The following is a 72,089-nucleotide window of genomic DNA, read 5'->3' on the forward strand; positions in this document are numbered from 1 at the left end:
TGGCCCCAGGGGGGTGGGTGGGGCCACAATAGGGGATCAAAGTTTTACATACAAATTGATCGGAAAAATCTTTAAAAATCTTCTCCTCAAGAACCACTGAACCAGAAAAGCTGAGATTTACATGAAAGCTTCCTGACATAGTGCAGATTCAAATTTTTTTTAAATCATGGCCCCCGAGGGTATGATAGGGCCACGATAGGGGATCAAAGTTTAACATACAAATATATAGGGAAAATCTTTAAAAATCTTCTTCTCAAGAACTACTGAGCCAGAAAAGCTGATATTTACATGAAAGCTTCCTAACATAGTTCAGATTCAAGTTTGTAAAAATCATAACCCCCGGGGGTAAGATGGGCCCACAAGGGATAGGGGGGGGGGGTCAAAGTTTTACATAGAAATATATCGGGAAAATCTTTAAAAATCTTCTCAAAAACTACTGGACCAGGAAAGTTGAAATTTACATGAAAACTTCCTAACATAGTGCAAATTGAAGTTTGTTAAAATCATGGCCCCCAAGGCTAGGATGGGCCACAATAAGGGATCACAGTTTTACATGCAAATATATAGGGAAAATCTTTAAAAATATTTTTCTCAAGAATCACTGGGCCGGGAAAGTAGATATTTACATAAAAGCTTCCTGACATTGTGCAGATTCAAATTTGTTCAAATCATAGCCCCCAGGGGTTGGATGGGGCCACAATAGGGGATCAAATTTTTACATACTTATATATAAAGACAATCTTTAGATATGGGCCAAGGTGACTCAGGTGAGTGATGTGGCCCATGGGCCTCTTGTTCAGTGATATCTCAAACAACAAAAATTAATCCACACGAAATCAATACAAAAATAACAAAATTCATCCTCATCAAAATTAGATACATGTATGTCTACAGTACATGCAAAATTTCTTTTACACAATGATATTAATCAATGCTTATGCTTATTTCCCTTGAATGATAATTTTGTGATCAGTAAAATCAACAAATTATTTAATTCATTTTTCAAGTTGCCCAGGTGAGAAGAATTGAAATGAATCCTGAAAAGGTAAGCATGCACATTTGATATTGTAAATGATGATTTAATTTTTGGCAAAAACTGGGCATGGAAAAATCAACTTGGAAATTTGAAGTTTGCAAGCCTTCTAACAGCTAGCTGTTTCACTAACCGATCGTAGATCGTGAACACACATTTACGGTCACTTAATTTGAAGTGTACATATATACGAGTGTTTCATGAAACCTGTTGTAATCGTAGCACTTACAATTGCAATTTACGTCAGACTCTGACTTATTGCAGAGGTAGATTTAAAATTAATGTTGTCGTGGAAAGAAATATTCAGTCATTATTTTCTCATGATTTTGAATATATCTTAATCTGTATAGAAAAGTAAATTGTAGCTTTAAATCATCAAATGGTTAAGTATTTAAAAAACAGTTTTAAGGGAGGTAATCCCTATGCTTTTGTTATAGAGTTAAGCAGTAACATTGTTAAATAATCATTGCATAAAAAAAATGCAAATGTATTTTTTTCATAAAATGTAGGTACATAACAATAAATATGAATACTTATTTGTTTCTAACATAATGAACGATGATCTAAGAGCAGATTAATCTGTCTGTCGAAAAAAAAGAGCCTTTATTAAAATATATGTAATAAACAAGGTAATTTATTGTTTTTACCTTTCAAATTGGAACTTCCTATTTCTCTGTAGGTGTTAATTACAAATAATTGTTTCTATAGACAAGCAAATGTTTATGAACTTCAGATGAAGGAACTTTCAGATTTACTGTCCTCGGTTTGCTCGGCAAACCACTGCTTATACTTTTTAGACTACTTAGAATGAAATTGTGATAAGTTTTCACCCTTTCTGGACAGACAAATAGCTCTTCTTCTGCCTTAAAATCGACAGCTTTATGTTCTCCTTCAAATATACTGTCTTTTCTCGATTCCTAAAAGTATAGCTTCTTTTACAAAACGAATAAAACTTTCGAAAAGTATCGTACTTTTTCATTAGATTTGATATACAATCCCAATAGTTTCCAAAGCTACACGATTTTCACGATAAATGGAAAACTTGATACACGCAAAACATGATACACGATAGACCTGATAAACGCAAAACACGATAGAAAATGGAAAACCTGATAAACGCAAAACACAATAGAAAATGGAAAACCTGATAAACGCAAAACACGATAGAAAATGGCAAAACCTGATAAACGCAAAACACGATAGAAAATGGAAAACCTGATAAACGCAAAACATGATACGATAGGATACATGCACGATAGAACACGATAGGAATGTCAAGAATACCGTTGCGGGTACTGTAACCCATATTAATTTTGGGTTCACATGGTCAAAGGTCAAGGGTTAAACTGGACATAGTAATATATTATCTCCTATATTTTAAGAATTGTTTGCTTGATTGACACCAAACTGGGTACACTGGTACGTACAGCATAATTTAGGAGTAGATGACACCTATTTATATCTAGGTGACATGCTCAATATCTCGAATTGGTTTGGCACTACTATATATATTGAATGATGCATGTGCATAACCTTTTTTCAATTTTGCACCGGGGGGGGGGGGGGGGGGGGGGTTGCTATATATGTTTTACAAACATTTCTTGTTTTTGATTGTACACCCCTGCAGTGCTGTTTGAAAAATTATTTCAACCACATTCATAAATTGTACAAGATTTAAAGTTGTATAAGTCTCTTGCATTTGTACATGTATCACAAAACTGAAATCTGTGTAAAAATATTTTAGATGAAATATAGAAATATGGTAAAATCATGTAGATTAGTGTTTTTAATAAAACTACTTCTGCCACAAAATGTAGTCCTTTCCAATATCTCATTCTAAATATCAAAATATTAATTGGATATGGTTAAGAAACTTTATGATATAATTGAGGCGATACATTTAGCATCAAACTAAACAGTTATAGTATCTTCTGAAGTTGAGCTAAGAAACTGAGGAAATGACTTCTAACGAATTGTTGTAAAATACTTTTGTGTGATTGCAGCTCATTACCTTTTTATTATTGAGTAAACTCAGGTGACCTATTGCAATTGGGTTTCGTTCGTCGTCGTCCGTCGTGCGTTAACAATTGAACATTTTGAACTTCTTCTTAATAACTGTCAGTGCAATTCTTTTCAAATTTGGTATGAAGTATCATTGGGAAAAGGAGGACATAAATTGTAAATTTCAGGACTCCAGCACCCCTGGGGCCCATGGGGCGGGGCAAAAACTGTCCAAAATTGACCAATTTTCAAAAATCTTCTTCTCAAGAACCACACACATGTAAGAAAAACTAAATGCATAGTGATGTAGAACAGGAAGGCCTCTACCAAAATTGTAAATTTCATGATCCCCCGGGTAGGGGGTTCCGACCCCAGGGCGGGACCAAACTTGTTATATAGTGTTTATGTGTAAAACACTTAAATAACATTTTCTTTAGTGCTATTAATTCTAAATTGAAAGTAAATAGATAATTAGAAAGAACAGGTAGTCCTTACCAAAATTGTGAATTTGATGATCCCAGGGGAAGGGGTTTTGGTGTCAGGTTGGGGCCAAAATGGTCAGTTATTTAATGTGTTAACAATAGACATTTTTAACTTCTTCTTGATAACTATCATTCCAATTCTTTTCAAATTTGGTATGAAACATATTTGGAACAAAGGGAACATAAATTGTAAATTGCAGGATTCCTGCACCCCTGGGGCCTTAGAGGCAGGGCAAAAACTGCCCAAAATTGACCAATTTTCAAAAATCTTCTTCTCAAGAACCACACATATGTAAGAAAAACTAAATGCATGGTCATGTAGAGCAGGAAGGCCTCTACCAAAATTGAAAATTTTCATGATCCCCGGGGTAGGGGTTCTGACCCGGGGAGGGGGTGGGGCAAACTTGTTATATAGTGTTTATGTGTAAAACACTTAAATAACATTTTCTTTAGTGCTTTTGATACTAAATTGAAACTAAATGGATAGAGCAGGTAGTCCTTTACCAAAATTGTAAATTTGATTTTCCCTAGAGTAAGGGTTTTGACCCCAGGGTGGGGCCAAACTTAGTATATAATATTTATGTGTAAGTTTGCTGATATTTTATAAAATCTAAATGCATACTTAGGAATAGCAGAAAAGGATGTACAAACAATACTGAATTTCACTACCCAGGGTTATGACTTTAGGAGTCAACATTATTCATATATTTTGATGTTTTAATGTTAATGCACTTATTATTATTTAAAGCCTTTCATCAGTGTATGAACTTTTGAGGACAGTGAAGTTTGAAGAACACATCTTGTTTTATACTGTTGCTGAACATTAGAATATAGCTTAGATATTCAGAACAGGATTTTTTTTCTAGATTTCATAGCCCATGGAAGTAGTGATACTTTTTCACTAGTATTCAGGTGACCGATAAGGCCTGTGGGCCTCTGTTTTAATTCCACTATTTTTCATTTCATGGTTAAGATTGAAGTACATGTAATACAATAGAAATGATATGAAACCTAAGAGACAGGAAAGAGTAGATTTAATTGTTGTGTGTTGTTTCACTCACATGTCTAATCTCTTACAGGGGTGTGCAGAGGTGACATTATTTGACAAGAATTCCACATTGTTTGTCATTGAAAAAGTATGTATGATCAGTGATTGTGAAATTAATGATTGAATTTGCTCATGTGAGCCAATATATTAAGGCTCAATTTCTGATACCAAAATGAGATCTCAACTTGGTGATCATTGGTGTAAATTTGATGTCCATAAATACAGACATCCCAAGATTGCAAGAATGCTGAGATTCTGGTAAAAATTATTATTGATTTGGATTATATATAAATTTACTTTTCCCTGTTTTGTTTTAATTGTAATATTAGTAAACGAAGATACACAGAAGCCCCTGTAATCGAATTCTAGATGTGCCAAATCACATTCTAGTTTCAGAGTTTTTAGGTCACCTGAGTAAACTCAGGTGACTTATTGCAATTGGTTGTCGTCCATCGTTGTGCGTCGTGAGTCATCCGTCGTGCGTTAACAATTGAACATTTTTAAATTCTTCTTAATAACTACCAGTCCAATTTTTTTCAAATTTGGTATGAAGCATCATTGGGACAAGGGGGACATAAATTGTAAATTTCAGGACTCCAGCACCCCTGGGGCCCTAGGGGTGGGGCAAAAACTGCCCAAAATTGACCAATTTTCAAAAATCTTCTTCTCAAGAACCACACACATGTAAGAAAAACTAAATGCATGGTCATGTAGAGCAGGAAGGCCTCTACCAAAATTGTAAATTTCATGATCTCCGGGGTAGGGGGTTCTGACCCCAGGGTGGGGCCAAACTTGGTATATAGTGTTTATGTGCAAAACACTTAAATAACATCTTCTTTAGTGCTTTTGATTCTAAATAAAGTAAATAGATATTTAGAAAGAACAGGTAGTCCTTTACCAAAATTGTAAATTTGATGATCCCAGGGGTTGGGGATTTGGTATCAGGATGGGGCCAAAATCGTCAGTTATTAAATGTGTGAACAATATACATTTTTAACTTCTTCTTGATAACTATCATTCCAATTCTTTTCAAATTTGGTATGAAACATATTTGGAACAAGGGGAACATAACTTGTAAATTTCAGATTCCTGCATCCCTGGGGCCTTGGGGGCAGGGCAAAAACTGCCCAAAATTGACCAATTTTCAAAAATCTTCTTCTCAAGAACCATGCACACACATGTAAGAAAAACTAAATGCATTGTGATGGAGAGCAAGAAGGCCTCTATCAAAATTGTAAATTTCATGATCCCCAGGGTAGGAGTTCTGACCCCAGGGTGGGGCCAAACTTGGTATATAGTGTTTATGTGTAAAACACTTAAATTACATCTTCTTTTAGACTTTAGTGCTGTTGATACTATATTGACACTAAATAATATTTAGAAAGAGCAGGTAGTCCTTCACCAAAATTGTAAATTTGATGATCCCAGGGATTGGGGTTTTGGTATCAGGGTGGGGCCAAAATGGTCAGTTATTAAATGTGTGAACAATAGACATTTTTAACTTCTTCTTGATAACTATATCATTCCAATTTTTTTTTCGTATTTGGTATGAAGCATATTTGGAACAAGGGGGACATAGATTGTAAATTTCATGATCCCCGGGGTAGAGGTTCTGACCCCAGGGTGGGGCCAAACTTGGTATATAGTGCTAAATGGATAGAGCAAGTAATCTTTTACCAAAATTGTAAATTTGATATTATCCAGAGTAAGGGTTCTGACCCCAGGGTGGGGCCAAACTTAGTATATAGTTTGTACGTGTAAGTTTGCTGATACTGTATAAAATCTAAATGCATATTTAGAGATAGCAGAAAAGGATGTACAAGAAATGGTGAATTTCATAACCCAGGGTTATGACTTTAGGATGAGTCCAAATTAGTCATATCTTTTGATATTTTAATGCTAATACGCCTATTATTTGAAGCCTTTCATCAGTGTATGCACGTTTGAGGGCATGCAGTGAAGTTTTAAGAACACATCTTGTTTATACTGTTGCTGAACATTAGAATTTAGCTTAGATATTCAGAACAGGATTTTTTTTTCTAGATTTCATAGCCCATGGAAGTAGTGATATTTTTTCATTAGTATTCAGCTAGGTGACCGATAAGGCCTGTGGGTCTCTTCTTGAAATTAAACAAAGAATTCACTGGTCAAAGGGATGGGTGAATTGATGAAATTTACTGGCCGGAACAAATAATTACTGGTCAGTATTTTTGTTACTTGAATAACAAAAATTAAACTTTTATACAAATCAATTTTTATACACCCGTTTAAAATCAGAACTGTGAAGATTTATGAAATTTATGGACTCTTTAATTAAATTGTTTATATGTCCATCCCTGTAAAAAACACTTATCAGTTTAAAAAAAAATCCAACTATTTTAACACATTTGATTCACATGTTTGTTGTCATGCACCATTGTTTCTTTGTTTATAGTAACATCACTCTGGAATCTGTTTTTATTTGATAACGTTAGCCAAAATTTACTCCCCAGTAGCTAAATTTCAGTATTTTACTTGTTCTGATGATGACCATCTAAGGTCAAAACCGGTCGACCAAATAGATTTGAAATCGCATTCTCATGATGTGTATGTGATCTGTTTTTTTTATCTTTAAGTTTTAACTTTGGATCCAGACCCTATTCAATACCACATGGTATCCACTCGTGAGAATCCTCCGAAATTTTAATCTTAGGGTGTACGTTGGTCTCCAGTTTTTTTTAACTTTGTAATAATTCACAATTGTTTAAACCTATGAAGGAATTAGGAATAAGGGGGGGGGGGGTGAACATTTGATCATAAGGGTGCAATGATCAACCGTGAGATGGTATATGATTGGATTCACGATACTTTACACTCTACTGTGGTTCGGTATTCTCGGTCCAGATTAATTTGAGCTGCATGTCTTATTTGAGTTTAAAATTATGTTGCAAAAATGGCTTCCAGTAATGGAAAATGTGGTGCCGACCGTGTCACTGAATTATTGCTCCCACTGCGACCTATAAATCTGGGAGCATTTTAAATTCTGTGCAAAGGAAGAAACCAGTAGATCATGTTGCTGTTTTGATCTTTTTAAAGAAAGACATGCAGTTGTATTTGTAAAGTGCATCTAAATGATACCAATAGCAGTGTAATACGCAACTTCCGAGATATCAGCTCTTATGTGATGGAGGTACGTTCAGTGTTCTGTTGAACGCTTGAGTGGGTACAAGATGTATACATATACTATAGACTAGCTATGTAAATACGGATAAAAGTAATGAAAGTGTAAATTCTGCTTATATCAGCCGTTGGTATACATTAAACTGACCATATCAAGAACAATATTTGTTTGAATTAGGCAATCAAATTAAATATGAAATTATTTTGTTATTTCCTCCTCTGCACGAGTGATATTTTATTCAAAGAAAAATGGTGATTATCGATTTTTGTTTGAGCTATTTTATTATCAAATACTAATAAACTTACTAGTATTGAGTGTCCCTACAGTTTGGGTGGTTGCATAATGTCTGATAATCGGCCTTTAGGCAATATATGAAGGCAGCGATAAGCATTTGTACCCACCGCGTGTGGAAGATAAATATGTTTTGCGTCTCACTGTGCGTAAGAGTTCCACAAAGGGAAAGAACTATTGGGCAACTCGGAAATTACGTATTGTTCCGATTCCCCTGCAAAACCTTTTTGAACAGTTCTTGAATTATCTACAACCTTTCACGAATTGCTCTTGAATAATTATTCTAGAACATGCTTAAACTGTAACTCGCAGTTCTTGAACTTTTTAGGTGGTGTTCCTGAAATAACAAATGAGACAAGACTTTAACATTTCAGGAACAGCACCTGAAGTCAAGATGTTCAAGAACATGGAATTTTTAAGGACTGATTAACAAGAACCAATGAAGAACTTAAAAATGTTGTTGAACTGATCAAGAACCGAGGTGGTCTTTTAAAATAAATCTGGTAATTTCCTGAAATGTTAAATTCTTGTCTCATTGGTTATTTCAGGAACAGTTCAGGTAATATGCATGAACAAATTAAAGACTGTTTATGGAACAGTTCATGAACACCAAATTAGAATCATGATATGAACTGCACAAGAACGTTCTTGAATAATTCTGGTAAATTCCTGAAATGTTAGATGATTGTCTCATGTGATCTTTCAGGAACATGCAGTTCTGGTAATTAAAATGCATGAACAAACTAAGGACAGTTCATGAACATGTTATAAGAACATTTCAAGAATTAAATGGGTATTGGACTTTACCAAAACAAGTACTACAAAGCACATACTTTAATTCCTGTGAAATGTAATATTTATGTTATATCCTTATAAACTTTCAGAGTTATGAATTAAATTAAGCTCCGTAAACAATTGAACAGATCATATTTCATCACTGAAAATTGATGAAACCAGACATCTATAACCACAGAAGTTGAATCTTTCACTTATTCAGTATTTGGAAACAACTATCGGTTTCATCCACAACAACTCAATTATCAGTTTCATCCATTTTTCATGTAATGCTGTACTCACAAACACATGTCAGCCTCAATAGGCTCACTTGGGTTTAATTCAGGGCATGGATTGGATAAAGTGTTGTTCTTCGTTTAAACTTGAATAAACTGATTTTGGAAATATTCACATTTACCTGTATCTGACTTTCACGAAGAACAGGCAACACTCTGAAAAAAATATACAATTTGAATTATAATAATAAAAAAAAGATACCAAAGACTAGCTATGTTTACACACTGCTCAACATCGGAGGAATATCAACTGGTCCAGTACAATCTCTATATTTAGATATACAGATTGATAAAACTATAAATATGAAATAGCCTAATAACATGATTATATTTAGCTACTTCAAACTAGCTATTATCAAATAGATTTCTAAAAGCATAAAAATCCAATTTCACCAAGTAAATTAAGTTTTTAGCCGAGTTTCGTAGCAAATCTCGGCTTTTAAATTGGCAAAGGATGGGTGTCCAGTCGGGCGGGCGGGCGGCATCCACAATTAGCTTGTCTGGTCTTTAACTTTCATACTTTTTGGTGCATCTTTGTGAGACTTACATAAAAATATATCATGATCACATCCAAAAGCGGAAGTTTCCTATTTATTTTGAGGTCAAAGGTCAAGGTAGTTAGAATAATCTAACTGTGTCTTGGGACAAACCCTAACCGGGTCCGTAGGACATTATCATTTTAACGATAGAACATTCTATCTAAGGTCAAGGTGACTTTGTCACTAAATGCCCTAGATTTGAGCTTGTCCGGTCTCTAACTTTCATACTACTAGGGGCATCTTTGTGAAACTTACATAACATGATCACATCCAAAAGAGGAAGGTTCCTATTTATTTTGAGTCAAAAGGGCAAAAGTCAAGGTCACTTTGTCACTAAATGCGAGAGATTTGAGCTTGTCCAGTCTTAACTTTCATACTACTTGGTGCATCTTTGTCAGCCTTGCATATTTTTGATCACATCCAAAAGAAGAAGGTTCCTATTTATTTTGAGGTCAAAAGGTCAAGGTCTCTTTTTCACTATATACTGTAGATTTGAGCTTGCCTCTAACTTATGTACATGCATGTACTTGCTGGTGCATGTTTATCAGACTTTAAATCCTGATGGCATTCAAGATTCATGTTGCTTTTGAAATCCAAAGACCAAAGGTCAAGGTCATTATCACACTAAATACCTATTGCAGCCATTCAAAGCTTCATACTTATAAATTATGTTAAATACGTGCATGTTTTTTTTTTCGTGAATGCAAGCGTGCATAATTTTCCAAACTGCAACTCGGCCATACGCATCTTTGATGCGTTTTAGCGATTTCTTATTTAATCCTAGTGTGAGTAAACTCCCTACAACACACTGTAAACAAAAGAAATATATATTCATGAACTACATTCCTTTGGAAGATTTTTAATTCAAAATTGTCAAATATGCTACCCTTATAATTTAATCAATGTAGAATAAAAGTAAATGAGGATCAACAGAATATTGAGTGGCAATCAGATTCCACAATGTGAAGTCATATAAGAATTAAAGAAATTATAAGAATCAAATCAAAATAAGTTGAAATAATCTAATATACAAGATCCTAACTCTAATTTATGATGCCTTAGTAAACTGTAAGTGAGGGTCGAGCCCTGTCTAGAACAAGATTGACAGTCTATAAAATACACTGTAAATTGCTTACCTATATATATCCATGGGATGTTGGCGTGTCATGCTTCATATAGCTGTTACATTTAAATGAACTCAATTTACGGTGCATATATAAGAGTCATAAAGTCCTGTGAAGATTTCAGAGATCTGCTCTGGTATACAGTTTAGATTATTTCATTGTGTGAGTAACATATATACACATGTATTTGGACAAAATGTTAATCTGTAAATCATATCAATGAAAAAAGGAAACTTTAAGGTGAATTATACAAAAGCCCAGGAGGCTCATTTGAGATTCGAAATTCAAAATACAAGATCAGAAATTCAGAATACGAGATTTGAATTTCGAAATTCAAAATTCAAATTAACCAATCAAAATGTAGGTCACAATAGATTAAAGGGTAGAGGGTACATGCATATAAAGTTAAAATATGACAGAAAGCTTGTTATTCTTCTGATATGTTTACCAAACATTTACAATGAAACATTTCTTTTAATTTTGAAATTTATACATGTCTATTACAGCTATAGTATTTACCAAATAATTAGTACAGTAAGCTTGTCAAAATTTACAGGGATATGAAACTGTTCCAAAATCCATTGTTCAGCATCACACCACAGTTCCTTTATTTTAAAGAATTACTTAAGAACAATTTAATTCTCAAACTATTCTTTATTTGTTCAAAAACATTTCAATATTATTTTTAAAATTTTGGAGTTTGTGAACAGTTCTTTATAGGTTCCTAAGTGATGATAAAAGTTCTTGAAAAGATTGTTGAACAGTTCTGGAACCGTTCAAGAAGTTTGAGTATAGTTCAAGAACACAAGAACAATTTTTTGTGGGGGTCAATTATTATTATTCATAGCATCATTGAATTATCGTGATACATATGGTATCATCATTAGTCTGTATCATGATATATATCATATCATGAAGCAAGCGTATCGTTGCACCCTAATCTGATCGTATAACTCTTAATTGTTATTGAAAAAAAATCAATCAATGAAACAGTTTACGTAATTTCAGAGTTACTGTCACAATTTAAGCCACATCACTTGTGATTTTCAGGGAAAAGTTTGATACAATATGTCAATTACTATTTAGAAGCAACTCAGTCAAGGTCTAACCTCTTGCATCATCATGGTGAACTGAAAATAGAGTCATATTTTATATACATAGGCTCTTTATGGCAAGGCCTTATTTTCAAGACGTTTAATTGACCTTGTGATTGAACTTGACCTTAAAGTTAATAGCAAGGCCAAGGTAACTCAGATCCATGATTTGGTCCATGGGACTCTTTGTTACTAAAACAATTATACTCTATCAGTGTGCTTCATCTTATGAAATCTTGACCAGTCAAGCTATGGTTCTTGTTTAGTGTGCAGAACTTTCCCTTTTCATGCTGTTACCTTATAGAGTTTGCAACTCTGCCATTTTTCATGCAATTATGATGCAAATTATATTTTGTTGTTTAAAGTATCATGATAACATGCTAATTTAGTTAATTTTTTAATTGAAGATTTGGAGAATTAATGGAACAGAATTGCAAGTGAAAGATTTGTCTGGATTTAAGGGGAAAGAGTTAGACTGGAAATCTGATATGGTACATGTTGAGAATAACTGACAAATTGAAAATGTCAAAATTAACTGTCACCTGCCTTATCAGTCATATAGGAAGAAAGCAAGCTCATTTTGGATGGATATTCCTCATCATGAAGCAAAAATAAGAAAAAAGAGACCAAAAGACAAATTTCCAATGTCAAAACTTCGATGGAAAAATATGAACTCAATTTTGAAAGTTCAGCAAGTCAAAGACAACAGAAAGAAAAAGAAGAGGAAAAAACCCAATGTTGTCTCAAACCATGATTTTGATAAATACAGCTCATTGACATTGGTAAGTCAGACTTTTCATGCTGTAGTTTATGGTCATGCACAACATTTCTAAAATTTCTATGCATCTGTAATTGGGGGCATATAGTGCTTGGTCTGTCTGTATGTATGTTTATGTGTAAAAACCTTGGCCTAGCTTAAGCTTAACTTTTGAATAGATGGTGATAGGACTTTTATATTTTACATGGCTGTGTGTTCCTTTCTTTTTGTACCAAACTTTTTGACCTTGCAACCTTTACCTTGGAGTTTGACCTATTTTTGAAAAACTTTATAACCTTGGTTATAACTTTTGAATCTTTCATATATCACATGGAATACCTTGTGACAAGACTTTCCTTAGGGAAGCATACTTACTTTGCTGCCATATGTGAGGCATCAGTGTTTCTTGTTTCGAAATGAAAAATATATATACCAGTATGTTGTGATCAGGATGATATGGATTTGCTCGAGGAATCGACCCATAGCAAGATTCAAAATGCCGGGGGAAAAGTTATCAATTTGTGGTCATATTTTTGTCTATATATGCACTCAAATATCTCCAAATCATGAAGTTTCTGAATTTTACTGTATACTTTTCTTTAAATTAGATCTATTTAGCAAATAACACCGTTTTCTCACATTGTAGTAAATTTTGACAGCATTAGCTTTTCAAAGAGCATGATGGCAGTTGTGCCCATGGACAAATTGAACATTTTCAGATTTGTGAATTGCAGATTCATTATCACAATGAAATTTTCATGGGCATACGCACCACTGCTGTGACAGTGAAAATGTCAAAACAGCCCTCAAGTCCCCGAAAATTGTTGTTGTAACGTATGTCCTAAATTTAACATCAAAAGGATCATATCTACCGTGGTGCAATTAACCGATGTAGGACCTTTTTGCGTGAATTAAGGCCCCATTGACTGCGATTGTTTTTTATGCCCCCCTTCAAAGAAGAGGGGCATATTGTTCTGCACCTGTTAGTCGGTTGGTATGTTGGTCGGTCGGTAGACCACATGTTGTCTGCTCAATATCTTGAGAACCATTCACTTGATCATAATGATATTTCATATGTGGGTTGGTTATGAGTTGAAGAGGATCCCTATTGTTTTTCAGGTCAAAAGGTCAAGGGTCAGTCTACTCTGGACATAGGAATATACTGTCCGCTCAATATCTTGAGATCCCTTTGCTTGACAGACATCAAACTTGGTTCACTGGTACATCTACAGGAGAAGATGATCCCTATTGATTTTGAGGTCACATGGTCAAAGGTCAAACGGGACATAATAATATACTGTCCGCTCAATATCTTGAGAACCCTTTGCTTGACAGACATCAAACTTAGTACATTGGTACATCTTCAGGAGATGATGTACCGTTTGACGTACTTTTGTTGCATTACTGAATATGTTGTTTTCAGCATAAGTGTAGCTCTTGTACTTACAGTTTTTATCTGACTATGCGAGCAAGGAAACAAGTATGAACATAATAGTGCATAGATCTCTTGTTCTGAAAATAGAAAAAGATTTCTTTTTTTTAGTTCAAATAACTGACATTTTCTTGTTGCATATTAAAGGGCGAGTTCAACATATTTCTCAAGAAAGTGGAGGCAGAGGTACAAATGTGTGTTCAGGTATTTCAAACATTACACAATTTTGAAAATTATATGCTCAACATGAATATTGCTATTTTTGATGGTTACTCACAAGGGAAATGTTTTAAGGGGACTCATTTACACCAAAATTTTATTTAATGTGTGGCTTGTTAATTTTATTTGCAGTTTTGTATTGAAAAACATTGATCCTGTTTTTTCTTCAGAAGTTCAACATGTTTCATACTGATTGTTAAGCCATTCTTGGCACACTGATTCTGACTACGGATAACTGTTTACATTTATCAAGATAAAGAGCTCACAGTGGGTGTGACCACTTGACTTGGGATGCTTACTCCTCCTAGGCACCTGATCCCACCTCTGGTGTGTCCAGGGGTCCATTTTCCCCCAATTCCCTGTTTTGCAATGCTTATAGGAGTTGTGAGATTAATCATTGTTCATTGTCTTCATGCTCACCTTTCATTGGTAAAAATTTACTACTAATTAACTCTCATGTGAAAATTACTTTTAAGTATCAAATGAGCCTTTAGAGTGTATTGCTTACTATATGAAATCATAGAATATGTTGGTAATTTAAAATTGCCCAAAGCTTTAAAGGGACTGATTTACGATTTTCCTCCAAACTTTGTATTTCACTTTAAATAATCAAAATCTACAGTCTAATATGTTTTAGAAGGTTTCACAAAAAATTATTAAAGTTATTCATCATGACGGAAGTTCATTATAGAGAGTTTATTATTTGTTTTGGATACAAAGATTAAGGTGTGTTATTGTTTACGAGTTTTCAAAATAAATGGATGTTGATCCAAGTTTATTATATTTATCACATCTCAAGTATCCTTTAGGTAAAATGTGTCATTTAAAAGTTAAAATTTGTAATACGCCGGTTTCGAGATACGTCCGAGTTATTTCCCTTTGGAGAACTCTCGTACATAGTAAGGCGCTAAAGAATTTGTTCACATGCGGGAGTGAGACAGATATTCATCACAATGTAAGTGAATGTACTCAGTAAGTTTCTCATACTCTGTTTGATAACCCGAATTTGACTGATACACAAACTAAGTAAGTGATAAGTATTTAGGAAGTAATTAAATAGATAGAATTCTTATCCTATCACGTTATTTCGTTCGTCATAAGTACCATATCCAAGATATTTCTTGCAAATATGATATTGTTTGTATGTTTTCATTTCGGTAAACCATTTCTTTCGATAGTATTTAGTATTTCCCACATTTACATATTTAAAGAGAAGCCACTTTTAATTCATTTCATCATCTTCCTCGTTGGCTGTATATCCACTCTGTCCCACTTAGGCATTCAAAGTTCCACTAAATGCACCTCCTATACAAAAGATTTCGTATCTCGAAACTGGCGTATTGTACAAAATACAGTTGCTTTGAATTACAAAATTAACGTTTCACTGGTTGGTTTGTTTACATAAAAAGACTTGAGTCTTTGTTTACGTACCACAAATTCAAAGCTAAGATATTGCTCTTATCCTTACATTCAGACAGTCCAAATTTTGGTTGTCAACATTAAATGAGCTATATTTTTAGCCGAGTTGCAATGAAGTTGAACTCGGCTATTGGTTTGGTGATGCGGGCTGGCGGTTGGGCGTCAACAATTGGTTTCTGGATGATACATGTAACTTAAAAAGTTTACAATCTAATCAAATGAAACATTGATATATTGTTGGGTACCAGGTAAGGAAGACCCCTATTGATTTTGGAGAAAATAGGTCAAAGGTCAAGGTCACAGTGACCGAAAATAGATTTAAAATACCAATAAATTTTGGTTTCCGAAGGATAACTCGAATTTTTTTTTAATTTGAATCAAATGAAACTTGGATATATTGTTGGATATCAGCAAAGCAAGGCCCCTATTGATTTTAAAGAAAAAGGTCAAAGGTCAAGGTCACAGTGACCGAAAATAGATTCAAAACTTCAGACAAATATGGTTTCTGGACAGTAACTCGAAAAGTTTAAAACTGAAATTAGTTCTTCACAATTATAAATATGCCACATCATTCCTGACTTTACAATGTATCCCATGCAACTCGGCTCATGCACCCCTGGGTGCATACCTTGATTTTTAATTTTTAACATCACAAATGAAAATTTTCTTTCAAAAAACGTTTCACAACTTGTAATTGATATAACCATGTAGAATAATAATTAACCTTCTACTAAATTTATGCCTTTGGATATAATGTAAAATTGCAAAGCATAACTAGTAAGAATATTTTGCAACTTACCTTATTTTCCAATTGTGGAAACCCACACACCCATATACATAATGCACACAAAGTTAGGGGCTTCTGTGGCCGAGTGGTTAGAGCATTGGGCTCAAAATCACACGGCCTCTCACCTCTGGTCGGCGGGAGTTTGAATCCCACTCGCGTCGGTAAGTGAGAAAGTTTCCCAGTTTACTTTCGGGAGGTCAGTGGTCTCTTCCCAGGTACATTGTATCTAGGTTCTCTCTTCCACCAATAAAATACTGGGCGCCACCATATAACTGAAAAACTGTAAAGTGTGTATCAATCAATCAATCAATCACACAAAATTAATAGACATTTGCCTTTAAAATCAATTTCTTGATGTGATAGAAGGGTCACTTGCATATCATATTTATTAGGCCTGCTTTAAAGATATGTTAGATGGTGATTGCATTGTTTTCACCAAGAAATGAAATAGAATGAAAGATATTAGGTTTATTAATGATAAAAACAACGGTAACACTATAAAGTAATCCATGAAAGGCAAAAATAACGAACAGTGATCAATTGAAGTTTGATATCTTTACAGGGGAAGACAACTGCAATTGAAATTGGACGTAATATAGAGGATTCTAAAGGAAATTGTTCAAAGGAATTAAAAAACCCAGAAACTGCTCAGTGTCTTTGTGAAGACAAACAAAAGCACATTCATTACCATGAAATTCCACTTTGTCTGTGGTATAGACAAAAAATGACTGTTATGGAGATTGATTCAAAACAAAATTCCTTATTTAACTTGAAAGAAAAAATAAGGACAGAATTTGGAATTCCAGCTAAATTACAGTTACTGATGTACAAGGGAAAGGATATGCAAAGGACAGCTAGTTCAATCAACTTTCAGCCATACGATAACATTTTTGTCTCAATTAAGGGTAGAGGTGGAATGCAAGAACCCTTGACTGGTAAGCCAATCCAGAAGTAAAAAGATTTTTAACATAAAAATGTAATGAAATCACTTAGTTCCAACATACATATTACATTTACAAATTATCTCCTGTAAGAAAAAGAATGTCATTTTATTAATTCAATGTTTCAAATTGAGGTATTATAAATTATTTCTTTGGGTCTTCCGCAAATCTAAGTAAGAAAATGAATGAAGTCTAGTATGAACCATTCTGGGCAAAAAATACTAGACCGACGCCCGATTTCTAGTAAAATTTCTGTCATACTTGTAGCATTTTTTCTGCACTAGCCACTAGCCCGATCTCGGACTAGTATAATTTTTTCTTTAAAAGAATATATATATATATATATATATATATTATACTTATAACCACTAGGCCAGAAGAGCTGAAATTTACCTGAAAGCTTCCTGACATATTGCAGATTCAAGTTTGTTCAACTCATGGGCCCCGGGGGTTGGATGGGGGCCACAATAGGGGATCAAAGTTTTACATACAAATAAATAGGAAAAATCTTTAAAAATCTTCTTCTCAAGATCCACTGAGCCACAAAAGCTGATTTTTACATGAAAAGTTTCTGACATAGTGCAGATTCAAGTTTGTTCAAATCGTGGCCCCCGGGAGTAGGATGGGGCCACAAGGGGTGGATCAAAGTTTTACATACAAATATATAGGGAAAAACTTTAAAAATCTTCTTCTCAAGAACCACTAAGCCAGAAAAGCTGAGATTTACATGAAAGCTTCCTGACATAATGCAGATTCAAGTTTGTTGCAATAATGGGCCCCGGGGGTTGGATGGGGCCACAAGGGGTGGATCAAAGTTTTACATACAAATATATAGGGAACAACTTTAAAAATCTTCTTCTCAAGAACCACTAAGCCAGAAAAGCTGAGATTTACATGAAAGCTTCCTGACATAATGCAAATTCAAGTTTGTTGCAATAATGGGACCCGGGGGTTGGATGAGGCCACAAGGGGTGGATCAAAGTTTTACATACAAATATATAGGGAAAAACTTTAAAAATCTTCTTCTCAAGAACCACTAAGCCAGAAAAGCTGAGATTTACATGAAAGCTTCCTGACATAATGCAGATTCAAGTTTGTTGCAATAATGGGCCCCGGGGGTTGGATGGGGCCACAATAGGGGATCAAAGTTTTACATACAAATATTTAGGAAAAATCCTCTTCTCAATAACCACTGAGTCAGAAAAGCTGATATTTACAAGAAAACTTTCTGACATAGTGCAGATTCAAGTTTGTTCAAATCATGCCCCCCCCCCCCCCCCCCCCCCCGTAGGGAAAATCTTCTTCTCAAGAACCATTGGCCCAAAGAAGTTGAAGTTGACATTTACATGAAAGCTTTCTGATGTGTAGATTCAAGTGTGCAAAAAATCGTGGCCTCAAGGGGTAGTTGGGGGCCATAATAGGGACTAAGGTTTTACATGCAAATATGTCTGGAAAGTCTTCAGATATGGGCCAAGGTGACTCGGTTGAGCGATGTGGTCCATGGGCCTCTTGTTTAAAGCCTTTCGAAAATCAGTGTATGCACTTTTGAGGGCAGTGAAGTTTTAAGAATGCATCTTGTTTTAAATATACTGTTGCTGAAAATAAGTAAGAACAGGAAATTTTTTCTAGATTTCATAGCCCATGGAAGTAGTGATACTTGTTACAATCAGAGATTTGGGGCATATAGTTTTTTGTCCGCTATTTGCAAAAAACTTTAATCTTGGGTCATAACATTTGAATGGATGATCTTGGCCATAACATTTTAATGGATGATGATAGGGTTTTCATATTTGACATGAGTATTCCTTGTGACAAGACCTTTCTTTTGGTACCAACGTTTTTTTTATCTCATGACCTTGACCTTTTGGTTTGATTTACTTTTGAAAATTTTTAAATATGGCCATCTTTGCTGCCATATGGGAACCATCACTGTTTTACAAACACATCTTGTTTTATTTGTATCAAGTGTTTTAATGTTTTGTTTCAGGTGTGACTACAGGTAGCTCAGAAAGAGATGTTGAGCAGTGGTTAAAGAAAGAAGTTGGTATAAATGATGTGGTGTTGGAAAAGTTTAGTATTCTTACTGATTTGGATGGACAAACATTATTTTCTTATGATATAGGCGACATAGAGTCCTTTATATTAGATACAGAACTACCAGTTGGACTTGCAAGAAAAATCTTAGGTTTTAGGGATAAAATCAATGAAGGAATTTCAAATCCATTAATGAATTATACAGCAGAGGAAATTTCAGGATTCATTAAGAGAATTCTGACAGTGAATGATCAAACTATCAGTCATTTATGTCAGTGTATTGTCGACAGACACATCGATGGGTATGTGTTTTTCAGTTACATTGATGAAAAACAGTTTCAATACGACTTCAGAGATTTAAATATAAAAGGAATGTACTTCAAAAAAATTATTTTAAAACGCAATGAAGAATTTAGTATTCCACATGGTGGGCAAAAAGCAACTCAGTTGAAAACTACTTGTTCAGAAGAGTTGACAGAAGAAGAAAATTTACTATTAAAACCAGTTCAGGAAGAAAACTGTACTGCTGAAGAAGTTAGTGAAGCAATGGATTACCCTGTTCCAGATGCTTTCGCCGACGATTCTACCAAAAGTGATTATGAACGTACTCTGTGCTGTTTACTTCGATTAAACAAAGTGCAGGAAAGCAATTGCAAGCCATGCAAATTAGGTATCCTCCATGGAGGATGGACAAATGTGAATGAACTCGAGAAAAATTTTGTTTTCTTTTTATTAAGTTGTGAAGATGAATTCACAGAAAAGCAACAACAAAGTGGTCTTTGGAAACAAATTGGCAAGAATATGGACCAATGGCTAAATCTACTTCCACCAAGCAAAAGGGATATGTTTACAGAGAGTAGACAATCAGGCGTGTATAATTATAACAAGAAAAAAAAAGTACAGCTCCCAGCGCAATGTAAACTTGCATTTGTTATGGATAAGGAACTTTCTGCTATATTAAAATTTGAGACCGCTATTCTTTTGGTTAGTAGAAGTCTTCTACAAAAGCAGTGTGGAGGATTCATGACACCTTTATCAAAGCATCCAAAAAAACCAAGTAGTTTTCCATTTTCCTTTCATTCTTCAGAAGAATACTATATTTTCAATCCAGAAGACTATTCAGATGGGTTTATTAAAGAAACTGTACCAACAACATGCAGTGAACAACGGTCTTCAGTTAGCAATAGTAAATTAGTTCATCTAAGCAGTGAGGAATTTCCAGTAAATATTGGTAATACTGTTGAAAAAGTACCGGAAACCAGAATGCCAGATGATAGAATGAAGGATTTTGATCATTCAGGTCATAGAATTGTTGAAAGTAACCCTAATTTATACCAAAGGGAAAATGAGAACCCTATTTTGTATCAAAGGAAAAATGAGGACCCAATTTTGAATCAAAGGAGAAATGAGGAAAATCAACAATCTTCATCAAAAACTGTTGCGAAAAAGCATGTAAAGAAATCATTAGGAACAGGACAAGAAGTTTGTATTCAGATTCCAAGAGATTTCAAGAAAAATTCTGAATATGTAGTGTATCATGCAGGAAAAATTTTCCACCAACCAGAGAATGATGGAACGTTATCAACAAGGTGTATAGAATTTAAAGCGTTTTTCTCTTGTGTAAATAAAACAAAGGAAGCAAGACTCATTAAATTTCAAATGGAAGTCTTAAGATTTGCTTGTGGTTGTCTCAATGCACGAAAAAATGGAACCATTTATTTTGGAGTAGCAGATTCTGTTCAGAACATTGACGATGAAGAGTACAAACATGGTGAAATTGTTGGTTTTGAAATTAGTGAGATTGGATATGATACTAGATCAAAATATACAGATGCACTGCTAGATGGAATATCAAGATGCTTTATGAGCGAGAATGTGGCTATTGTTAAAAAATGTGTATCCAACCCAATATTTGTAAAAGTAGTAATAACTGGTGAACAGATTTGTCGTTATGTGATGGAAGTAGATGTAGAACCATCATCCTATAGATGCAGAGAATATCATTTTAAAGTAAATTTGAAGAACATCAAAAATTTATCCAACAAATCAATAGAAAATAAACATTTGCTTTATTTGAGAAGCGGGTCATCAACAGAGCGTCTTATAAATGAACGAGAACAACTTTTTATCAAAGCAGAATTACTAGAAAATGTGAAAGAGAGAAAGTTATTTGAAAACCAACAAAAAAATGAAAATTTGCCAAAAATGGAACCGTTGGCCTCAAAATTGGAGCGACTTCTAACAAGAGGGACGTATAGCTTTGATAAACGATTATGGCCAATCCTTGTGCTAGGAAAACCCATGGACGAACAGAAAATGAATGAGAAATGGACAGAAAGTATCTCTTTTATCAAACGAATTCAATTCACTGCTGTGTTTGATTTTGATGAGATGTCTGATAAAAATGGCCTTTGTAACATGTACCGAAATCCTGAAAGATCTACTCTACAAACAGAACGTTTGTTCAATGAAAATGCTGGAAACTTACAAGAACTAGCTAACAAGTTAGGCTTACCATATGATGTCAAGACAGTGTGGATATTTGCCAATGGACGAAGTGATTACTTCGAAGAGAAACCACACTTGAGCAGATCTGGTTGGCATGTATCTTATTCGGCTGGTGTTTGTGATGCTGTCTCATTTTTCAATCAAAACTTTGTAATTCCTAAAGGAAGAGCAGTGATATTAGTTCTCCTTTTTTCAAATGACTATGATGGATTGATTGATACATTTAATGAAATAACAAGAAATTTTGGTTGGGGACCACTTGTTATCATTGCAGAACATCAACGAATTTTTGATGATTTTACTGATATAATACAACAAGAATCTAAAGGAGATAAGGAACAACTGGAAAAAGTATCAATCATAGGGATGCCATGGGAGCACATAAACAGTACAATAACATCATTGACGGGATATGATGAAAAGATGAATTGTATGTTGCCATGTTCGTCAGGGGCACTTGTGCATGTTAATGAAAGATTATTAGATAGTTTAGATAACTTAAGTATATTGAGTGCCAATCAGTGTGAGAACAAAAAATTCAAAAACATTAAAGATCGGAAACAATTTGCTCGAGAACAAGAATTACAATTTTACAAAGGCAAACATGTGACATGGTGGAATTTCTATTTTGAAAACCATGTCTGTGAAAGACATAAATTCCATCATTTACAAGAAAGAGCTCAAGATCTGCTACTTCATGCAAAAGAAGAAACACGAAAAATAGTCACATTTACTATTGCACATGAACCAGGAGTAGGGGCAACAACCCTCGGACATAAACTTTTGTGGCATTTCCGACGCAAGTACAGATGCTGTGTGATTCAAAAAATATCAGAAACGACCATTTCGCATATATATTCACTATGGCAGTACATGGAAAATAACACAGATGAATCACTACCACAGCCTGTTGTCCTCTTATTGGATGACATTCAAACTGAACTTTCATTAACTGATTTTACAAGACTTCTTAACTTAGAATTTAGAAAGCGCGGTTTGAATAAAGGCATGGGTTGTCTTCTGATGATATGTCAGAGGGAGGAAAAATTAACTGATTATGATTATGAAAGTCAGAATGTATTCTTTCTTAGACAGGAACTTAGCCATAAGGAAAAGACATGGTTTGCAGAGAAATTTGATGAGTTAGAGCAAACTGGAAGAGAACTAGATGACTATAATCCCAAACATTTAATATCATTCATGATAATGCGATCCGAGTTTAATCCTGAGTACATCAAAAACACTATCGAACACTTAATTTCTACCATTGATCACTCCTCTAATGAATACAAGTTAATGAAATATGTTTCTTTTCTGGCAACATATGCGCCTTTAACAAGACGAGGAGTGAAAGTGTTTGTTCCGCTGGAATGTTGTGATGAGTTAATGGGAAGTAAGGTGTGTTTCTGGGAAGATCGTTTGTCAAGCCCTCTGAGAATTTTATTAATCATAGAAGAAAAAGAGCAATCTAGTGGACGACAAGTTCGAATAGCACACCCAAGCCTTGGCAAAATACTTATAATAGAAATCATGAAACGTGAAAAAGCACAACTGGCCGACATTGCCAAGGAATTTCTCAATTGTTCTTTACTTCAAAGTACATCATATGGAAGAAATTTTCTGGTAGATTTTACTTTGGAAATGCTAAAGCGGAGGAAGAAGGAAGAGTATGATGATGAGAAAACCACACTATTTAGTCCTTTAATTCTGGAGATAATCAGTGAATCTGAAGATAATTTTGGAAAAGCTGCTGAAATATTACAGTTAGGTTTCAACAAATTCAAAGATTTTATGTTAGCACAAGCTTTAGCTCGGTTATATTCAAAATGGAAACGATATGATGAGGCTATACTATGGGCCAAAGAAGCTGTTGATTTATCTTCAAAACACTCTTTATCATATATCCTTCATACTTATGGCCTTGTCCTGCGAGAGAAATTTAGACATTTGACAAATTCAAAATTTTTTCAGCCAAAAGATGCAATTGAAAATTTAAAGCTTATTTTAGAGTCTTTGGAAGTATTTCTTCACGCCCAAAGAAAACGGGATGATGAGACCGACACGCAAAAATTACTCTACCCATTCCATGATGCTATTTACACCATAAACGAAATAACAAGGTTTTTGGTGGAAAACATCAAATGTTCCATGGATGAAAGTGATATCGTACAGTATCTCAAAGACAAGGATTTCATTCCAGAGGAAATATCAAACGTATGGAGAAATTTTCATCAAAGATTGAAAGGAATGAAAGAACAAGGTCATAATGCTTTTAAAGTCTTAGAAGATAACATTTGTTTTAATACCACATTTTATGCACCAGAAGAAGCATTTCGGTACAATTCAAATAAATTGAAGGAACACAGATTCTATCGAAGTTTCCACTATGGACATGAGCGGATGTTGGAAAATTTCACTAAAATATATGGGGAACACGAAATTGATTATCAGTTAGAAAGTGCAGATCAAAGAAGCCGGGATGAATTTCACAGAGGAAGGTTATGGACACTAAAAGGAAATTCATACATGAACATTTTTAATCATATAAAGAATTGTGGGAACAAACATCTAGCAAGGCAAATTACAGGCAAGTTAATAACAATCAAAAAACATATCATGACTATTGAAGCTAAAGATTCAAATGATCTTGCAAACGAAATTTGTGTTAATGTTGCTTTGGGAATAATGGGTGGTCAACATCATGATTCCGAAAGTGATATACTTAAAACCTGTCAGAAGATAATCTCTGCAAGCAATGAGAAGGTAGATTTAGCATATTTTTTCATTAGTATGCTTTTGTGGCCTAGTGGTGAAAGAAAAGTATTTTATGATGATTCGCTGTTACAAAGATCACTTTCATATTTAAAAAGAAATTTCAAGCAACAGAAGTACAAGTCAAATGTACAAAAAAGTTCTCATGTAAAGGAGGAAAGTAATATCTCTCAGCCAACACCGCAGTTTTTTCTTGCAAAGGGTAAAGGAATACAATCTTTGTGTCATCGGTGGGAAATTTTTGTACGGGAGAATCCTGACTCTCAGTTTGATAATTCTTTATGGGGCCATATTAAAACGAAAGAAAAACTCCGGCGTTTATGCGGAACAACCACAACTAGCAGTGATGGTTCAAGTACATACATTGTGTTTAAAAATAAGCATGGTGAGCCAATTAGAATAAGCAAAATAAGGGGAACAAACAAAGGATATGAATCAGAAGAGGAAGTGTCATTTTATTTAGGATTTAGTATTGCAGGACCTATTGCATATAATGTAAAGTTAATGCGATATGAACAACAGTCACATGGAGCATTTAGCCAACGAGAACTATTATTGACCACTAATTCAAAAGTAGAAGAATTTATGAAAAGCAGCAAAGAAGACCTACAAAATATGCTTTTAAAGATACGAGGGTTGGAGGGGAAAAGACCAGATTACTTGAAAGAGCGAGAGGTTTGGAATAATTTCATATACATTGTACTTAAATTGATATATGATTCTGTTTCTAGGTTACCATAGTAAAATAACTCAGGTGATTTATTTTAATCGGTTTTTAGCTCACATACGCCTAATGATCAAGTAAATTTCTCCGTCATCTGCGTCATTGTTAACCTTCTTCTCTAGACCTTAAGACTAGGGTCATCAAACTTGGCACACATTTTTCGAATTATCAAACGAAGAATTAAGCTTATTGTTTTTCAAGGTCAAAGATTAAGGTCAAATTTACGTCCAACGCCTGTGCTTATACTACAACTAGAACTTTTTCTTGATTCACAAATAGTGACATTTGACAGTGTTTTTAATATGTTAACATCAGTTTAATCCATAATCAATTACCATGAGGGATCATTTGTAAAGGAAAACAACAATACTGAGTACTTACTACGACTTTTATAAGTGAGAAATATTTAATTCATTGTTTTTAAGGGATCTAAGTGTTGAAAATGTAAATATGTATCATGCATGGGATGTCTTTATCAATTTAGCACTTTTGGGGCATTAGTGTTTTTAGAACACATTTTGTTAATTATACTGCTGCTGAATATTAGAATTTAGTTTAGATGTGTAGAATAGTAAAACTATTCTAGATTTCCTAGTCCGTGGGGCTAGTTATTCTTTAAACTAATACTCTGGTGACCAATAAGGCTTGTGGACCTCTTGTTTACTTCTTCTCCAGAAACACGTAGCCAATTTTAATTAAACTCACCTCAAATTATCTATGAGTTAGTAGTAAGGGGATTCAAATTGGTCACACCCTTTTCAGATGGGAGATGATCATGGAATAATGAGATCATGGTGACATCTTTTAAAAAATTTCTCAAAAACCACTGGCTTTGATAAGTCAAATTTATATACAAACATCTTCAGGTAGTGCAGAGTCAAGTTTCATAAAATCATGACTGCAATGTGTAGGGTAGGACCACAATATGGTATCAATGTTTTGTTTTTGAATATAAACACAATTTAGGACAATTCTTTTAGATATGTTTCTGACGTTTATAGTCATATTAAAATTAGTGCAAGCTTAGCATATTCATGTAGTGCAGTCAAGTTTGTTCAATTTGTAGTGCCAAGAGGTTGGATGAAATCACAATAATGATTCAGTTTTACATGAGAACATATAATCAAAAGTTGTTTTTTTTCCAAAAAATAAGCTTATGAATGGTCAATTTGATTAATCGTGTTAATAGGCAGGAATCCGCAGGTAATTCTGATTAATATATTTAAATCAATGGCTCTAAGGGAAAGGTGGGGTCACAATAAGGGTTGGATTGCGAGTATTACATGAGAATACACTGTATATCAGGAAACATTCTCAAAGAGTAGTATGTTTAGTGATATTAGTATGCAAGCATCGTCAGGTAGTTCAGATTCAAGTTTATTCAAATGTTGGCATCAGGAAGGGAGAAGAGGGCGGGGGAGGTAGGATGGAGTCTCCATGGTTTAGGTTGGGGCTAAAATCAAGGATAAAATTTTATATGATACTTGAATATAGGTCATTATAAGACATCCCTATGTTTTGTGGATTCAAGTTGTGTTAAGTCGTGGTCCCATTTGGCTTAGGTGGTTTCATGATATGGGTTAGATTTTTTGGATGAGAATAAAGAGGGTAAACAATCTTAAAATTTTCTAATTAAGAACAGTGGGACCAGATTGCTTGATGTGAGCATTGTGACCTATGGGCCTCTTGTATTTATTTGCAGAAACAGCTTATAAAAGATAAAGATGGCATCAAAGAAGCATTATATCGACTGGAGATGATGAGTGGAGAAATGGATCTTTCTCTAATAGATTGATACATGTACACCGCTTCACTAAGGATGATATAAATATGGACCAAAAGGCTACCTGCTCGGATATAGCTGTACAATTATTTTGTGATTATCTATCATCAAAACTATGTGTTTATCTGTCATATTTGTAGAATGTCCTCAGTGTCAGCATAGTGATTTTCTGTAAATGATCATTATTCATGTACTATTATTTAGGTCACCTGAGTCAAGTAAGCTGACCTATCGAACTGGTCTGTGTCCATCGTCGTCTGTCATGTTAACAAATAACAATTAAACTTTTTAAACTTCTTGATACCTATCGTTCTAATTCTTTTAAAATGTTATGAAGCATTTTTAAGACAAGGGGACATAAACTGTAAATTTGGAGACTCTCACATCCCTGGGGCCTGACAGAAATTGACCAGTTTTCAAATACGTGTTCTCTCAACAACACATGTGTAAGAAAAACTAAATGTATAGTGATGTGTGGTTCTACCAAAGTTGTAAATTTCATGATCCCTGGGGTAGAGTTTCTGTCTCCGGGTCCGACAAACCTTGATATATTTAGTACATATGTGAAAAACATTTAAAAAGTATCTTTAATGCTATTGACACTAAATTGAAACCTAAAAAGATATTTAGGAAGAGTAGGTAGATCCTTTATCAAAATTGTAAATTTTATGATCCTAGGGGGTAAGGATTTAATGGTTTCAGGGTGGAGCCAAAATTATTTCGGTACATTAAACTGTTGCTGAATATTAAAATGTAGCTTAGATATTCAGAACAGGGAAAGTTGTTAAAGATTCCATAGTTGTCAGTACTAGTGATGCGTTAACTAATACTCTGGTGACCGATACGGCGTGTGGGTCTCTTGTTCAGTACATGATGCTAATGTGTATACCCTATCAACTGGGTTTTCAGCAAGATTATTACATTTAACAATTGTAGTCAAATATATGATTCAAAATCTCAGAGTTTGGAATAGGTATGAAAACACATTGTGTTTCATACCGATTGTTAAGCCGTTCTTGGCACACTGATTTTGACTGCGAATAACTCCGTTTACCTGATCAGGATATAGGGCTCACGGCGGGTGTGACCGGTCAACAGGGGATGCTTACTCCTCCTAAGCTCCTGATCCCACCTCTGGTGTGTCCAGGGGTCCGTGTTTGCCCAACTATCTATTTTGTATTGATTATAGGAGTTATGAGATTGATCACTGTTCGTTATCTTCACCTTGCATTCAACAAAGTAAATAAGATGTGCTACGTTACAATCCATTATAAAACATCAAACAAAAACCATTGTGATTCTAAACAACTCCTTTTGTTCAATTTTGGAATAAAATAGTTGAAATTTCAGATTCCAGTTGGAAGAAAAACCCACATATATCTTGAAATATTTCATAATTTTCAGAAGAAACAGTTCACAGAAGGGAAGAATACTTCATAGATTACAATTGTAAAACAACAAACGAAAATCATTATGATGTACATGTACAATTTTCTTGTTTGTAGTCCCAATTTTGACTTGAGAGAAACAGTTTTCTGGAAATAATTCTTAACTTTGGGAAGGAACATTTCATCAAAGTGAAAAAGATGTCTATTGTCATGATCCTGTGCAAATACCTTATAATATAATCGGAATTTTTAACGAGACACAAATACAGCGATTTCCCCATATAAATGGGTATACATGTATGAAAGGTGAAGATAACGAACAGTGATCAATCTCAACTTCTATAAGCAATATAAAATAGATAGTTGGGCAAACACGCACCCCTGGACACACCAGCGGTGGGATCATGTGCCTAGGATGAGTAATCATCCCCTGTCAACCGGTCACATCCGCCGTGAGCCATATATCATGATCAGGTAAACGGAGTTATACGTAGTCAAAATCAGTGCCAAGAACGGTCTAACAATCGGTATGAAACACGCCAGACAGCATTTGACCCAATGGTTAGTTGTATTGACAAACAAGATTGTTATAACGACCATAGAATTTGCGAAATCCAGACTGTAATCGAGACTTGAAATTCCTGTACCATCACCTTGTTTATCAGTAGCTTGCCTCGATTTAAAAACTGACCATACGCAGAACAAGCTCTTGCGTATTGAATCAGTTGAGAGAAATAAACACCACATGTAGGTGATAATGGAATATTGCTACATCAATATGGGAAGTTGACGATGGAGAAGCTGAAATTATTCCGTTTGTCATAAAGTTGAGTGTTCAGTTTTCCGTTAATGTCTACTCTCAATAAAATATCTAAGTATGAAGCAGAAGTGGACGACTCTGTGGTGTGTTTTATTTCAAGCTTACAGGAATATATCGAATCGACATATGAATTAAAGTTATTAATGTTAAGTGCTTGTCTCAGTTAAAACCATGCAAAACAGTCCAGAAGCACATGTTACCAATCCTTGTGATATTTTACACGGAGAATCACCTATGGGTTCTATCTCCATTTACAAAATATTTCAGTGAAATATCCATGCATGTTCTTTTTATACTGCGCCACATATTCCAGGCATATTGGTCTCAATTATCAAGTCAAAATACAGCTTTATCAGCTATTTTTGATACCCGAAATATAGATAAGTGAGATAGGCAGTCCAATTATGGACAGACTTAAAAAAGTACCTCCTCTATGCTATAAATCAAACTAAAAATGAGGTGAAGATATTTTATCATAATCGAGTACCGATGCCTTTATTATGGGTACCCCCCCCCAAAAAAAAATATCTGATTCGGCATTTTTTCCTTATGTTCAGAGCCATCAGTCTTCCAAGGTAGGTCAAGTTTGAGGGGTTGTGTTCATTTAGTAAAAGCTCTGTCATATATGGCCAACTCATAAAAATATTGAGCTCGGCAAATAATATTGTCCATTTCGACAAGGGATGCGAAGATACTACCATTAGAAAATCTGACAAAGTCGATAAAATCCACCACACAATGAATTTCACATACCATACCAACAATTATAACAATACCAAAGGAAAAAACATTCTCATTTTAAGAAATTTTTAATAAATACTAATTTTGAAATTGGTAATTCAAAGTATCTTATACAAATCATAGTAATTATACACCAAAACTGTATTTCAAAATAATCCACATGTTTGACCACATAAATCTGATATCCTGATTGTTAAAGATATTTATGTTACTCCAACTCCTTTAACCAAGTGTCCTAAAATTGAATAGGGGTTATGTACTAAGATACATCAGCTTGCCTTAGGAAACCTATACAGAAAAGTATTGTCTAATACCATGTCTGTCTATGAACCAACTGAGAGATAGACCAATATGTGCGAAGCAATACACCAATTTTCTTTCAAGGAGAGTTAAGGTGACTCGCTACAACTTAAAGAGTTTTTCAAATCAGCACAAAAATGAGTTCATCATGAAGGATATGATACATCATAAGTATATATGTCAAAAAGGCATACAATATGCAATTTTGGATAAAAATAACATGATTTTTAAAAATTAATATCATTAACTATGAAAAACAGCCTATGGCAGATTTGAACTCAGGATCTAAGGTTCACCAGCCCAATGCTTTATTCACTGAGCCACAATGATAGACATGCAACCAAATCAATCGATAAAAAACAATTTCACAAAACATTCAAATTGCTAACTTGAGATATGAGCCTTGGTGTAGTGAGCTACCTTAAATATAATGTAGATGAAACAATCTACAAAGATTTTTTTAACAATGTACATAAGATTTAAAAATCTATAACAATCAAAGTTGTCTAAATGTTTGAGGGATCTTGTAGAATTACTGAAGTAGAAATAGATACAGTATAGCAATACATAAATTTAACCTCATCCCTGAACATGGACAGAATGATTATTTCATGAGATTGACTTTTGTGCAAGATTTTACATGTGTAACATAATAAAAACATCATTTGCATGAAATGTATTTGACCTTACATGTAAATGCGACCTTAAACATGACTTTCATTCAATGGGTTTCTATCGATCTATTTGTAAAAAAGAAGTGACTTTGAATATGGCCTTTACTTTCATTAAATTTTATTTATCTTGATTAAGCTTCAGTCCTTCACTACAAGTTTTATGTTTTGAAGGTAAAAAATAAAACAATGATATCAAATAAGAAAAACCCAAATTTTCATCCACTAAGTTTTAACAACCTTTAACCTATCTATATGGAGCATTTTGAGAGAAAAATTCAGTTCTTTACAAAATCCTTGCATTATGTTTAATGAAAATGGAGCCTAAAATGAAAATTACTGTGTTTCTACTGTTTTGAAATTATACCTCCTACCCTAGAATTTAAAATAAAATATATTTTGTTAAAGAGATTTTTCAATAAACATTTTTATGAAGTTCACACTTGTACTAACTTCAAAGTAATTAATATCAAGCATATTTAAAAGTACCATTAACTGTAAAAACTGAGCCCCTTAAATCAAATATGTTAATGTACCTGTAACTTTAAAAATATAGATTGTGATTAGATTGTCTCTTAGTTTTCTTTTGAAAATAAAAGTTTGAGAAAAAAATTATAATGTATATTCTACCAGCCTACTTCAGTTTTGACTTAGATGTTAACAGAAACACAAAAATTTACATTTTTAGTCCGATTCATAAAATTAAATACATGCAATGTGTATATAATAGACAAATATGATATAACCCCATCATGTATTATACCATAATCTATAACAATATTGTAGAATTAAGAAATATTGATGTACACAGCATTATGCATGTACATCGTTGACATGGTCTCTTCTGATATTGAACATTGCTATCATGCAGATCCATAACTATACTTCAGATAATGTTCATCTATGCGCAGGTTTTCCATTGCTTCTAACGTGACACCTTGGACACTCATTCACAGTTTCTTTGTTTTGTTTGGTTCATTCTCTGACACTATAAGTAAAAGTCATACATTTAATGAAAACTTTCTCTGAAAAGATCAAATTGGGGGGGGGGGGGGGGGCTATTATATATATACATACAAAACACTCTGTAAGATTTCATTGTCAGAATAAGGACAAAAAGACAGTCAGACATACTAAAAACAAATTCTTGGATAATTATGATTAATAATTAGAATTCACAAGTAATTCATTTTTACAACATTCTGAATGTAAAAATATATTTAGATTATCAAACACAAGAGAAGTATTTAAAAACAGGTTCATTAATAAGCAACAAACAAAGGCAAAATAAGTTATCATTTTCAGACCATACATGTATATGCTAGTTCAGGTTTATTTGATCAGATGGGCATCAGATTGAAAATTAATTTTATAAATGTAGAATTAGTACATGATATGCATTTATTTTACCTACTTGTATATCATCCTCAATACTGGTAGGTACATTCAAACATGCCAAAGAATTCCTCAATTTGCTTGAGCATAATGCTGCATTGCTTTATACCCTGCAATAAAGTAAAAATTTCCATTAAGAATTTTCTTACAAAAAGGGATACAGTACTGTGATAAATGGTAGGTTGTAGCAAATGTGGTGTATGACATAGTTATATATGTTTGTAGGTTTATGTTATTATAATTTATGCCTTTAGATTTGGGGCTCACGGCGGGTGTGACCGGTCAACAGGGGATGCTTACTCCTCCTAGGCACCTGATCCCACCTCTGGTGTGTCCAGGGGTCCGTGTTTGCCCAACTATCTATTTTGTATTGCTTGTAGGAGTTATGAGATTGATCACTGTTCGTTATCTTCACCTTGCATTTGACTACATACACTTGAATGATTTTATACCTCAGACAGTAGTGTGCAGGAACAATATGAATTTGATATCAGGTGTTCAGATCATATGATATACTGGTACTGTTCCTTGATCCTGACATATTTTCAGTTAGGGAATTTACCTACTTTCCGTATCATTCATGTTTCATGGCGGATTAATTGTTCAAACAAAAGCAGTGCATTAAAAAAGGTTTACACTACACTTGTCCTTGAATGAATGTATTATTCAATGACCGAAAGCAAATTACTCATATCTCCTGTTCAGATTTTTTTTCCACCTTCTGTGGGAGTTTGAATTTTTTCCTCTATTCTTTCTCAACCACCCCCAATCACTATTGAAATAATGGAATGTGACTGGCTTTTAAAATTTGGAATAAATTACATATCTTTAATCTCCTTTTCTTACTGTCCGAGTGTTAGACAAAAAACGTCCCTGGCTCTGAAGATTTTATAGTTCCTATGGAAGGTCTCTGTAATACTGTATAACACTACATGAACATTTCCTCAGTGTAGACATAGATATCCATTTTTCCACCACCTAATTACTGCTACAAAACCCACAGATTTGGCATCACGCTTTATAAAAAACATTTAAAAAAACAGCTAATATTTTTCGGGGAGCCGGGAGTGGGACATTACACAAATTTATGTAAAGTTTCCTTACCAGCTTCAACCTGAATTGCCTCCATTGACCGATACCAAAACATTGGTAATGCACCTCAATCTGCCTTCGCCTTTCTGGAAGAACAATTGTCTAGAACACTGCATTTGTCCGTGTTCTTTTCCAATATATGCCGTAATGGTCTCGTTGTTTTTGACATATTTAACTGTCCAGTAACGCATAAAACTCTGGTCCGGTACAGAATCAATACGGATATTTCGAACCGTTTGATGAACATACAACGTACATTCCAATGTAGGTGTGCAGAAGTATCTTTCTTACAATCAATCAACGATGAAGTGTCAGAATCTTCGAAATTATGACCAAAATTTCCACAAATAAAGCTATGATCTCCAAAACATTTGCAAAAATTACAAGTCAGACGATGCCAGCATTTCTCGTATACCTTTTGAGACTCCTTTTTTGAAGAGTTACACGGGGAATCCCCATTTCGATTTATACAGAAGAAGTGTATTTATCATGTTTTTTCGACCTTTTTTACTATTTCCGAGCTTAGAAATGATAATATAGATGTTTTTTCATGAGTATTATAAAAAAAATGTTTAGAAATCATTAAAAGAAACGGTTTTAGAACCAAATTAATTTTCTTCAAATAAGTCGGAATATAGTTACTATTTTTGGCAATTTTCAGCTACTTCTCATTATTTGCCAAGCTCCATAATATAATTCTTAATATATCCTAAGTATCTAAAAAATATGGAAATACAACCAATTAAAATAGTTGTCTACCTCACACGATACAGGTGCTCAAAGTTGACTAACAATGAACATGTCAAATAGTAAGCCATGTTTGTCGCACCCCCCTTTTAATGCGTCAAACATGAAAAATCATCCAACAGTCGCAAATGATACATTAGACTGTATATTTCACCATATCAATACGTTTTAATTCATAAAACTGATATTAACTAATTCAATTTATCGCAAAAATGGGTAATTTTAAACCATTTTCTATGTAGGGAAGCTAGGGATTGACCGAAATGCAGTTTGCTCGTGTTACTATAAATAGAATGAACTTGACCTATATTTTGGTCTCACGATTGACTCACTTTAGACCATACATCAAAAAAATATTTTCATTGTTGGAAAGTTTTGACCCCCCTTCTGGAATATTTTTCTGATTTTGCCTGTTTCTCTCTGAGACAAGCACTTAATAGATAAAACGTCGATATATCTAAATGTCAAATTGAAAACCACAGCAATAGATTGTTTCTTCTCGCGTAGAAGTTTTTTAAAAATAAATTCTACTTCATATGAATATAAAAAACAGGTCAACTACAAAGAAGCACAATTCGTGCCCTGGGAATTTCAATACACTGTTAGAAGACTTGATCACCGAAGACCACGAAGATATTGTCAATGAGGAACCAGAAATAGCATATATTTTATTTCAAATTCAGAGTCCTTGCTCGTGAAATCAGAGTGGTGTTTAACAAAGTAGTTTTTTGGATGACATTACTAGATGCAAGGTGAAGATAACGAACAGTGATCAATCTCATAACTCCTATAAGCAATACAAAATAGATAGTTGGGCAAACACGGACCCCTGGACACACCAGAGGTGGGGTCAGGTGCATAGGAGGAGTAACCATCCCCTGTTGACCGTTCACACCCGCCGTGAGCCCTATATCCTGATCAGGTAAACGGAGTTATCCGCAGTCAAAATCAGTGTGCCAAGAACGGCCTAACAATCGGTATGAAACACGTCAGACAGTATTTGACCCAATGCAAGGTTGTATTGACGAAGTAGATCGTTATAACGACCATAGAATTTGCGAAATACTGACTTCAATCGAGACTGTTGAAACCCCTGTAATATCAACTTGTTTGTCAGTAACTTACCTCGATTTAAAATATGACTATACGCAGTAGAAGCTCTTGCAGATCGAATCAGTTGAGATATATAAACACCATATGCAGATGATAATGGAATATTGCTACATAAATGTGAGAAGTTGACGATGGAGAAGCTGAAATCATCCCGTTTGTCATACAGTTGAGTTGTCAGTTTGCCGTTAATGTCTTCTTTCAATAAAAGTCTTAAGTATGAAGCAGACGTGGACGACTCTGTGGTGTCCTTTATTTCGAGCTCACAGGGATATATCAAGTCGACATATGAATGAAAGCTATTATTGTTAATAGAGAAAACGTTATCGATTATACAGTGTATTTAAATGTCGAATTGAAGGCCACAGCGAGATATTTGTTCTTCTCGCGTAGAAGTTTTTGAATAAATTCTGCTTCATATGAATATAGAAACAGTTCATCTAACAAAGGAGCACAATTCGTGCCCATGTGAATTCCAACAGACTGTTAGAAGACCTGATCACCAAAGACCACGAAGATATTGTCAATGAGGAACTCTAGCATATTTTTATTTCAACTTTAGAGTACTTGTGCGTGGAATCATCGGTGTTTAATAAAGTAAGTTTTTTAAATGACTGATCACTAAATATGAATATTTCCATTTTCCGTTTTTGTTGAAGAAGCAACTGTCTATGATGTCAAAAAGTCTAGTCTTTAATTTATCGTGAGGAGTGGTCGTGTATAGTGTTGAAAAGTCGTAAGTTTTAATGTTATTGATTTGGGGAAAATTCTGCGATTTCAAGTTTTCTAATAGTTCTTTAGATTTTTTTTAGAATCCACATTTGATTTACACTACTTCTGGCATATGTAGTCGCACAGTAAGTTTGAGGTTTCTACTTCACAGCTGTTAATACTTTCGTGAGGAGCAAAGGCTTGGTAGAGAGCACTTACTGGATCAAGTAATGCATCTTTGAAAAGGGACATGGACACAATTTAAGCTGAAAATTTTCAAATTTTATGTTTTGATTTTGAATGTTTAAAATGCCTAACTAAGGTATTACTAATGATCAGCTAATTTTTTTTTTATGTAAACAAGGCTCGTGTCATGTCTTTTTTAGTAAAATTTTCGTTTAAAGCAGAATTTTTTAATTCATAAGCGAATTCTCAACCAAATAAACATTTTCTAGTATTTGGCACATGCCATTGTGTTTTAAACACGCTATTTTCTATTAAACAGCCTAATGTAAACAAAAACATGGAACGGGCCTTGTTTACAAAATAAGGTAAGTGGAGTGCTGTATATCGCGCGCAACTACATAATTGGTCAACAAAAATTTGAATATCAGTTAAGTGATATTCAAATTTTGGTTAATCATTATAGAAATACAATATACTTTAGTTACATGTAAGCATTGTAAACAAAACAAAAATAGGAAAATAACATTTCAAAATTTTCAGCTCAAATCGTGTTCATGCTCCATGTAGTTAAGGAATCCAGTATAAGTACGGTAATTCATATTCATTTGACCCATTCACTGGGATATTAACTATGTCTAAAACTAAAGCATGATTTTGAAGAATTTCATCTTTTGAAAGAACGGTTAGAGTGCAAGTACGATTTCCAAAAGTGGAATTAATGCCAAATTCGTTTAAAATACAGTTGTAATAATGAGCCTTACAAAGACAATGTTGTTACTAGCTTTGTCAGCTGGAACCAAAACATATTCCTCATGTAACCTATCTAATTTTATTACTTCTGGTTTACTAAATACAGAAGGATAGATGGTACGTACTTTTGTTTTGATGTCTAGTGCTGGATTTTATTGTATATATTTTAGCGAGAGCTAGTTTATCAACTTTATATTTGTATTATCCCGTTGGGATTCGAATTAGAATAGGTCCTCAGTACCCCTGCTTATCGTAAGAGGCGACTAAATGGGGCGGTCCTTCGGATGAGACCGCAAAAACTGAAGTCCTGTGTCAAAGCAGGTGTGGAACGATAAAGATCCCTCCCTGCTCAAAGGCCATAAGCACCGATCATAGGTCTAAATGTTGCAGCCCCTCACCGCAATGGTGACGTCTCCATATGAGTAAAATATTCTCGAGAGGAACGTTAAACAATATTCAATCAATCATTACTAAATAAGATAAATGCTTTCTTAAAAGCGAGGGCTCGTAACAGTTTTCTTAATTACGGTACAGTATGAAATTTTTTCTGGTGATCAAATCTGATAAGCAAACTGAAACTCGCAATTATTTAGAAAACGCATTGAGCAATTGAGCTTTTCGGATCAAAATTTGTCCGTTGTCTGTCGTTGGCATAAACTTTTCCCATTTTCATCTCCAGAACCACTGGAACAGTTTCAACCCAACTTGGCACAAAGCATCCTTGGGTGAAGGGCTTTCAAGTTTGTTCAAAGGAAGGTCCATTTCCCCTTCAAAGGGGAGATAATCGCAAAAATGGGGTGGATCATTTAAAGAGCCACTGGGCCAGAGGAGCTGAAATTTACATGAAAGCTTCCTGATACAGTGCAGATTCAAGTTTGTTAAAATCATAACCCCTTGGGGTAGGATCGGGTCATGATAAGGTTACGAGTTGTATATATATATATATATATATATATATCCAAATTGTGTTTTTAAAAAAAATCACAGTGTCCGGTATAAAATATTAAAAGAAATAGAATAAACAGTACACAAAGTTAAAAATTTAACGCAAGCGCTTTCATTTTATAATCCTCAGGCGTTACATTTTACATTTTATGTAACGCCTGAGGATTATAAAATGAAAGCGCTTGCGTTAAATTTTTAACTTTGTGTACTGTTTATTCTATTTCTTTTAATATATATATATATATATATATATATATATATATAGAGAGAGAGAGAGAGAGAGAGAGAGAGAGAGAGAGAGAGAGAGAGAAATCTTAAGAAACACTGGACCAGAAAAGCTGAGATTTATACGAAAGCTTTGTGACAGTGCATATTCAAGTTTGTTAAAATTATTGTCCCCGGGAGTAGGATGGGGCCACAATAGGGAATCAAAGTTTTGCATACTGATATACATTGTATAGAAAAAAAAATTCTCAAGAACCATTGGGCCAAAGAAGTTTACATTTTCATGAAAGTTTACTGAAATAGTGCAGATTCAAGTTTGTAAAAACCATGGCCACCGGAGCACAATAGGGACTAAAGTTTTGCATGCGAATATATAGGAAAAATATTTAGATATGGGTCAAGGTGACTTAAAAGAGCGATGTGGCCCATGGGCCTCTTGTTTAATTTGTGAATATCAGAAACTTTATGGTAAAGTTGACATGATGACGTGTTTTTTTTTTTTTTTTTTAAAGCGCTTCAGTGACCAATGGGAATATTAATGAAAATGATTAATTGATTGTATACTGTTTAACGTCCTTCTCGAGAATATTTCACTAATTGAAGAATTCACCATTGTTTTGGCGCTAACTGTCTTTGAGCTGATGGGATCTTTATCGTGCCACACCTGAACATTGTGACACGGGAACTCGGTTTTTGTGGTCTCATAGGAAGGAGCGCCCATTTAGTCGCCTCTTGCAGCAGCAAGGAATACCGAGGACCTTAGTATTATAACCCCGATCCCCATGGAACAAATTAATTCAAATTTTGGGGTACATGTGTGTTATATTTTCAGATTAGGTTTCGTTTGTTGGGGGGGGGGGGGGCATTGATGAAGCACAGAAAGTTATGTATGGTACATGCAATCACACTTCGAAAGAGTTTATCTTTTACCAATTGAATTCCAACTTGACCAGTTTGATAAATTTGTGATGAAACATATGTATAGGCCTATGAGGTAACTGCCAGTGGGGGACTTATTAGGGATATTTACATTTACACAACTTGATCGTAGATGAGCGCGAGCTTTTAGACTCAACCTCAAACAAACGACCAAACTAAACTATCATAAAAGAGCTGGAGACAACGGCTCTAGTCTAATTTCCTTTGTAAACGCTTAGTTTCCTTTGCAATAAATAAAATGGCGGAAAGAAAAATGAGGTCAGTGATAATTATGTAATTTTCGAACTAACAGTTATCAAGATTAATACATGAATGTTACCTATCGTTGCGCCTATTCCCTCTTTGAAATTGGGAAATTCTGCTAAAGCGAATGACCAGTAGATAAAAAAAAAGCTATTGAAGAAAAATCGAAGGCATATCAACGTTGTTAACGAATGCATGCAGCTAAAATTGGTTATTGATTTACTATATTGCAATTTTTAAGGTTTATCCGATACATGATTTTATACAATTGTCATATATCAGAACAAAACAATTTTCATTTGCATCAATACGATTTAAGAAATAGAAACAAGCTTTTGCTATGTTGGGTTTAAAATTACTTTACGGCTTCGATCTTCGGACATGTTTTCTTTGCAACATTAGAGATTGTCAAACAATTGGTACTTTTGCTTCCAAGTTGCCTTTCAATAAAGTGTCAAAGTGAAGAAAGTATTCGTAATCAATGTACACTTTTCATATCGGTTGGTTGTGTATTGTTTAACGTCTCGTGTGAGAACTTTTCACTCATATGGAGACGTCACCATTACCGGTGAAGGGCTGCAAAATTTAGGCCTATTCTTTACGCTTACGGCCTTTGAAGAGGAAGGGATCTTTATCTTACCACGCCTGTTGTGATATTGGGACCTCGGTTTTTGTGGTGTCATCGAAGGAACGCCCCATTTAGTCGCCTCTTACGACAAGTATAAGGGGTACTGAGGACTTATAATAACCCAGATCCCCTCGGGATCTTTTCATAATGGAAATCGCTTTACGTCCAGTATACTAGTATTAAAAGTGGTGTACTAGTACTCTCAGGTGCTTGTGTTGCGGACAGGACTTTCGGTTAACCCCCTCCCCCCATCCTCTCTTGTATTTTTGAAAGTTTGAATCCTCTGGTATTTCAGGCGTATTTTTGATAAAATATACCACTTCAGAGTTTTATATTTCAATGGAATACACAAATTGCGCACATTAAAACAGTACTAAAATATATCGCGTCGGTGGCAGAGTAGTTAGGCTGTCAGACTCTCGACCGAAAGGTCGTGGGTTCGAGTCCTGGCCGCGGCAGGGTTGACGTTGTGTCCTTGGGAAAGGCACTTTACATGAATTTCCTCACTCCACCCAAGTGTAAAAGGGGTACCTGGCTATAGACTGTGAAAGATATTGTTAGAATGTTAGTGTTCAAGCGCTTGTAATGGCAGCTTGCACTGTATGCTTCCTAGGAGGCTGAGAAAGTTCTAGATTGATATCAGGTCTGCTGGGGTAATAATGTACATTGATAATTGTAAAGCGCTTTGAGCAGCATACGCTGGATAAGGCGCTATATAAAACCAAGCATTATTATTCATTATTATTATTATCGCCGATCATAACATCTTCGCTAGCCAAAGGTGACGATTATCTATTATATGGCATGTCAAACGTTGCAATATTTGATCTTTTCCATTTGTATTGTATAACTTTCCATTTGTATTCTATATTTTCCATTTGCATTGTCAATTTTTTTTTTATTTGTATTCTATATTTTCTATTCATATTGTATAATTTACCATTTGTATTCTTTATTTTCCAATTGTATTATATAATATTTATCTATTAATTTCCATTTGCATTGCACAATTTTTCAATTGTATTGTATCCGAGGGATTGTTTATTTTAATTTGTTACGAAGGATTTCATTTGTTTAGGTCCCACTTATATTTAGCCGTCACCAGCTGTAGGCCGGTGACGTACCACGAATAGACTAACTATGCTCAGCGCACAGTGGCGTAGCAGTGGAGGTTCTTTAACGTGCCAACGCCAGTCGCAACACGGGGTGTCTGCTTTTAAGGTCACATTATCGGTGATGCTCATGTAGCCATGGCACGAGTAGAACTCGAACATGCGACCTCACGGTTACGTACCAAAGGGTATATCATTGAACTACCACTACCGGTTTCATATATAGGACTAGTTGAACATACATGTATGTAGCTAGAAATGGTGAATCTTGCGCCGGGCGACCCCCCCCCCTCCCCTCCCTTCACAAATATGATATTTTGGTTTTTCGAGGTGACGTAAGTCAGCCTCGTATGTCAGACCCCAGCTTCAATGGCGCCCTGTTTTAATCACTACCATTTGCGAAATCATTTTGGTTTTTAATATAAGAAATTTGTTGTCACATATGCTAATGCAACGTAAAAGCTGTCACAATTCACTTTGAGATTGATATAGGATCCATATGTTTACCCTCTACGATAATCGAGTTAAATAAGAATTTATGAAATCGCAATTTTTATCCCTTCGATATGAAACAAAGTCCACACATCAAAAGGAATCGCGAATTAGTGTTTAGGTTTGTAAACAAGATCAAAATTATTTGTTGTTTGCCAACATTTTATTCCACGATCTTAGAAAAACAGAATTGGACTGTAGGAAACGATTTGCATTGCTTCTGTATTCATTCGCATTTTCACATATAGACGGGGAAAACATGGTCTATTTTTCTCTAGGAATTCTGGGTAAACAGCTGTTTCCTCTTATGTCTGAAAATTATGTTAATTAGCCGATTTATCGCCTATCAAAAAATAGTTCACATTGATACTATGTTCCATTTTTATTAAACTGTTATATATAAATTCTGTTTTATGTCAGATTGAAGAAGTCTTCCTTGTATGTGATATGTTGTATTTATCAAGCAGAAATTGTGTGTAATTAGAATTTTAATATTAAACTCTGCACTATTTCTCTGTATCCATACGCGCCATGCTATCCTGTTTATCAACAAGGAGAAAACGTCTTGCCTGAGAGAACTGATATATTCTTGCCAACGCATTAACTCAAGGTAATTATCTGAAACCCAATGAGTTAATTTCGTACAATTTTACCAAAATATTTCTTTTGGACGCATTTTTTGAGATTTTAATACTAAATCTGGGTGAAAACATGTAATCTTCGATCAAAAGGGCCGAGCGCCATTTCCCGCGCTCTTTCATGGTCAAGTCAGATAACTGTAAACATTGATTAAGAAATATAAATGAACATGTTTTTGTGAATATATTTGTTATTCAAGAAAAGAACTCCATTGGAAGTAATATATTGGAAATCAAGTTTACATTTCTTTGTCACGAAATATGATTTATCTCAAGAGTTGAATGAATTATCTCAAGAGTTGACACTTGTTTTCAAGAGTTGATATTTCATGAGTGGAAATTTTCTTGGACTGGTTTAACTTTGACTCAAGAATTGAATGAGTTATTTCAAGAGTTGACAGTTGTTGTCGTCATCAGATATGAAGGGTAGCAAAAAAAGAAAAAAATCATGATTTTGATAGTCATCAAAGGGAGAGCCCAAAATCTGTCAAAAAAAGAAAAAAGTCACAATGTAAGAAAAGATCCCATAATTTTGAAATGCGTGTCTGCCAACTTTCATCAAGGGTCAGAAACTTTCTCAGAATATAGCAGAGGTAAACAATGTGTAGCAAATTCACTTGTGTGCATTGCATTTAATGCAGTTAACCAAAAATTGTTTGGAGATTGGGATGCGAATGATATTCATTTTGTTCTCGAAAAAGGTGATGTTTTATACAAGCATGCAAGGCAGGCCTGTCCACATGAACATCTTAACCCAGAGGACTTGCCCAAAAATGTTTGCATTCAAAATCAGTTGCTTCATGTGTCTGATTTACCAGTTTATGCAGGGGAAATACAATCCACTTTTAAAGATAACGGCCCTTTCCTCTCTCTTGCTACAGCACTGAATTTATGCTTTGCAAATACCAAATATGGAGGTATATTTATATGCAATGGCAGTTCTGTTGCTGTATTCTGCTCAGGCAATCTGTTCCATGTTTTCGATCCACATGCACGTGATGCAAACGCAAATGTTAAGGCAGACGGTTGCTCTGTTTTGTTGACAGTCAGTGGTTTTTCAAATTTACAAGCTCTTTTGAGAAAGCTCTTTGGGCGTGAAGAGGGTGCAGCTTTTGAATTGTATGTAGTTTCAATGGCAAATGTAGAAATGATGCCTCTTGTCCAAAGACATGTCCAAAGACAAGCTGAAGTCACTGTCAAACGTCACCTCGTTTCAGTACCTTCAGTACTTTGATTTTTTATAGCAATGTCGAAAAAAGCATGAATGTACCTTTTATTTTGTCAGAACGCACTTATTTCAGGAAACCCCCTCCCCCACCTAGGCTTTGTCTTGGACTCACTAGGGGTCTTAAGACAGTCCTCAGCCATCCAGCAGTTTACTGCATCCTTTCGTTCAGAATTATCTAGATCAGCCAGGGACTAGTTTGAATGTGCTGATCACAATAGGCGCATAAAAGCAATTAATTGGGGGATGGGGGGGGGGGGTGGGTGTGTAACGCCATTGCATTTAGCAAATACGTTACATTCCCGCGAAACGTGGCTCCTGAACTTGACCTCTTCAACATCTCACGCATTACCAAATTCGATAAACGATAACTCAAGATTAATCCAATGAATAGTTGTAACAAACGAAACTCGATGTTAAACCCAAGGGTTCACGTCCCCTGAATGTACTGAATTCTGACTAAATAAAATGTGCATGCTTTCAGTGATTTTTTTTGTTTTTGTTTTTCAAACTACCACACCTCCTTTTGAATTGGGAAAAATTAGCGACATTTTCCTCAAATTGGGAAAAATCATTCATAGTAAATTAAAATGGTAAACATGCATAAAATAATCAAATAACAATTATTTTTTAGGTTTATTTCAGATCTGGTTTAAAACCATAAAATAAATCATTATTTAACATTAAATATGTATTGGAAGTCACGCCTTGTATATATATATTATTTACTTCTTCTAAGAAATACGTATTGTCTAATTTCATAAAGAAAATGATAAATTATTAATTCACCAACATTTGTACCCATAATCTTGTAAATACTAGTATTATATTAATAATCAAGTTTCCAGAATGTCTCTCCTGTTTTGTATTTTTCGAATTTTAGTAAAACCCTATACTGTTGGCCACTTCATGTTATTAGCCTGACCCTACAAAAATGGCGGTCAAAATAAATTGTAAACAATATGGCTAAATGTGCATCTGGAAGCTATATACTTCGCTGCATATCTGCTTATATGGATGCCTCTATTGTTTTACATATTCTTTACAAAACCTTTTGCATTATGCAGTGGTTTGGAGAATAAAACTAAAAAAAAAAAAAAAAAAAACGTATTTACTCTGTCAGAAATATACGGTAACCCTTTTTTTAATGGCATAATTTCCTTAGATTTGAAATTGGGAAAAACATATATATAATTGGGAAAAAATAGCTAATTTTAGTGAGGGGAAACACTCGAATATCGGTGGCATTTCAGCTTTAGCCCCCCCCCCCCCCCCCAAAAAAAATCACTGTCTTTTCTGGAAAGTTCTATAAAAATAGAAAAATAGATCGGGGGGGGGGGGGGGGGGGGGAGCTGGATTCGCCATTGCTCGCTACGTATTTTTAAAAATAATGACGGTTTAGCATATATAGATAAACCGTGTTATTTCATGCATACAGTAGCCTTATGTGTTATGAAAAGAACGACAACTCTTATAAGTAGTTCCACATCACCCACCCCCCTTTTTATTACGAACGACAGATATTATGATGTTAATATTTTAAAAATCCACATGATTCCACCTTACTTTCTAGAGGTATTAATAAAAGAATTGGCTTCATGACCATGACCTGAGGTATGTTAAATTTACCCAGAGAAGCTATTGTGCTAAATCAAACTTAATATACAGCACAGCCAGCCGAAAGACATCTGACCTACTGCCCGAATTGAATAGTGACCTTAACCTAATATCTATATAGACCAGTAGGTGTGTCAAAGCTTAACTGGCTGCCCTGTAATCCCTCATAGGCTGCTTAGCAGCTGGAATGACAAGAAAGATGCAAGTTTAATATTTATTTATTGGATCAGAAACAGGATACAAATTTACATATATGGTGGAAAGGGTCGCAAGCAATTTTTTTTGTGGGGACTGGGGAGGCGGCCAGTGCGACTACTGAAGTTGGGGCAACACAGGGGGTCCTATGTGGACATAGGTGCCCGAACCTGAACGAGTCCCCACGTTTTAAGGGAGGTAGAGATCTCTGCGCATCTCACCTGTCTCCTGCGTGCTACCTGGTTTAATTAGCAAGTGCGGAGCAAGCTTGTAGACCCTCCTACAGTTGTCGCAACGTGCACCAGCCTGTATTATCCCCTCCCTGAGTAGGAGGTGGATGTGGCCCCAGCTATGAACTAGCTGAGAGCCCCACGAATTAAACTTTAGCAACTTATGCACGAAATTAGTATTTTCTATGAATATCCACTGACCCTTGACCTAGTTTAATGGTCGTCTGGAGGGTACATGTGAAATATCTGCCCCCTACTTTAGTAGTAGGTGGGAGGAGATCTGGTTTGGGCGCAGAATTAGTGATCAACTACCCCAACGCACTCCTCCGTCCGCCAATGTTCCCCACAAAAATTGATATTGGTTTTGTTTGTTGTTGTTGTTTTTTTTGTTTTGTTAAGTTTTTCCTTTTTTTCTTCATGCATACTTGAAATTGGAGGCACTTAAACAGTGGGGTGGGCGACGTGCACCCTCGTCCGTCGCCCGCAGGCGCGAGCCTCTATCTCTATGCTCCCCTCTTGGAACCCCCTGTGCACTCTCAAGCTATGGTTACTAAGACCAAGGTATCACCAATTGATACATTTCGGTAATCGCTCTCAACTTGAAGATTACCTGAATTTCCTGTAATTTTCATGGGAATATCTAGCACTTTTAGGATTCCTGATCAGTAATTAGATTGAATTCTGAAGTTGATCATTGTAAAAAGTGTAATCTCGAAGGTAATCTCAATTCTGCGGGGTGGGCGACGTGCACACTCGTCCGTCACCCAGGCCCCCTGGAGGCACAAGGGGAGAGCTTTTATCTCTATGCTACCCCCTTCGAAACCCCTTGCGTACTCTCAAGCAATGGTTACTTAACCAAGAGGTCACAGGTATCACCAAATTGACATATTTTGATAGTGATTATGAAGTTATAAATTATCTGAATTTCCTGCATTTTTCATGGGAATAGCTAAAACTTCAGGATTCCTGACCAAAAATTCGATTGAATTCTGAAATGACCATTTCAAAATGTGTAATCTCGAAGGTAATAGATTAACAACAAAGTAGTTGCAGTTCAGGCGGACCGTAAGACTTGTCAGCTCTTGAATAACTCCATGATGGAAAGCAAATATTTGACAAAATTTCCTAACACCGATTTAGCAAACCATATCCCAGTCCTACTGGAGGAAAATTACGTCCCATAATTGAAACTGGTATACCTCTAAAGGATTCCGATTAATTCTGAAGATTTTCAGCAGAAAATTCTAGAATAATTTTGAAGTCTGAATTACGTCAAAAAATGTTGAAAAAGTTGGATAACAAAACATGACACTTCTTGACGTGGTTTCTTGACTGCTGGAACCATACAAACTCCAATAATTGCCTATTGAATGAATTATGAAGAAAAAAAAACTCAACGCCGAATACATCCTGGACATAACCAGTCAATTATGTACATGAAAAATGGAATGGATAGTGTGATTAACTTAAAATTAACCAAACAATAACTTTTGGTTAGGCTTGACATTGAGAATAAACAACAACGAACCGATCAACAATCTACAAGTCCGAACTTAAGTTGAGATTGCCGACAATTATCGGAAACAAAAACTGCAATTAATGGAGACTTATGATATGGAACTAGGGTCTCTGTGCTATGGAAGTTGCTAAATATCTAAAGAACGACAAGGTGAGAATATACTGCGACTCGTATGCTGTGATGCTGGTTCTAGCACAAACCTGAAACGTGTGTACGAAATAGCATATAGCGCTCCACGTCACGTACGTTGTCGGAATCATCTATAAACTACATAAATTAAAAAGAGGCAAATTGCTGAAATAGCAAGATTACCAAGTACTTGCATAGGGACTGTTAATAATAGATAAGTACTATGAAGTTAATAACTCTGCATAAATTGACACCAGTGAGGTCCTTGGTACCTAAAATTGTGATCGTACTGTAGTAAAACCCGTGAACCCCTATGACCGTGAATAGCAATGGCTACCCTGAAACTTGGGTCCAATAATGCCTAGCAAGTAAATCTGACGAGATAATGTAGTGGTTGGCCACATTGCAAATTGTACCAGTCCTCGTGGTGGGTTGAGGTCCGAGCCCCTGGTCTATGCAGCGCCGACATTTTGGCACAATCGGGTATACCTGAACGTTATCCAGGTACACATGCGTATGACATATAAAGAATGAATACAAAGTAACGCGACATAATGGACTGATTACAGAATGGGACGAATGAAGGGTAAGCAAGCATTGGGAATTTGTAGCATGATCTGACTATCTGGTGCCCTTTGCTTGACCGACTCGCTAGCCATGCCTATTGAAAAGTCATGAAACCTACGTTAACCAAGTACCTTGAATCATGAATGGCATTTTGGCCAAATGGATACAATCAAAATTGTGTCATAGGTTTGCCATTGGGATACATACTAATAGAGCACCGGCGATGCTAGGTATATTACGTGATGTAGGACATGACCAGGATATGAATTTACATATGGCGGCTGCCAGAAGATGTATACAGAAACTAAGTCTGAGTATTGGTATCGCCCTACGGGCTATGTTGTGCGAGTGCTTTACGAAATCCGGTAGAATGAACTAAGTGAATATTAATAAGGAATATCAAATGCAGCGACTCACCATATAGACCTTGAGAAGGGATAGTAGCGTTCGTCAGGGATTAGACGTCTATCTCGTATAACTCCTACAAGCAATACAAAATAGATAGTTGGGCAAACACGGACCCCTGGACACAACAGAGGTGGGATCAAGTGCCTAGGAGGAGTAAGCATCCCCTGTTGACTCACCATGTTGACCTTGAGAAGGGATGGTAGCCTTCGTCAGGAATTAGACGACTATCGCCGGCTGAATAGGTACCTCCTGCCTTCAGGGGAGGGGGGAGGGGACAGCGGTTGCCCTACTTCACTGCCTGGCTGGCACGCTGTTCTTGTCTCGAGCTCCAGTCCTGTGGAGGTCCAGGTTAGAAAGGTCCGTGTGGTGGCACTATAAAAATCGCTCCCCGCAAAGCGGCCGAGCACAGGCCAAAATTTGGAAACTCATCGCCGACAGTGGTGACGATTCTATTCAGGTTGACCTTGAGAAAGGAGAGGATTAAACCTCTATCAACCGGCTGAATGGGTACCTCTAGCATTTAAAAAGAGGGGGGGGGGGTAACCATAACGTTGCCGTGCTTCACTGCCTTGGCTGGCATGCCCTCCTAGTCTCGGACTCAAGTCCCATAGGGATCCAAGTTAGAAAGGTCCACAGAACCCATTGTTGGTTGTAACAGGCTACAAAATCAAACTGAGGGTCTGAGTCACAACAGGCGGGGCGATGGGACGATAAAAATCGCTGAGGCTGAGGCTCCCCGCTAAGCGGCCGAGAAAACGCCGATCGCAGTCCAAAGTTTGGCAACCCATCGCCGACAGTGGTGACGATTCCATTGTTGGAAGAGACGTTTTATTATAGGAATTAAGATATTTGTCACAGTTCGTTATCTTCACCATGGACAAAACAAAAGAAAAACCAATCGATCAGTATTGCTTCTATCTGTCATTTTTTTTTTTTTGGCTTCATCCTGGCACTGCACTGGTAAAGGATTGTTTGGCTGCGTATACGATTGTACGATGTTAATAAATTTGCTCGATGGCAATGGATTGTCATTAAGAAGATTATTTTTCACAATGTGTTCAATCTAAGGTTTGAGCAAAATGAAAAGTTAACTCGTTCCCCGTTAGGAGGAATTGTCTATGAGGCAAGATAATTCGAACCAGGTTTATTTCGTAAACGGTACGAACTGTATTAGCCAATCTTAATTAATTGTGGACTATTTGATGTATCAAATAATCTTGATTATTGATAATTAAATATACGATTTTGTCCATATATGACCCTACAATGAGTAAAATTCAGAATGACGTAGTGTAAGTTTATTTCGTATACAACGGAAGTTAATTGTTTTAAAATCCATATTAAATTAATATTTTGCTTTAAGGGGGCATGGACACGATTCGAACTAAAATTTTCACATTTTATTTTCCACATTTCTACTGTTTACAAATCTTACCTTAGATATTTCTGATGGCTTTTTATGTCAGTTGTTGAATTACAAGAGATACAACACACACCATTCTTGATTATGTAAACAAGGCTCGTTCAATATTTCTATTGCATTTAGATTGCTTAATAGAAAATGTCATGTTCAAGACAAAATGATATTTGACAAACACTAGAAACTATGAAAATGTGTTCAGAATAAACTCGTAAATTGAAAATTCTGCTTTAAACGAAACTCTAGTATATTTAAAGTAATTCCACCCTCCTGTGATGTCATCAGATTTTGCAAAATCAATGATTTGGTTAGATTTATGAATGATAGGAACATACATTTTGTTGGAGTCTTTTTCTATAGTTATTGTAAAAAATCTTGTTAAAAATAAATTATTTCAAAAGTCTAAGTTATAGATGAATAATCAATGATACGTTTCAAAATATTGAATCCAAGGGCAATAACCCTGTTTCTATTGATTTCGTTATCAAGTATATTATGCGATGATTTCCTTTATTTTTTACAGACATTTTGTATATTTTTGTGAAGATACAGTTTCATGTAATTGTTATGAATGCTACTATATCGTCATAACCAGTTTGTATGGAATTTTAATAACGCTGTTCAAGGAAAATTGCAATTTTCTGACGGTGATCTATGATTCTGTTTATGTACGTCTTACATCTTAAAAAGTGTGATGACCTATTTATTATATTTGATAATTTGTTAGGTTTAACTCTAATGAATGGAAATAAATACACATTTTAAACTTGTATCAGATAAAACTGCGAGTATGGAGTTACCTTAACCTATGTAAACAAAACATGACAGCAGTCTTTGCTGTAATCAAGACCTAATGCAAGGATTTCCCTCTTTAATTCCTCTTGCTCGTCGTCTGTATACAATAAAACAAAACAACAATATAATCATTAATCCTATAATGAAGCTAAACGACCGTAGGGGAGCCTCTGAACCAGCATGACGACTTTTGAGAATACTACTTTAAAATAAGGAAATTTATACTCCAGAATATAAGCGAGATATATGATGAAAACATGGCTCATCTTATTCATTTAGACACAATCATCTTACTTTGCTATATCCTAGCATTAAAGTTGCATCTATAATAGACCAAGATAATGTCCTCAAACACCTAATGTAAGATATGATCTACATGTAACGCACACTAGTGCAAAATGAATTAAGCGATTTTAGAATGCATCCTTCATCAGGTCATCAAGGCATGATACAGATGATAAAACATCTAGCATATTAACGACTATCCTGTCATTGGGTCAAATGCTATCTGAACTGTTTCATATCGATTGTTAGGCCGTTCTTGGCATATTGATTTTGACTACGGATAATTCCGTTTACCTGATCAGGATATAGGGATCACGGCGGGTGTGAACGGACGACAGGGGATGCTTACTCCTTCTAGGCACCTGATCCCACCTCTGGTGTGTCCAGGGGTTCGTGTTTGCCCAACTATCTATTTTGTATTGCTTATAGGAGTTATGAGATTGATCAATGTTCGTTATCTTCACCTTTCATACAAATTGATTGGTTGATTGTTTATGAAAACCATTATGTTGAACAGTGGATTATAGATTCCATAGATTACTATAAACATGACTTAGAGTTCATTAACATAAATTGATGTCTTGCTTTTAATTGAAATACCATACAGAATAGATATATAGTACAGGGTGATTTCACCAATGTGTTTGAAAGACAACCTCATCCTTCATGAATACCTACGTGTAAAATTGATTTATATTTTTATTCATTTTTTGCAATTTTTTCAACATGTAAATACGATCTCATGTCCACACAGTGTCATGTGTTCAGTATTCCGTCTGTTACAAACTATCGATCTTGGCAAATGATGAATTCAAGCTTAGTAATTAGTCGAATATTAGTAGCAGTTACGAAATGTATAAGTTGAATTGTTTAATATTGATAAAGTTTTAAATGTTATTGTACATTACTGGCATTGAATTATTTTCTTTGTGGTTAAAAGATAGACATTTAACTTGATTTGAAAGTATATAGATAGGTTGCATTTTAATTGCATTTTAAAAATCATTAACGTTGGGGAAATCGTAGAAGACAACTTGGCATTGGTGGTTGATAAATACTTCTAGAATAGAATGCTAAAATTATATATTTTTGTGAATGTGTAATAGTGCATATGAGGTTGAAATCACGGACACTCACTTGGTGATGTTGGTACATATTACATCACGATTTGAAACCCAGAACATTACATTCTTCCTGTTTTCTCCTCACAAAAAAATTGTTAGATCGAATATGTACGATCCCATTCATGTTACGTTCTGTAATTCCATTATGTTAATAAACCACGGTTCTCGGGTAAGTAAAAGTCATGATAGCACTCTTCTATTTACCCTATATTAAAATTACTTAATTCGATATTTTGTGTGGATTTTGCTTTTAATGGCGTTTCGCTCGTTTCCATAGTTCGGATGGCGTGTGTTGAAACAAATGTATGTCCGAGTCTGATTACTTCCTCGAATTTTAAATGACATCCACACTGAGAGAAATTTCGGACGTGGAGGTAATTGTGAATTGTCTATGCCTAGCACTGCGATTTTCGCAGTTATTCTTGATTGTTTTCAATACACTTGCTAAAAATGAAATATAAGGGCAACTTCGCTTCCTTAACACATTCCGAGATAGAGAATCAATTGAAGGTATTATTTGCAACCCATTATATTAATCAATGTTGCATACCGTATATCAGGTTTTTTCCGCGTGTATCTAATTTCCGCTTTGTTCGCGACGATTTTCGAATCGCGGAAAATAAATCCGCGTAAATTTGATACAAAGTTTTGTTTTTGTAAGAGAGTTATATAGCATACAGGTAATAGTACGGTGAAAGTTATATTTTCAGTGTTTTGTTTTCCCCTGTATCCGACAAGTGCCAGGTATCAGGTATGTAAGCCTGGTCTCGGTGTTTATTTAACGATCTATGCTACACCAAAGAAATTTGACATGGATGAAAAGTGGAGAATATGCACAGCAATATTTTTTAAATTAAAAACTTTCAAATTTACTTTATTTATTTAAAAAATGCAGTTTTAGTTCAAAGCAATGTGAATAGGATGTGTTTATGAAAAACAAATGCTCCCAATAATGGCCCATCCCAAAGGTGGGCAATGTCACAAGGACAAATATATTGGTACCAGTAGAAAGATATTGTCACCAGAAATGCACATGTGCAATATGAAACTCTAATATTTACCATTTAGAAGTTATGACCAATGCCAATATTTTTTGTAAGTAGGTAAAACTCCAAGGTCAAGGGTCAAACATGTTGATACCCATGGGAAGGTCTTGTCACAATAAATGCTCATGTGAAATATCATAGCTCTAGCATTTACTGTTCAAAAGTTATTAGCTAAGTTATAGTTTTCAAAAAGTATGTCAAACTCCAAGGTCAATGTCACAGGGTCAAAATCACTGATACCTACGGAAAGGACTTGTCACAAGAAATATTCATGTGAAATATCAACGCTCTAGCTCTAACTGTTCAAAAGTTATTAGTAAGATTAAAGTTTCAGACAGAATGACAGAGTTACAGAATGATAGGCAGGGCAATAACAATATGCCCCAGATCTTCAATCTCAGGGGCATAAAAATTAAAACCCCTGCTGGGTTTGAACTCGGTATCCACAGTTCAGCAGTCGACGTGTTAACCTACTGAACTACTCAGCTGGTCAGACTTCTTGAAATTGATAGAAAAATATTGCTGATATGTATATTTTCATCCCTGTTTTAAAAGGAAGTCAGCCATAACAACGATTTAGAGTACCTCCTGAATAACGAACAAGCTAATTAAATGAGCCACGAACTTCGCTTCAATCAATGTATAATTATACCTGAGCTACTCATAAATGTAACGGTACATGGTTGATGGCCGATTTAAGCTGAAAATAATTGTCGATAAATATTCTGTATTAGTACCATATAGATAACGAACAGTGATTCACGTTACTATACCACCAAATTGTGCATATTTACAATATACTTGAGTGTAAACAAAAGTGCGAAATTGTTTTTGAAAATTTTTACACAGCACAGGTATGTGATCAGCTGAGCTCGTCTTCCGAAATTTACGACGTGAAATTCGATTTATCTCTCATTCGGATGAAGTCACTTAGAGCGAAATGGCTGACAAAGCTCTATGCTTACATGTACATGCGAACAAAAGCCAAAATCATCAGAGATGGATTCATAGAAGCAGTAATATCATCATATTAAGATTTGATTATAATTGTCATGACAATATAATTCAACCTAGAGCAATGTTCCCTATATTCCCAGGTGATTTGAGGAACTACCGCGATGCCTGTGATGGGCAAATCCATAATCACATAATTATGTCTGCATTCTGGTCTTGGGAAATCCGAGTATGGGCTTCCCTTGGTTTCTTCAGATCCTCTATTTAAAACTTTCAATGCAATCAAGTATAGTTTTGTTTGAATATGATGTAGATATAATTACTTACAACCATATTTAAAAGAAGTGCACGATGTCCTAATTCAAATAGATAAGATTGGAATGATGCAAGGAGTTTAATAGAACTTCATTTTGCAAAATGCAGCAACAACAAATCTTCTTACATTGGAACTAGTAGTCCAAAATGCATGTATATCGGACAACAGATTTACAAATAACCAAAAATAAGCGGGCAAAGTGATCCTGTGTGTACATGTTGGTATCATGCATTATCATTTACCCATTCCTGATACCTAAAGCATTACATTTTGCAGTGTAGAATTCCAACATGAGTTACAAATTACCACAACCCTTTTGTATAGCTATATACACACATTGTTTGATGTATATAAAACCAAATCGTTGGTGATTAAAGTGAAATATAAGCGATACTCCCGAATTACAGAGAATGAAAAAAAAATGTTTGATGAAACCTGGTAATATCATTCATGCAATACACATGTATCGTCCTAAATTGGTATAATCGTGTTACATTTAAGGTCTAATGTTGAAGTAATGAAAGGCCACTATAACGAACAGTGATTAATTTCTTAAATCCAGAAGGAATACAAAATAAAGAGTTGGGCAAACACTGACCCTGGACATACCAGAGGAAGAGGAGTAAGCATCCCTTGTCGTAAGCCCTATACCTTGATCCCATAAACGAAATAATACGTAGTGAAAACAGTCTGCAAAAAGGTAGTATGAAAGTATATCCTTTGTTCAATTTTCAAAGCGTGCAGGCAGGTGTGTTTTGTAAAACTGAAATTAAACAATCTAATTTACCATGAAACAAAAAATAAAAACAAGTAGCACAAATATTTAATTTAGATCAGATCGTAAATTGTTTGTTTTATATCTACCAAACACATTGTTGTTTTAAAAGAATTGTGAGCGATGCAATGAGGCAAATATTAGACATTTAGACAAAATAGAATATATCATTATTCTTATTAATCTCTCTCAACAAGTATGGAAAAGAATAACACAGCTATTAATTCTGGATCCACTTTTTTATTGTGTGGATGTATTTCCACTGTCCTGTCGGACACTTCTAGGCCTTGGAGCAGACAACACATACAAGTTCCCGTCCGTTTACGTATGGTGGACATTTCAATGATCCACACATTGCCTCCACGGAATAGAAGAGATAACCATCGTGATTAGAATGACCCCCAGTAATAGTATCAGGGTTCCTATCCACACATTTGTACGTTGTGGCAGCAGGATGATTATGATATCCCGCCATTAGATATCCATCATATTCCAATTTCCAACCTTTGTAACAAGTTTTCCTTGCTAAAGTAATGAGAAAGAACTGTTAGATTTTCAAGATTTTTAAAAAATATTTTGTATAGATCTTTAATATTTGTATGAATGCTTTTAAGGTTGGTTAAATCATGATATTTTGAATATTTGGAACATTGGAAATATGGCATGAACTGATTTAAACGTACCTGGGAATACTCTAAGAACAGATTTATTATGAATCAGGCAGACAGCGCACGGTACGTCATGTTGATGGAGTCTGCGCATGTTACCCAGACCGTATTCCGTTTCGTATTCTGCTCCATATACATAAGCTTTATCACCGTCAGTTCCATCTTTGTACTGGCCCCATTCTGGATCTAATGGTAAACAAAGGGGCTCAACAGCCGCTCCCCTTTGATGATAATGTGAACCACCGGTAAATCCTGTTCAAAGAAACGAAATTCCAATGGTGTCAAAGTAAAATCATTTTACTGGTGAGTACTATATTGTTGCATATAAAATATAATTTCATAATAGGATATTCAATTATTATCTAAATCTAAACTTACCAGAGAGAACCAACTCAGCATTCGAGGGACATGTCTTCTTTCCCCATCTTGTATAAACAACGCTTTTGTTCATTCTGCCTGTATCGTACATAGATAATATACTCAACAAGTTGGTGTTATTAAAAAAACTGCAATACGTGAACCATATATATGTGTTTCTAACAAAAACTAAATATTCTAGGTTGAAATAAAAATGTGTTTTAAAATAATTTTACAGTCCTATATCATGATCAGGTACACTGAGTAATTCGTAGTCATTATAACGATGCTATAAACATTTCCAAGGTGTAGTCTACAAGAGAAAATTATTGAACCTTCAATGCTTCAAACATGATATTGATCACTTTTATTGATGTATTTAAAGATAATGACTCCCTTTGTCTCTAAAATATGTTTGTAATAATTAATACTTTTCAATACCATCAATCGCATGTTCTTAGATCTTTATGGCAGGCGGAGTAAACACCTCGAATGTATTATGAGCACTTCTATATTGATGAAATTAAAATGCAACCATTGGAATGAATTCATTTTCATTAAAAAAAAACATTCTCGCTAACAATGAAATTTCCTTTCTCTGTACTCACATTCATATTTAGTTATCAGTCATTCAAAAAATTACTTTGTTAAACTCCACTCTGATTCTACGCACACCTACTCTTAATTCTATATTAAAAAGATGCTGGAATTCCTCATTGACAATAATTTTGCAGTTTTGGTGATCAGGTCTTCCAACAGTCTCTCGGAATTCCCATGGGCACTGTCTTGGTCCGTTATAAGCTGACCTGTTTTATATTCTGTGAAATTGATTGACAGCGGATGCTTACTCCTCCTAGGCACCTGACCCTACCTCTGATATATCCAGGGGTCCGTGTTTGCCCAACTGTCTATTTTATATTGCTTATAGGAGTTATGAGATTGATCACTGTTAATTATCTTCGTATTTCATTGACATATTCACTGTTATTTTCACGTTTTCATACACATATTATTCATTACAAATTGATGAATTTGACAATGGCTAGGAAAATCCAGTTTTTGAAATTATGACAATTGATAAATGCAATACATCAGAGGTGTTTTTCCGAGCTACTCGGAAAGGGCGGATACACACACACACACACACACACACACACACACACACACACACACACACACACACACACACACACATATATATATATATATATATATATATATATATATATATATATATATATGGAAATCGTGTGTATTTTCATTTAAAGAATTTCAGTAATTTTGTAGCTCATTAAATAAGTATATGAATTAAATATTGCATGCAGTGTTATAGTCACCTGATATTTGATTAAAAAATAGTTGTTTACATTTTCTTGAATGTTACAAGTAAGGTATCATACCAATAAAAGTTTACATATCTGCATAATCATTTTGTATTATTTCAATTATACGACGACCCTGTATTTCTTCACGCTTTGAATTCCTTATTGAAGTATGTTGTTTTTGATCAGTTAGAAATCCTTAGTGATACAAAATGCACTAACGAAGCATGTATATAATCTGGTAAATAAGCTGAAGTGATTGAGGAAAAAGTTTAGTCATGTACCTTTTTTCTCAAAAGCAGCTTTCATTTGTTTCTTGAACACATTCATAGATCGCTCCATGTTATTTGTGAACCTTTGGAACTCTTCTTTTAGAGCCCCAATCTGATATTCTCCAAGTCCAGACAGAATCCCATGTAAGATATCTTTGCAGCTTCCGGTTTGTGTTTCAGCTTGTGAAAGATGGACCATCAGTAGGAAGGTTGGTAAAATCATCATTTTATATGTAATCTAACAAAAAGGGAAATATAAATAAGTATGTTAGTAATTATTTTCATCATATCATCACCAAACAAACATAGATATAGCTAATATTCTACAACATACAAGCGCATAATGGAAGGGGAAGATAACGAACAGTGATCAATCTCACAACTCCTATAAACAATACAAAATAAATGGTTGGTCAAACACAGACCTCTGGACACACCAGGTGGGATCAGGTGCCTAGGAGGAGTAAGCATCCACTGTCGACCGGTCACACCCGCCATGTGATCTATAGTATTCAATTCGTTTTGCCGGTACGTGGAATTTCTCTACGTTGCTTACACCACTAATACAGCAGTGGATCCAGGGAATCAAAGCAAAATAACAACGTTAAAGGTCATTTATTTGATTAGTTTTGCCCGAAGTGAAAAACTTCAGAACTCTTCATAAAATTAATTCTGAATATAAATCTTAAAGAATGAGGTGAGAAAAATTGGACACCAGTAAATCGCATTTAAGGTTTCAGAATCACTTTCGCAATTTTCCATTATATGAAAGATGAAGATAGCGAACAGTAATCAAAGAAATGCATAACATTTTTTGGCACGCTGTTTTTGGCTATATTTAGCTCTTACACTTCATAGTTATTTCGGATTTCAAACATTTCGGTTGAACATCACTGAAGAGACATTATTTGTCGAAATGTGCATCTGGTGCATCAAAATTGGTACCGTATAAGTTTTACAGTATGACGCCTGGGTCGAGGCCTCTGCTGGTGGACTGTTAGTCCCCGAGGGTCTCTACAGCCCAGTAGCTAAGTACTTCGTTACTAGCTTGAAAATACAGATGTTTATTTAATTGCTGTTATAAAACTTAGAAATTCATTTCAAAATTAAGGATTATCTCCCTCATGCATAGCTCTTATCCTTGGACGAATTTGAGTCCACTTTTTTGGCACGCTGTTTTTGGCTATATTTAGCTCTAACACTTCATAGTTATTTCGGATTTCAAAGATTTCGGTTGATCATCACTGAAGAGACATTATTTGTCGAAATGCGCATCTGGTGCATCAAAATTGGTACCGTATACGTTTTACATTATGACCCCTTGGTCGAGGCCTCTACTGGTGGACTGTTAGTCCCCGAGGGTCTCTACAGCCCAGTAGCTAAGTACTTCGTTACTAGCTTGAAAATACGGATGTATATTTAATTGCTGTTATAAAACTTAGAAATTCATTTCAAAATTAAGGATTATCTCCCTCATGCATAGCTCTTATCCTTGGACGAATTTGGCTCCACTTTTTTGGCACGCTGTTTTTGGCTATATTTAGCTCTAACACTTCATAGTTATTTCGGATTTCAAAGATTTCGGTTGAGCATCACTGAAGAGACATTATTTGTCGAAATGCGCATATGGTGCATAAAAATTAGTACCGTATAAGTTTTACATCCTATACATGTAAAACTTATACGGTACCAATTTTGATGCACCAGATTCGCATTTCGACAAATAATGTCTCTTCAGTGATGCTCAAGCCGAAATGTTTGAAATTCGAAATGACAATAAACTTGTAATGGCTAAAAGGAGTACTAAAGTGCTAAAAACTGGAGCCAAATTCGTCCAAGGATCAGAGCTATGCATGAGGGATATATAATTCTTAATTTTGAAAGGAATTTCCAAATGTTATCCCAGCAATTAAATATACATTCGTATTTTCAAGCTAGTAACGAAGTACTTAGCTACTGGGCTGTGGAGACCCTTTGGGACTAATAGTCCACCAGCAAAGGCTTCGACCCAGGAGTCATAATGCAAAACTTATATGGTACCAATCTTGAAGCACCAGATTCGTTTTTCGACAAATAATGTCTCTTCAGTGATGCTCAAGCCGTAATGTTGGTAATTCGAAATGACAATAAACTTGTAAGAGCTATAAAGAAATCTAAAGTGGAAAAACTGGAGCCAAATTCATCCAAGGATCAGAACTATGCATGAGGGAGATATAATCCTTAATTTTGAAATGAATTTCTAAATTTTATCCCAACAATTAAATATACATTCGTATTTTCAAGCTAGTAACAACGTACTTAGCTACTGGACTGTAGAGACCCCCAGTAACTATTAGTCCACCAGCAGAGGTCTCGATCCAGGGGTCATAATGTATCCATTTGATTTAAACAATCCACACGTTGCATTGGAAAGGGAACTTGGCAAACGCTCTGAATTGGTATGATCAATTTTAAGTTTTTTTTTAAAAGAAGAACAACACAATTAAGGAAATCATATTGAAATGCATTGTTGGCTCTTAAGTATGATACAGATGCATTTCCTTGAGTATGCAAATATTTCGAAACTAAACACACATCCCAATTTTCATAATCCAAATCAATAAACTGACTTGTTCTTGGGAAGATATTGGATATGTAAATGTACTTTCTTAATTACGGACTTTATTTATGTTAATAAGAAAGTAAGATTTATACACTTACATCTTGAGTTATTTTCCAGAATCAAGGAATCAGACATGTGTTTATTACACATGCAACAGTCTCAATGAAGAAGTTTTAGGAACACATATTTAGGTAACAATATGGCGCATTCCATATATATGGTACGTGACAGAAGAATCTCATTAAAATGTAACTAGATACTAATATTCGTATATGCGATCACTGTTTGTTTTCATCACTTGTCCACGTACACAATAACTTATTTTACGTTTTCTAATAAATGTTTGCCTAGATAACTAGCCTGATTAAAATGCAATCTTTGTAGAAAAGTTTTGCTCTGCTGAAATAAATGATAGAACATGTAATGATATTAAACTGATTCTTTTTTAGAAAAAGTATTCTCAAGTGACAAACATATAGATACGTATATATATGCTGAAACATAACTATTCCGTCTTGATCCAGAATGCCATGACACTTATGCCAGTAGATATGCTTTCTTTTCTTTATCTTGGTACTCATGCCAATGATTTTATATTCATTTCTTTATCTTTTTTACACTGTTTTAGATATGTTCAATTTTTAATTGTAGTTTATTGTTGTTTTAATGTAAAGCACTTAGAGTAATTTTTTTATTATATAATGTGCTATATAAATACTGTAAATAATAATAATAATAATCTTGGTACTCATGCCAATGATTCTACATTCATTTCTTTATCTTGGATATAAAACATTTGTGATATCGGTGATGTGTGGATACCAAACAAAGATTACTGCTAAGTAAATATATCAAGCCTCACATCGGATTCATATTGAAATCCTTTGAATTATGCAATGTCGAATATCTTTATAATCCTAGTTTCTCTGACTGTAGGCTGGCATTTTCTCTAGCACAATATAAACAGCACTAATCATTCTTATTGAGAAAGTAAATAAATTCACATCTGTTTAATCTTCTACTTCAAACGCAATATCGACATCATGTTTTGAATATAGTACGGAATTCTGTAGTTTATTTAATCTTTTGTTTCACGTTACCTTCTAAGGTAGTGTAATATTTTACTTGGATGTGTAAGTTAATTTTATTTACAAATACAACCTGTTATAACGTCGGATGCTATCTGACGTGTTGAAAACAATTGTTAAACAGTAATTTACATGCTCATTTTAACGACATACTACTCCGTTTAACTTATCAAGAGTGCGAACAGTCAACAGGGGATGCTTATTCCTCATGTGCACCTGATTCCACCTCTGCTGTTTCCAGGGATGATTCTTGATTATGTAATGTTTATGATATTTGACATTTGACAATATCTTCGTGGTCGTTGGTGATCAGGTCTTCCAACAGTCTGCTCGAATTCCCATGGTCACGAATTGAGTTCCTTTGTTAGCTGACCTGTTTCTATATTCATATGAAGCAGAATGTATTCAAACACCTCTCCGTGAGAACGAAATATATCTTGCTGTGTTTTCATTTCGACATTTAGATATTACGACATTTTGTTTATTAACAATAATAGCTTCCATTCATATGTCGATTTGATATATCCCTGTGAGCTCGAAATAAAATACACCACAGAGTCGTCCATTTCTCCTTCATACTTACATATTTTATTGAAAGTAGACATTAATGGCAAACTGACAACTCAACTGTATGACAAACTGGATGATTTCAGCTTCTCCATCGTCAAATTCCCATATTTATGTAGCAATATTCCATTATCACCTGGGTATGGTGTTTATATCTCTTAAATGATTCGATACGCAAGAGCTTGTTCTGCGTATAGTCAGTTCTTAAATCGACGAAAGCTACTGACAAACAAGTTGATGGTACAGGGGTTTCAACAGTCTGCATTTCGCAGATCTAATTCGTCAATACAACCTATCATTGGGTCAAATGCTGTCTGACGTGTTTCAAACCAATTGTCAGACCGTTCTTGGCACACTGATTTTGACTACAGATAACTCCGTTTACCTGATCGGGATGTAGGGCTCACGGCGGATGTGACCGGTCGACAGGGGACGCTTACTCCTCCTAGGCACCTGATCGCACCTCAGGTGTATGCACGGGTCTGTGTTTGCCGAACTATCTATTTTGTATTAATTTTAGGAATTATGAGATTGATCACTGTTCGTTATATTCGCCTTTCATTTATGGGATTCATAACTGTTCGTGATCTTCACTTTTTCTTTTAATCATGGATCATGTTTCTCTGCTGGTTGATAATCTTTTCCTCGGGATACTTGTCGCTCGATACATGTTCTACCCAGAATATATACATTATGATACAATATTAGCTGATACGTCACCACGTTTAAAAAGTTGTCATTCTGTGGAGTCACACTCACACAACTTTATGACAACCTTTATATTTCGCAATTTTGAAATAGAAAACCCCGTATAGGAGCAAGATACTCTGGTATTCCTTAGCTCAGTTTTTGTGATTGGATAATGATTGAAATGTCTAATGAAAAACACAACATTTTAAGTGAGTCATTTACTATTATGATCAAACAAATGACGTAATAAAACAATCAAACAAAATGACGTAAAAAATCAAAATATACAAAAGTAATTGGCTGGGACAACTTAATACATACAAGCGTTTACTAATGACTACGTTTGCAAATGAGCAAATAAACATATAAATTACACAAATTGATCCCAGCCAATATACATGTAAAAAACACTAATAATATCAAAAAGGTGACGCATAAAAATGCAAGACCACGCTATAATGCAAAAGGATACATTCAATAAGATAACACTACATGTATATGCTAATTAAGCATTAAAATCAATAAAACGAACCATTAAAAGGGTGGAGGAGGGGTTGTGGGAGTCACTGGCAAAATTCTACTTATTTTCAAAGAAATGGCAAATGCTTCAAATGACCGTAGTACTTCTTTCTGATTGGCTAAGAATTGAGGGATACGTATAGGAAAATTGTATGACAATGATATTGAGGTATTTAAAGTAATTCCACCCTCCTGTGATGTCATCAGATTTTGCAAAATCAATGTTACATTTATGCATGATAGGAACTTTTGTTGGAGTATTTTTTTTATAGTTATTGTAAATAATCTTGTTAAAAATAAAATATTTCAAAAGTCTAAGTTATAGATGCATAATGAATGATACGTTTCAAAAAATGGAATCCAAGGACAATAACTCTGTTTTTATGGATTTCTTTATCCAGTCTATTATGCGATGATTTCTTTTATTTTTTACAGACATTTTCTATGTTTTTGTGAAGATACAGTTTCATGAAATTGTTATGAATGCTACTATATATCGTGATAACCAGTTTGTATGGAATACTAATAACGCTGTTTAAGGAAAATTGCAATTTTCTGACGGTGATATATGATTCTGTTTATGTATGTCTCGCATCTTGAAAAGTGTGATGCATTATGTATTTTATTTGATAATTTGTTAGTTTTTAACTCTAATGAATGGAAATAAATACACATTTTAAACTTGTATCAGATAAAACTGGGAATATGTAGTTACCTTAAAGGAAATACTAACTAATGTATAACATTCAGAATATATAACAATTTAATGTTCCAATAAATATTTATTTATATTCCACATGATAATATCTAGCTGAAAGTAATAAAATCAGCATCCGTCACAATAAACGCAACGTCAAAATGCTGTTCATAGTAAATAAAACATTCAACGTGCATTATAACAATGATGACAAAATAATGGCAAGTGAATGATCAAGCTGATAAGAGACTTAGCATCCGACACAATAAACGTGACGTAAAAATGCATTTGTCATCAGCATGAAGCAAAACTGGCTTGAAACCAAATAATCATAATTGAATGATCATACCTTGCCGAAAATAATAGAATCAGCATATGTACATATATGTGACGTCAAAATGCTGTTGGTAGCCATACTAGCCTATAATGGTACATTTCACTGAATAAATTGCCATATATAATTGTAAAAGCATTAATCAAAATGGCATAGGAAAAGAAGTATCACTTGGCCATAATTTTCCAAATGACAAATCCAAAATTTTAATACTATCTTGGAAAAACAGCCTCGTACGAAAAGTGAAATACGAAGGATAGCACTCTTTAAACTTTGTAAATACTTCTGCATGTGGCGTGCATCCAAAGAGGGATTTGCAGATGTACTCCATCAACTGCCAGGTACGAGAGGTTTTTATCCCAGAAACATGATGCCAAAAGTAAACATTGTCCTTTGAAGTACACAATGAGCGTAGTAAAATGTTGAGTTCAATCACTCTGTCATTATATTGGGGATCTATTACACGCGGAAATCTTCTTAGGATTTGTCCCATGATAACTTTCTTTACTATACGACAACAATTTAAAAAGATTGCAAAAGAATGTATAGCTGTTCCGATCTCTGAAATTGACCTTGATTGATCGGATAAATCGTTACTTCCTATCTGTAAAAAGCATATATCTTGTTCTTGAGGAATACCATACAGTTCCGGGGTATTCACTAACCGATTAATTGTTAATCCTCCTCGCGCATAAAATGAAACACAAAAGTTATCTCGTAACAAACGTAAATTGTAATTGTCTTCTGTAGATTCAATATAATCCCGTAAACTCCGAATAAACGACTGTCTCACTATCACCACGTGTAGATTAAACGCCGCCATGCCACCTACGCCATTGTTGCATAGCGTGGTGTTGAATACCCACACCGTGAAAGGTGCTGAATTTTCACAGTAGAAGGCGCAAAATTCACACATTATATACACACACCTTAGTATGAACCAATTACTCCATGATGAAACTCAAGTAGTTTGTAATATAAATAGAATATGTAGTGCTTTTTAGACTTCACTCAAAATGTGAAAACGTCGTTGAAAACATTCTACTTATTTTCAAAGAAATGGCGAAAGCTTCAAGTGACCGTATTACTGCTTTGTGATTGGCTAAGAATTGAAGGGCACTTATAGGAAAATTATAATACAATGATATTGGGGTACGTAAAGGAAATACTGATTAATGTATAAAATTCAGAATATGAAACAATTTAATGTTCCATTAGATATTTATTGATAACTTCTTCATCGTCAACTTCCCTTATCCGTGTAGCACATTACATTATCACCTTCTTGTGTTTATTGTGTATTGATTGATTGATTACATTTTGTTTAACGTCCCACTTGAGAATTTTTCATTTATATGAGACCATTGACGGTGAAGAGCTGCAAAATTTAGGCATATTCTCGGCGCTTATGTCTCTCAACTGTTTTGAAACACGAAGACATGTTCTATGTCGAGTCAAATATTAAATCGAGTCAGGCTATAGACAAAACGTTGATATTACAGGAGTTTCAACAGTTTCGTTTAAATTCAAGTTTTCGCAATTCCTTTGGTAATTCTAATTATCTTCACTGTCATTAGGTTGAATGCTATCTGACATACATGTATTTCATAACAACTGCTAGTTTTTTTTTATTTTGACCGAGAAGTTCGTCATTTTTCTGATTAAGATATAGGGTTCACAGTATGTGTGATCAGTCAGTAGGGGATCCTTAATCCTCCTCTATACATGTACCAGATGCAACCTCTGTTGTGTTCAGGGATATGTATTGTCCCTTCTCTTAGATTTATAATCTTGATAGTATTTATGAAATTGATCATTGTTTGCTATCTTTACTTACTAAGTGCTCAATAAGCATGCATACATGTATAACATATTCATATCGTATCATGTACTTAATAATAATTATATCAATTCCTGGCGGTGCAGTACGGATGACGTCACATTAGACGATAACAACAGCCGATCAAAAACTCATATCACATATCATACTGGCGTGCAAAAATCCACATCAAACCGGAAATTATACATTCTCTCGTATCAGCTCTGGATTTACGCGTTTGTTACCAGACAACAACAAATAATATCAAAACACAAGATGTGGATCTCGAGTTAAGATTGATGATTTTTTCGAAGGCCTGTCTTAATCATACAAATGCATCTTGGAAAGTAAGATTCATAACTTGGTATGTATATAATATTTAAGCGCATACTAAATAGAATACTACATGGTAAAATCTATATCATATGTGATGTCAGCCATCAAGTCCAATATCTGCCCTCGGTCCTTTCTGTAAGAATCGGTCGCTTACTTGCGAACGGAAAGTAGTGAAAAAAAAAGTTAATGGAAAACCATTGCATGTAATGAATGATCAGTAGAGGTTTTTAAAGTAAGTTCTACAATGCTAAACTATGATATTCACAGCGCCTAGTCTTCTGAAACTACGAGATACAAAACAATAGATTCCTTATCACAGGTTCATTTCCTGGACTCAAGACCCTACTTCCATCTTAGATCCCTTCTGCTAGCTGTCTGTATACAATAATACAATACGATACAACAATACAATAATACAATGCAATACATTCCTGAATATACCATACCTCTTAGCAAAACTACATTATCATTCATATAATGAAGCTAACCAACCTTGGATAGGCCTCTGGACCCATTTGATTGCGTTTTTAATGATATCGATTTAAAATAACAAAATTGTACTCCAAAACAATCGACATAAATTATTTAGATATTGCTAACCTTATTCATTTGAGCAACAATTGTTTTACTCGGGTTTATTATAGTATTGATGTTACATCTATAGTAAATTTAAAAAACAACAACATTTCTTACTATATAGAATCAACCTAGAAAAAGATGAAGATAACAAACAGTGATCAAACTACTATATGGATTACAAAATTAAGAGTTGGGGAAACACGGACCCTTAAACATCCCATAATTGGAATAAGGTACCTAAGACGAAAAGGCATCTCCTGTCGACCGCTCACACCCGCCTTAAGACCTACATCTTTATCAGATTAATTTTGAAAATAAGGACCTCAATTCACTTATTCTAAAAAGTACTAAATACAGAGAACCCCGGTTTTTCATTTTGGAGACAGAACCTCATCTCTATCATGGATTCTGTCGAAAATTATACCCGACGATTGGCTAAATATGAAAAAAAAAACCTTGATGCATTGTAAGAATGGATTAAAAGTACATACATGTATGTATAAGAGGAATATTAAACTCCCGCATTAGACACAATAAAACAAAAGTACGTACAATATATCATCCTGAGTTTAGTACACCAGAAGTGATGAAAGAATTGAATAGGTTACATGACGAATATATTTTGGTTCCAGGTGACAAAGCTTGTAACAACATTGTCTTTGTTGGGCTCATTATTTCAACTGTATTTAAACGAACTTGGCATTAATTCCACTTTTGGTAGTCGTACCTATACTCCAACTGACCTTTCAAAAGACGAAATTCTTCAAAATCATGCTTCAGTTTTAGAAACATTTAATATCCCAGTCAATGTGACGGATAAATATGAGTTACCGTACCTATAATAGAATCCTAAACTTCATGAAAACCCTTAAAAACAGAGATGCATTGCTGGATCCAGTAAATGTTCTACCAAGCCCCTATCTTTACTCCTCAAGAAAATATTAACAGCAGTGAAGGAGAAACTTCAAACGTACTGTGCGACTACATATGCCAGAAGTGGTGTAAATCAAATGTGGATACTAAAATATTCTAAAGCACTTTAAGTAAACTTGAAATTAAAGACTAGACATGTTGACATCATAGAAAGTTGCTCCTTCTTCATAAAAAGAAAACGAAAATATTCCTCTCTAGTGAGCAGTCATCCAAAACATTACTTGTTAAACGCCACTCTGATTCCACGCACACGTATTCCGAAGTTGAAAAAGAAGACATGCTGGAATTCATTTCAAAATTAAGGATTATCTCCCTCATGCATAGCTCTTATCCTTTGACGAATTTGGCTCCACTTTTTTGGCACGCTGTTTTTGGCTATATTTAGCTCTAAAACTTCATAGTTATTTCGGATTTCAAAGATTTCGGTTGAGCATCACTGAAGAGACATTATTTGTCGAAATGCGCATCTGGTGCATCAAAATTGGTACCGTATAAGTTTTACATTATGACCCCTGGGTCGAGGCCTCTGCTGGTGGACTGTTAGTTCCCGAGGGTCTCTACAGCCCAATAGCTAAGTACTTCGTTACTAGCTTGAAAGTACAGATGTATATTTAATTGCTGTTACAAAATTTAGAAATTCATTTCAAAATTAGGGATTATCTCCCTCATGCATAGCTCTTATCCTTGGACGAATTTGTCTCCACTTTTTTGGCACGCTGTTTTTGGCTATATTTAGCTCTAAAACGTCATACTTATTTCGGATTTCAAAGATTTCGGTTGATCATCACTGAAGAGACATTATTTGTCGAAATGCGCATCTGGTGCATCAAAATTGGTACCGTATAAGTTTTACATCATGACCCCTGGGTCGAGGCCTCTGCAGGTGGACTGTTAGTCCCCGAGGGTCTCTACAGCCCAATAGCTAAGTACTTCGTTACTAGCTTGAAAATACGGATGTATATTTAATTGCTGTTACAAAATTTAGAAATTCATTTCAAAATTAAGGATTATCTCCCTTATGCATAGCTCTTATCCTTGGACGAATTTGTCTCCATTTTTTTGGCACGCTGTTTTTGGCTATATTTAGCTCTAAAACGTCATACTTATTTCGGATTTCAAAGATTTCAGTTGAGCATCACTGAAGAGACATTGATTGTCGAAATGCGCATCTGGTGCATCAAAATTGGTACCGTATAAGTTTTACATTATGACCCTTGGGTCGAGGCCTCTGCTGGTGGACTGTTAGTCCTCGAGGGTCTCTACAACCCAGTAGCTAAGTACTTCGTTACTAGCTTGAAAATACGGATGTATATTTAATTGCTGTTACAAAATTTAGAAATTCATTTCAAAATTAGGAATTATCTCCCTCATGCATAGCTCTTATCCTTGGACGAATTTGAGTCCACTTTTTTGGCACGCTGTTTTTGGCTATATTTAGCTCTAAAACTTCATAGTTATTTCGGATTTCAAAAATTTCGGTTGATCATCACTGAAGAGACATTATTTGTCGAAATGCGCATCTGGTGCATCAAAATTGGTACCGTATAAGTTTTTACACAATAACTTCGGTCTTTAGTGATCAGTTCTTCCAATAGTCTGCTAGAATTCCCATAGACACGAATTTTGCTTCTTTGTTAACTGATCTGTTTTTATATTCCTATGAAACAGAATATATTCAAAAACTTCTACATGAGAAGAAAACATATCTTGCTATCTTCAATTTGACATTTAGATACATTGACGACGTATTATCTATTAACAATAATTTTCATTCATATGTGGATTCCATATATCCCAGTGAACACGAAATAAAACAAACAACAGGGTCGTTCATTTCTTCTTCCTACTTAGATATCTTATTGACAATAGATATATACGGCAAACTAACAACTCAACTTTATGATTTCAGCTTCTCCATCGTCAACTACCCATATTTATGTAGCAATATGCCATTATCACCTACATATGGTGTTTATATCTGTCAACTGATTCGATACTCAAAAGCATGTTTTGATTATGGCCAGTTTTTAAATCGAAGCAGGCTTCTGACAAACAAGTCCAACAGTCTAGTTCAAACAGCATTTCGCAAATTCTATAGTCGTTATAACGATCTAGTTTGCCTTTACAATCTATCATTGGGTCAAATGCTGTCTGGTGTGTTTCCTACCGATTGTTAGGTCGTTCTTGGCACACTGATTTTGACTACGAATAACTTCGTTTACTTGATGAAGATAGAGGGCTCACGGCGGGTGTGGCCGGTCGACATGGAATGCTTACTCCTCCTAGGCACCTGATCCCATCTTTTCGTGTCCAGGCGTCCATGTTTGCCCAAATCTCTTTTGTATTGCTTATAGGAATTGTGAGAATAATCATTGTTCGTTATCAACACCTTACATGGAGTAATTCGCAGTTAACATCAGTCTGTAAAGAACGGCCTAGTAATTGATATGAAACATGTCGGACAGCATTTGACCCTTTCTTGATTTACAAACTGACCGTATGCATAGCAAGCTCTTGTGCATAGAATCACTCGAGAGATACAAACGCCATATGCAGGTAATATTGAAATATTGCTATATGGATATTGGAAGTTAACGATAGAGAAGTTGAAGTCACAAACTTGAGTTGCTCGTTTGCCGTTATTATCTATGTTCAATAAAAAATCTAATTACGAAACTGATGTGAAAGATTATGTGGTGTCATTTATTTTGAGCTAACTGGAATATATCGAATCGATATATAAATGAAATTGATTATTGTTAATAGATAAACATTTTTAAAAGTCAAGTTGAAAACCAGAGCAAGATACTTTTTCTTCTCCTGTAACAGCTTTTGAATAGATTTTGTCTTGTTAGGATATAAAAGCAGACCAGCTAACAAAGGGGCACAATTCACGCCCAGGGGAAGTCCAACAGACTGTTGGAAGACCTGATCATGAAACAGTACGACGATATTGTCAGTCGATATTACGGTAAACTAACAACTCAACTTTATGACAAACGGGATTAGTTCAGCCTCTCCATCGTCAACTTTCATTATTTATGTAGCAATATTCCATTATCACCTGCATGTTGGGTTCAAATATCTCAACTGATTCGGTACACAAGGGCTTGCTCTGCTTATGGCCAGATTTTAAATCAAAGTAGGCTACTGAGAAACAAGTTGATGATGCAGGAGTTCCAACTGTCTCGTTTAAAGTCAACATTTTGCATTATAACGATCTAGTTTGCCTATACATCCTATCATTGGATCAAATGTTGTCTGACGTGTTTCATACTGATTGTTATACCTCGGGTGTGACTAGTCCACAGGGGATGCTTACTCATTCTAAACACCTGATCCCACCTCTGGTGTATCCAAGGATCCGTGTTTATTGAACTCTCTATTTTGCATTGCTCACTGTTCACCTTTCAATTAGGAACTGCAGCATTTTGTTATATCAACTTAAGCGTAGAATCAGAGTGCTGTTTGAAAAAGATTTTTTTTGAATGACTGGTCACTAGCTATGAATACTTCCTCTTTCCATTTTTGGTGAAGAAACAACTGACTATAATGTAAAGAAATATAGTCTTTAATCTATCTGAGGAATGGTCATGGGATATGTTGAAACGTGATACGTTTAAGACTTTTCTGAAATGTTTTGTAATTTCAAACTCACTGCACGTACCTATAACATTTTTGTCTACAGGAATTCGGGGCATTAAAGGTTTATACTGAAGCGAATCAAAGTCTTTGGTATAGGAAATGGAAACATCAAGTTGATTTGTTTTGTCATTCCACATGTTTTATAGTACTACTGTATGCTGTACTGTACTTCGATGCAATGTCCCTCTAAAATGGTGTATTTTATCATATAGACTATCCGTAGCTTCAGAACAAAAATTGCAGAAGAACTTGGACCAATCTGCCTCCCTATCCTATCGATGAAAGTACCCAAACACTTGTACCTGTTACTCCGATTTCTTGATCCGCCCATGTAAAAGAAGTTTGTTTTTATCATACAGTATTTGATCGAAAGTCTCAATGTTTGGATTTTACATTAACAATTCTCTCCTTCTGTCCTCAAACACCTTATGTGATATATGATCTACATGTAACATGCACTGGCTCAAATTGGATAAAGCCATTTAAAATATATACCTCATTAGATCAGTGTGGTTCAGATGGTAAACATTTAAAATACAGATTGATTGTTTGTATGAAAATCACAATGATGAGCAACGGATAAAAGATCCCATACATCTACCAACAGAATAACTTGGAGTTAAATAGCATCAATTGATTTATTGCTTTCAACTGCAATACCATGCATAGGAGATATATAGGAACTGGTCATTTCACCAATTTAGT

General features: G+C 34.9%; 2 protein-coding genes across 3 annotated transcripts; one reads left to right on the forward strand and one right to left on the reverse strand.

Moving 5' to 3' along the window:
* The first annotated feature begins 1,005 nt into the window (after nucleotides 1–1,005).
* On the forward strand, nucleotides 1,006–27,519 carry LOC130046636 (sterile alpha motif domain-containing protein 9-like). Of its 2 annotated transcripts, XM_056150022.1 has the most exons (7): nucleotides 1,006–1,045; nucleotides 4,596–4,652; nucleotides 12,250–12,624; nucleotides 14,179–14,235; nucleotides 17,019–17,391; nucleotides 19,385–25,386; nucleotides 27,138–27,519. In XM_056150022.1, exons 3-7 carry the CDS (start codon nucleotides 12,427–12,429, stop codon nucleotides 27,228–27,230), a joined length of 6,723 nt encoding a protein of 2,240 aa, XP_056005997.1. In that variant the 5' UTR covers nucleotides 1,006–1,045; nucleotides 4,596–4,652; nucleotides 12,250–12,426; the 3' UTR covers nucleotides 27,231–27,519. The 2 variants fall into 2 exon arrangements, with proteins under 2 accessions (XP_056005997.1, XP_056005998.1); XM_056150023.1 differs by lacking the exon at nucleotides 14,179–14,235.
* A 27,457-nt stretch (nucleotides 27,520–54,976) lies between these two features.
* Nucleotides 54,977–60,360, reverse strand: LOC125657660 (uncharacterized). Its single transcript, XM_048888383.2, has 5 exons — nucleotides 60,276–60,360; nucleotides 57,588–57,813; nucleotides 56,003–56,080; nucleotides 55,640–55,876; nucleotides 54,977–55,481 (listed from the first exon to the last, which is right to left on the reverse strand). Exons 2-5 carry the CDS (start codon nucleotides 57,799–57,801, stop codon nucleotides 55,237–55,239), a joined length of 774 nt encoding a protein of 257 aa, XP_048744340.1. The 5' UTR covers nucleotides 57,802–57,813; nucleotides 60,276–60,360; the 3' UTR covers nucleotides 54,977–55,236.
* Between the last annotated feature and the right edge of the window lie 11,729 nt (nucleotides 60,361–72,089).

Source organism: Ostrea edulis, chromosome 9, assembly GCF_947568905.1.
Source record: "Ostrea edulis chromosome 9, xbOstEdul1.1, whole genome shotgun sequence".
NCBI lineage: Eukaryota > Metazoa > Mollusca > Bivalvia > Ostreida > Ostreidae > Ostrea > Ostrea edulis.

Coding starts and splice junctions, on each gene's coding strand:
- LOC130046636 (XM_056150022.1), top strand. CDS start 12,427: ATGGATATTCCTCATCATGAAGCAAAAATAAGAAAAAAGAGACCAAAA. Junction 12,625..14,178: donor AATACAGCTCATTGACATTG/GTAAGTCAGACT, acceptor TGCATATTAAAG/GGCGAGTTCAACATATTTCT. Junction 25,387..27,137: donor ATTACTTGAAAGAGCGAGAG/GTTTGGAATAAT, acceptor ATTTATTTGCAG/AAACAGCTTATAAAAGATAA.
- LOC125657660 (XM_048888383.2), bottom strand. CDS start 57,801: ATGATGATTTTACCAACCTTCCTACTGATGGTCCATCTTTCACAAGCT. Junction 56,081..57,587: donor AGCTGCTTTTGAGAAAAAAG/GTACATGACTAA, acceptor TGTACGATACAG/GCAGAATGAACAAAAGCGTT. Junction 55,877..56,002: donor TGCTGAGTTGGTTCTCTCTG/GTAAGTTTAGAT, acceptor TTCTTTGAACAG/GATTTACCGGTGGTTCACAT.